The following is a 72,089-nucleotide window of genomic DNA, read 5'->3' as shown; positions in this document are numbered from 1 at the left end:
AAACAGATTAGACGAATTACATGTAAATAAAATACATATAAAAGGAGGAGACTTGAAGAATGATAAGAAAATTTTTCCTATTATCCCCAAAGAATGATAAGACCTGGAAAAGCTGGGTGGATAGATATTATAATTGCACATGGATAGCGCCAAATGAAGATCAAAGTGACTAGCAGTGAGGTATATTCATGTGTCAGTGCCATAACAAGCTACAACACCCATTCAATAGCTTATCTATAGTAGGTCCTGACTACTGCAACCCCCCTGGCAGCTCCTGATGCGCATTTTGCTTGCTTGCTGTCTCAAAGGGGAGATATGTCCTGTCTCTGCCAACTATATATACAAAATGAAAAAGCGCCGCTAATTGCAGTAGATGCACCCCAGACTCCGACCACATGCATCGTCACTTCCTCCACCGCCGTCCTTACAGAGTGTGCAAGCGGGCGTCCAAGCACCCGATGACATCAGCAGACATGCGCACTGCACTGGTTTGATAGCCACCAAGGAAGCAAAGTGCCAAAAGAATCATGGTGTGGATGTGCACCATTGGCGCCCATTTTCTTGAAGACCAGACTCCACCATCTTACCAGGTATCAATAGAGGTCAGTCATCAATATAATAATAGTGGGGTCTCTCGCTGCAGTAGAGATGATGATTATTATTATTATTGCTATTTATTTATATAGCACCATTGATTCCATCATACTGTACAGGAGAAGAGGTTCCATACAAATTACTGATATCACTTACAGTAAACAAACTAACAATCACAGACTGATATAGAGGGGATATAGGACCCTGCCCTTTCCGGCTTACATTCTACAGGATGGTGGGGAAGGAGACAGTAGGTTGGGTGGTTGCAGCAGCTCCAGTGATGGTGAGGTGGTAGCTCCAGTAGTGGTGAGGAGGCAGCGGGGATCATTGCAGGCTGTAGGCTTTCCTGAAGAGATGGGTTTTCAGGTTCCATCTGAAGGATCCGATTGTGGTTGATAGTCGGACGTGTTGGGGCAAAGAATTCCAGAGGATGGGGGCTATTCGGGAGAAATCTTGGAGGCGGTTGGGTGAGGAGCGAATAAGTGTGGAGGAGAGAAGGAGGTCTTGGTAGGAGGAGTAGCGAGGAGAGAGATGAATTGGTCGGGCGGCAGAGTTAAGCATGGACTTGAGAGGTGCGAGGGTGTTAGCAGGGAGGCCACAGAAAAGGATGCTGCAATAGTCGAGGCGGGAGATGATGAGGGCATGTACAAGCATTTTAGTAGAATGAGGGTTGAGGAAGGGATGGATTCTGGAAATATTTTTGAGCTTGAGGTGACAGGAGGTGGAGAAAGCTAGGATGTGCGGTTTGAAGGACAGGGCAGAGTCAAGGGTTACTCTGAGGCAGCAGACCTCCGGTACGGGGGGAAAGCGTGATGTCGTCAATTGTTATAGATAAGTCGAGTAAGGAAGATCTGTGAGATGGGGGAAAGATGATCAGTTTTGTCTACATTGAGTACATTGTCTACATGATGGAATTGAGGGAAAAGAAGGTAAGACATTATTGTTAAAACAAGATGTTACAAAGGGGATAATTAAAAATACAATAAAATAAAATGCAGCGAAAAAAGAATAAAGTGCAAACGCCAATATGAGAGTAAGTGTATATGAACCAACCCAATGTGGGCTAAAGTATGGTGCTTAAAAGATAAGAATAAAGGATCAACAAAAACTGGTGCAAACCAATCAGGACCAGACAATTATAATGTATGTTGATGCAAAGTGAAAGGGCCAATGCTATTGCAAATAGAAGAAGGTGGGCCAAAATGCCAAAAAGAAAAATATACCAATGTACCAATATATACCAATATACCAATACCAAGAATATACCAATATACATGGAACAAAATAGTGGTGTGAATGCCAAAACATTAATATAATGAAAATTACCCCACATTGTAATATATACATTTCACATATATAATTAAAATATATATATCCAGAAGGAAAAACTGCGGCAAAAGGCATCACCAGTCCTCATATATGTAATTTTTCTAATGGCAGACGGTGAGATGTCCCTTTCTTCACTTGAACAAACGGCAAAGGATAGAAGACAACTCAATTACATGTAGTTGGTCCAGTAAGGAGTCGTGATACATGTACGCATATGATCCACACAATAGAACAACTATAAAAAGACAAAGACAAAAAAATTAAAAATCAAAGAACAGGGTACCCCAAAAGGGAACATCAAAGATAGAGGGCACTAACTTGGTGGAAAGCACCAAATAGGACAAGAGAGGGCGACAGGAGGGCCAGTTCACAAAAAGGGAGTCATACTGAGTTTTTCATTAAGTCCTTTGGGGGACATGGTGTCCAGGGTGACAATCTACCTACATTCACGTTGAGCCTCACCTGCTTTAGATTGCCACCCCTGACACCAACATGGATTCGATCAATCTCCCTTACCCTCAAGTGACTGGGATCAGACCCATGGCAGGCCTTAAAGGTCCTTGGTAAAGTCCTGAGCTCCGACACGTCAATTACCTCCCTTGCGGCCAATATATCACGTATGTGTTCGCGAGTTCTTGTTTTCAGTTCCCTTAACGTGAGACCAATGTAAATAGAGGAGCAGGGACACGTCGCATAGTAAATAACATGTGTTATGTTACAAGAGATGAAGTCACAAATCACGTATTCCCTGCTTCCATCAGAAGATACAAAGGTCCCACATCTCAGGATATTAGTGCACGCCACGCATGAACTACAAGGAAAGAAGCCATGTTTGGGGCCACCTATATTAAAATTTGTTCTTTGTTTTACCACATAGTGGCTTTTTACCAGGTGGTCCCATTGCGTGGGGCCAATGGTAAATGCGCCACCCAGACACTGTCGGTGCGCAGAACTGACCAATGTCTGTTCAAAATCTCACGGATCAGATCCCGATGGTAATTTGAGGTGGAAATAAAACTCATTTCAAAATTATTGCTCTGTGCTTTTTTCTTAGGTTGTACAAGCAAATTACTCCTCCTAGTAGACCCGGCCTAGTTGTAGCCATCGGCCACTTTACCCCCTGGTGGACTGTCTCTTGAAGCGGGCCTCTGTGGACCTGCCTATTCCTAAGAAACTGGCCAACTGGGATGGCTTTAATAACTATATAGTTGTGTGCCGAGGAGGCATGTAATAAAGAATTTACAGATGCTTCTTTTTGATACAGATCTGTCTCAATATATCCGTCCTCCCCGACACACAAACTAATGTCCAAAAATCAATCCTGCTGTGATTGCAATTACAAGTAAACTTAAGGTTAAATGAATTGTCATTGAGCTGCTGCATGGAATAGGATGGTCTCGTCACCCTCCCAAATCATAGGAACATGATCGATATAACGAAACCAGCTAATGACCGGGTCCATGGTGTGTGCTCCTTCACCCTGGAAAATCTGCCTCTTCCAGAAGCCAAGAAACAGATTTGCATATGACAGAGCACATGACACAACCATTGCGGTCCCTTGAGTTTGCAAAAAAAAACCTGTCCTTAAGTACAAAACAATTATATGTCAAAGCAAACTCAACAAATCACGAATAAATTCATAAAAATGTCCATCCCAGTTAGCCGTCTCCAGGAAAAAGTGGGCCTCCGTGAGGCCATCATCGTGCCAAATGAATGTATATAACGATTCAATGTCAATTGTGACAAGCATCATATTCTCCTCAAGAAACATTCCATTAATCTTGGTGAGCACATCAGTCGTGTCTCTGACATAGGAGGGGAGTGTTTCCACTAAAGGTTTCAAATAGAAATCAATAAATTTTCAGATGTTATCACTCAACCCTCTGATACCAGAGACAATGGGTCGACCAGGGGGATTTTCAATGTCCTTATGCACGTTCGGTAAAAGGTAGCCACTTTTGGAAACCTAGGTAATAACCTATCTATAATTTTCTTTTAGAGAATACCCAACTCATAGACATGACACAGAGTGGACTCAAGTTTACCAGAAAAAAATCTGCATAGGATTTTGGGGGAGTACACAGTATGTATCCTTGTTTTTCAATTGGCGGAAAGTCTCCCTTTTATAATTCTTGATCGGCCAGATCACAACGTTCCCCCCATGTCTGCAGGCTTAATGAGCACATTATCTAGTGTTACGGCAGACGATGTGTGCATCTTTCTGGGCTGTGAAAAATGAAAGCTATTAGATGTAACATAATTTAGGCTGAGCTTAAGGAATTTGCATTGTGTCTCTGAGAGAGGATAAGATGATAAATTGATTACCTCAAGGCTGGTGATTTTAGCCTTCTGCTCATAAGCTGAGGGAGAAGTCAGTTTCCTTTTATTATTCATAGGACGTCCTCTCATTTCTCATGCTCCTAACTCTTTCACTCACTGTGGCTTTAGTCTGTTCAGATGTTACATTGGGTGTATCAACGGATGTAAATGATGATATAGACCCATGTCTTGCTTGGGAGGGAAAATGGTGTGGCAACCCCTGTTCTCTTTACACCTATAAACTCTATTCTCCTAAAAGTCAAGATTGTGCTTTTATAGTTTCCTAGCTTTGGTAGCAACAATTTCTTCTTTCCACTTGGAGAAATCTTTCTCCAGGTCAGCATTTAATTTTTCAAGGGCATCTGGGGTGAGATCACCTTTAGTACATGTCTGGATCGTATCAGTCTCAGTTTCGAGATCCCCCAGTTTTATCTCCTCAAGCTTCACCAATAGTTCCATAAAACCCTGAGAACATTTGATCTCAGTCTCCTCCCAACCTTTTTTAAAAGTCTCATCGTCCAAGAAAAAAGATGGAAATGTTTGAATCCGTAATCCCCTGGGAATTAAGCCACAAGCCAGGTATTGCCACAAAGATGCCCTATTCCACCACAGCTTAGTATGTCTGTATAGAAGTGCCTTAAGCTTCACAATATGATCCTTGGAGTCCCTGCAATTTGATTCTAAAATACCAGCTAAATCCTCCTTAAAAACCTCGTTCAAACAAGAGAACCAGGATTGATCCCATGCACGGAAATCCATGTGCTTTAGATTAGAAGATGTGAATGACACAGAAAAGATACATACCAAACAAATAATCAAAAAACATAATGTATATAGTGGGGCTAAGAACATATTTGTATCAGGCTCTCCCACAATATAATCAAGACATATGTACAGTGGAGTACTCCAAATACAATATCCAAAACTTAGGAAAAAAGGAGTAGCGACAAACCACAATTAATGAATATACTTGTAATATTTATTGAAAAGATTACAATAAAAACAGATTAGACAAATTACATGTAAATACAATACATATAAACGGAGAAGACTTGAAGGTAGGCAAGGGATAGGTGTAGGGACAAAGAATGATAAGACCTTGGAAACTGGGTGGATAGATACTATAATTGCACATGGATAGCGCCAAATGAAGATCAAAGTAACTACCAGTGAGGTATATATCATACCATAACAAACCACAACACCCATTCAATAACTTACCCACACTAGGTCCTGACCGATGCAACCTCCTAGCGGCCCATGATTCATTTTTCACGTGCTTGCTTTCTCAAAGGGGAGTAGATGACATGTCCTGTCTCATGCCAACTATATATATGTAACGTTGAGTTCCAACGCTCTTTAACCGATTGTGAGACATTCATCTGACATTAATCACAATCTGTGGAACATCAAATTGACCTCTCATATGTCCACTTCAAATAAAGATTTCTTGGACTTGAAAAACTCATTAGTCAACATTAGTATCCAAACCACACTATTTTGCAAATCCACTGCCATCAACAGTTTTCTGCATTATAGGAGCTATCACATTATACCTCTATGGAACGGGATACGCAAGGGTCAATTTTTAAGGGTCAGACATAGTTGCAGCCAAATTAATGACTTTCATACTGAGTCTTGGGACCTCACAGCAAGATTCAAAGCCAGAGGCTAGCCACATAAGAATGTCTCAAAAGCATGAAAGCATTCATTCCAAAGTAATCGACAAGAGGTTTTTATAACCACATCCTCGACAGGTGACAGAATCTGTCAATCTTATTACTGCTTATAATAACTATTGGGATAAAATTCACCACATTTTGCAGAGGAAATAGGACATTATTTTAAGTGAGCCAAAGCTAAAATCTTTTGTTACAGAGTCTCCTAAAATAGTGGCTAGGAGGGCAAAAAATCTGAAAGATTCTCTCAACTCTAGCCACTTCAGGCATCCCACCCAGGCTTTGGATAGGGGGTCTATATTGATTGGCTTCTATCCTTTTCATGGTTTCAGTGTTTGCCCCTTTAAGGTTAATAAGCGGACAATATTGTTAACCTGTCAATATTTCCCAGATTCGAACTAGCTTCTATTGTAACTACCAAACACGTAATGTGGTTGTCATGCCCATCATGTCTGTTATGATGCATGAACCCTGGAGCAGTGTGAACGCGCACCTCACTGTTATGCCTGTCATGTCTGTTATGCTGCATGACCCATGGAGCAGTGTGTGCGCACACCTCACTGTTATGCCTGTCAAGTCTGTTATGCTGGAGGACCTGACCCAGCAATCCTCTCTATATTCCTGGAGGACCCGACCATGTGATCCTCTCTATGGTCCAGGAGGACCTGACCCAGCGATCCGCTCTATGGTTATGGAGGACCTGACCAGGATGTTGCCCTCATGGTCCTGACCCGGAAGTCCAGGTGCTAATGCCCTATATCAGACCGCCCCTTCCTATGGTTGGGGCCTGAGTATCGTGTTGCTTCCCTGCTAGGCTGTTTGGTCTGCTCGGTTGCTCGCTGTGTTCTCTGCCCCTGCACTCTGCCCTGTTGCGCTTCTTCACACACACTCTGTGCTTGTACTTCGTCTGGTGTCCTATGTTTGTCCTTTGTTTTGTACTTCGTCTGGTGTCTTGTCTTCGTCTGGTGTCTTGTACCTTGTCTCGTGTCCTGTATCTTGCCTCGTATCCTGTGCCTGGCCTTGTGTGCTTTGTCTGTACTCTGTCTTATTGTGCTCCTTTAGCACAAGCTCTGCTTCTCTCCTACATTCTGTCCTTTCGTGCTCTCTTGCACAAGCCTGTTTCCGGACTGTGCCTTGCCGTGCGGTCTGTATGCGCTTTGGCCATGTACTCTGCTTTAAGCCTTATCTTTGTATTTGGTCTTCCCATGCTCCTTTAGCACAAGTCCTGTCTTGTACTCTGTGCTTTGCCATATACCCAGCTCTGTGCTCTGGCATATGCTCCGCTTTTCCCTTGTACCCGCCTCTGTGCCTCAGCATACATTCCGCTACCTGTCTGCTCTATGTCTCTGACCCAGCTCTGTGCTCTAGCATATGCTCCAGTTCTCTTTCTTGTACCCAGCTCTGTGCTTCAGCCTACGTTCCACTCCTTGTTCTGTACTTTGCCTTGCCTGTTTCTTCACATGCCCTTTGCATGCGCCTGGCCTTCCCTTGCCCGCCTGTTTGTGCCTCAGCTGTGCCCACCTTAGCCGTGCCCGCCTGCTTGTGCCTCAGCTATGCTCGTCGGCCAGTGACTTAGCTGTGTCGACCTGTTGTGCCTCAGCCGTGCTCGCCTCAGTCTTGCTCGCCTCAGACCGACAAGCTAGCCAGTGCCCCAGCCGTGCTCTGTGCTTCCTTGCACGCACGCTGTTCCTGCACTGTGCATTGCTTGCCCTCTTGGCATGCGCAGGCCTTAGTCTTCTCCTTGGCATACCTCCCTGTGCTTCTCTAAAGCACGTGCAGGCCCTGCCATGAACCCTGGCATACCTCCTAGCACGCACAAGCCCTAGCTTGTACCCTGGCATGCTCTCTAGAATGCACAGGCCCTAGCCTGTACCCTGGTGTGCCCTCTAGCATGCACAGGCCCTAGCCTGAACCCTGGCATGCCTCCTAGCACATGCCCTGCCTTGCACCTTGCCTTGGACACTGGTGTGCCCCCTAGCACACACCCTGCCTTGCACCCTGCCTTGGACCCTGGTGTGCCTGCCTGCAACCCTGCCTTGGACCTTGGCATGTCTCCTAACACGCACCATGTCTTAAACTCTGGCGTGCCTCCTTGCCTGAACCCTGGCTTGCCTGCAGGATGCCCGGAGCCTGCCGATCGCTACCAGAGGTCCGGAGCCTGATGACTGCGGCCTGATGTCCGGTGTCCGATGCCATCTAGCCCTTGCTGGAATCCTGGCGTGCCACCTAGCACTTATCATACCTTGGACCTTAGTGTGCCCAAGCATGCACCTTGCTGTTTCACTTTGTCCTTGTAACTATGTCTTGTTCCTGTTTAAACCCTGAGACCACGCTTTATTGAAGAAACCCTGTGACCACGCTTTGTTATTTCTTGTACCCTGCACGTTTCCTGTTGCCAGACACTCACACCCGTATCTTCCTTGAGCCGGCCGTCTGGTTCCAGCAGTCGTGGTGGCCCACCCTCTTGGTCTTGCCCCTGACACTCCCTGTATAGGGGGTGGTTCCTCACAAGGTCAGCTCACCCTTGGTGGGTGGGTGTCACGACTCAGAGGGTCCATTCTAGAAATCGACTCAGCAGAAGCTGACTCCATCACAGTGGTAAGAATATTCAACTGTAACTGTTAGAAAAACTACATGGGGAGGAACAACTTAGGAGCTTCAATGGAGAATCCAACAGCATTTTTCCAATATAGCCAGAGCACGCAAGGATCTTAAGCAAGGAAAGACGCTTGCCACTTTTGGTGGCGCATTTTTTTACACATGCATGGGGGTGTTTAGAGGAGCTTCATGTCATGGGGGTTGAGAAAGTACATATATCCATCAGAAAAGAAAATGTTACAAGTAAACTTTTGCGACGGGAGCCAATGTGGATTTATAATCTTAATACCCTTCCTCTATATAGTCTCAATGAAAAATTACTCTTCACAGGATCTTACAAAACATAGCGCATGAAGAATTACTCTTCACAGGCCCTAATCCACAGCATTGTGCATATAGTGGTACATAGGGGATACATATATCTATCTCAACCATCCCATTTTGGTTGTCTTATTTATCTATTAACTGGATTATTATGTGCATCTTACACAGTTTACATTTACCCCTTTTCAAGTTATTTTGGTGTCCTTTTATATACATACTCACCTTTTTATATATTTAGATTTATATATCTTTTTACTATTTGGGGTATACACTCTTTGTATACTGATCTGAATAGAATTAAAATAGTTATTTTGGGTAAGCATTAGGGATGAGCGAGCACTAAAATGCTCAGATGTTCCTTACTCGAACCTAGCAATTCCTAATGCTCGGTAACTAGTAAAATTAGAGTCAATGGGAAATCCAAGCATTTTTCAGGCAGAACCCTCAAAGTATATCTAGGGGGCAGTGAAATTGTTGAAATGGATAGAACAAATGCTGAATGGAAAGAGAACAGCATGGAAAAGACCTCTAGAAGCAATTCTGACCACAGATCGCTGTTGAGAACAATGGTGTCAAACTTTTACTCCACTTTAAGGACTGACAATAAAACATTCAATTTTGAAGAGAAATTGGAGTTTACAGGAAAAAACATAAAAAGAATTAAAAAAATAAGTATACCAAAATTGAAATGTTTATTAAAAATTAGAAATTTCAGTGTAATTTAAGGAGGAAGCAAGAACTGGCAAAAGAAGGATTCAGATATGCCCTGCATTAGACATAAAGGAAGGCTTCATACACATTCTATTCAAATTTTGATAGAATCATAGAATCATAGAATCATAGAATCGTAGAGTTGGAAGGGACCTCCTGGGCCATCTGGTCCAACCCCCTGCTCAAAGCAGGATTCGCTAAATCATCCCAGTCAGATGTCTGTCCAGCCTCTGTTTGATAGAATCATAGAATCGTAGAGTTGGAAGGGACCTCCTGGGCCATCTGGGCCAATTTTCATGTACTGGTACTACTACACTCATAAATGCTATGCATTAAGTGCAAAGGCTGCCAAAAATTACAATCAGGGTCAACCATACACCCTTGAAGGCACCAATTTTAGTGCCTCATTAAAATATTGTGCGTAAAGTGTAGCTGTGGTACTCCTGCACTCATACAAGCACTGTCGCAGTGCTAAGCCTCCCAAAAATTACAAGCAGAGTCATCCATACAAACTTGAAGGCATCAACTGAAGTGCCTTTTAAAAAATTAAGAAAGTGTGGTTGTGGTACTTCTACACTCATAAAGGCTCTGTACACAGTACAAAGACTCAAAAAAAAATATAAGGAAGGTCATCCATAAAAACTTGAAGGCATCAACTGATGTGCCTTTTAAAAAATTAAGAAAGTGTAGTTTTGGTACTTCTACACTCATAAAGGCACTGCACACAGTGCAAAGCTCAAAAAGTTCTATTTTAGTTTCATCAGACCACAGGACTTGTCTCCAAAAATAAAGGTATTTGCCCCTGTATGCATTTGCAAACATTAATCTGGCTTTTTAATGTTTTTTTTGGAGTAATGGCTTCTTCCTTGCAAACCAGGTTCCGCCATCAGCTTCACAAGGTCTTTTGCTTTTGTCCTTGGGTTGATATGCACATGTTGGAACGAAGCACGTTCATCTCTGGGACACAGAACCCATCTTCTTCCTGAGCTGTATTATGGCTGGACATTCCCATCTTGTTTGTACTTGCATATTATTGTTTTTATACATGAATGAGACATCATCAGGTATCTTAAAACTTTACCCAAGGATGAGACAGACTTGAGCAAGTCCTCAATTCTCTTCCTGATATCTTGGCTGATTTCTTGAGACTTTCCCATGATGCTGCACAAAGAAGCAGTGATTCAGGTGTGCATTAAAATACATCCACAGTTGTGTCTCTAACGCAGATGTGGCTAAAAAAACAGAAGCTTCCAGGCACATGACATCATCATATGTGCAGTCCAGAATTGTTTAAAGGCATTGTAATGTTAGTCAGGGCTGCCATCAGGGCATTACTGTCCTTAATGGCATATGGGGACTAGTAAGCAGAGGGGGCCCGCAAAAAGACGCCAGGCAATCACAAGCCGGCAGCTAACGTCAGCGTGCACATCGCCGATGTATGATGTCACTGTCATATGCCGGAACAACGGTGTGTGCCTCAGCTGAATTGTAGCAGAAGACACCACTGAACCTCGGCCAGGTAAGGAGAAACTTTTTTTGTAAAGCCGCAGTATGGGTCTGCAATATACCACTATGGGGCTGCATTATACTACCATGGGGCTGTATTATACCACAATGGGGCTGCATTATACCACTATGGGGCTGCATTATACTACCATGGGACTTCATTATACTACCATGGGGCTGCATCATTCCACTATGTGGCTGCATTATACTGCTATGGGACTGCTTAATACTACCATGGCGCAGCATTATACTACCATGGGGCTGCATGTTACTGGTATTTACTGGTATGGAGCTGCATTGTACTGGTATGGGGCTGCATTGTACTGGTAAGAAACTGCATTGTATCGGTATGTAGCTGCATTGTACCGGTATGAGGCTGCATTGTAATGTGCAGGGCGACACGGTCTCTCTTTTTCTTCAACTTGCGCAGTGTCAAGGTTGGGGAATGTGCTCTAGAAAACTGTTATTTTCTGCAGAGACAAATCCTGTGATGGCGGTGTGAGCTGGATGAAGATGAAAAGCTAAGATGAAGGACTTCAACTAGAGATGTCACTGATGAGTCAGTGTATTACCTGTACACTGACACTATACACTGTATACTATATGCAGAGGTCCTGAGTATAATGTCACCGGTGATCACTGTATTATCTGTGCAGTGACACTATATACAGAGCTCCTGTGTATAATGTCACTGATGATCAATGTATTACCTGTACACTGACACTATATGCAAAGCTTCGGTGTTTGTCACCGGTGATCACTGTATTACGTGTATACTGACACTAAACACTGTACTATATACAAGGCTCCTGTGCATAATGGCACTTATGGTAAAATTAGTATTGTTTCTTTATTAATTATCAGTATTGTAGTATTTGATCACAATGTGGTTGTAATATGTGGTCCGACCATGGTGTGATGTTATTTGTCCCTTGTATGTGGTATTATTGTTTATTTTAAAAATTGTATGTGACACATTCCCTTAAAGAAACATAAATAAAAATATGCCTAAAATGAGTATCATGTCCGCCATGTCTGTCATGTACGCCATGTCTGTTTTGCCTCATGATCCTGGGAGTGGTGTGCACGCGCATCTCATGTCTGCTATCACGCATGTTCCTTAGAGCAGTGTGCACATTCACCTCATGACTGTTGAGCTGCGGGATGCCTGCGTTTCTGCTCTGCCTTCTGTGATCGTCTCGTCTTGTCTAGAACCCCTGATCATGTGTCCTTCCTATGTTCCAGCAGAGGCTGGTTCTGCAATCATCTCTGCATGTCTGGAACTCTGATCATGTGACCTGCCTAGGTTTCAGTACTGGTTCTGTAATCATCTCTGCATGTCTGGAACTCTGATCATGTGACCTGCCTAGGTTTCAGCACTGGTTCTGCAATCATCCCCACACAGCCCCCCGAGGAAGCCCAGCAGGGCGAAACGCGTCGGGCAGTAGAGAGGCTCTCTAGGACCCTTCATGGGTAAGGTGATGTACATTTTGCACTATCAATAGCACTTTAGCGGTTCCCTGACTAGGGATGGTGGGTGAGGTGTTTGTCATAATGGGAGCATAGGTATAAGACTATTACTTCTTTTCACCTTTCTGTGTGTGTGAACAACCTTGGGCTATGATTTTGCCCTTATATATATATTTTTTTGAATTTATTGGTGACTATGGCATGTGCTGTTCCCACACCAGTGAAGGTGGTTCATATAAAAATGTTTACATAAAGAAATTTTTTGCTCCCATTTCACCCTCCCCTATGTCCCAATTAGGGTGTTACAATGTTTTCCCCTTCTTGTTTGAGGGGTTCAATATTGATAGGTGTTTCCACCTGGTACCTTATTTGTCTCTCTATTATGTCTCCACTTTGATACTGACTCATTTTGTTTAAATTTATATTTTTGTAAGAAATGTGCACTAATAAAAATGAATGTTTTACTGATGTGATTTTGAAAAGTGGTTATTGTTGGGTTCATTGACTCCGATTTTCTATGAAGGTTTCCATGTTTATGGGGAGTTACCCATTAATTTTGATGTTCTGAACAACATCACTTCTAGCAGGTATGAGCATAATTGTGTCACTAATCATCCCTGCATGTCTGGAATCCTGATCATGTGACTGCTCCCTGTGATCCTGGAGGATCTGAACTGGAAATTCTCCTCTGGTCCTGACCCGGAAGTGGAGGTGCAATGCCCTATATCAGACCGCCCCTTCCTATGCTCAGGGCCTGAGTATTGTGTTGCTTCCCTGCATGGCTGCTTGGTCTGCTGGCTTGCTCCCTCTATTCTGTGCCCTCGCACTTTGCTCTGTCGTGCGTCTCTGCACACGCTCCATGCTCGTACTCCGTCTCTTGTCCCGTGCCTTGTCTTGTGTTGTCTCTCATGCCATGTTTGTCCTTGCCTTGCTTTGCCTTGTAGTCCTTCCTTGCTCTGATTCCGTTCTGTGCTCCTGTCTAGCTCCCATTCCTTGCTCCGGTTTCCTCTCTGTTCTCTGTCTCTGCCTGTTATTCCTGCTCTCTGTTCTATGGTGCTCTCTAGCACGTTCCCTGGCTAGTCTCAAGGCTTTACCTTGGCCCGGCTCTGGGCTTCGGCCTTCGCTCCGCTGCTAGCCCTGTTCTTGCTCTTATATATCACAAAGGTTATGTCACTGTAAGGTGACCCAATAACCAAGAGTGTCACTCGTTTCATAAAATACATATTTTATTAAACATTAATTGACATACAACCATAAAACCATTGCCTCAAACCAACACTTGTAGGAAGGAGAAACAGCAAAAGGATACAAATTCAATTATATAAAGAGTCAAAATTTAAAGAAAATGACTGCAGTATCCTGAATATTATAACATGCCCAACAATATGCTTAGTATTTATTGATTGGATACATTTTTAATAAAACTATAGAAAATTGCATGCAAAAAAACCTGCATAGGTGTGAAAAAAATTTACTGCCTTAATGTGAATAGAATCTAACACATAATTCACACCTTTGAATAACTATTCATTAATCAGCTGTTGCTGCTGCTACACCACCATGACATGGCTGTAGGAAATTGCATGCGAAAAACCTGCATAGATGTGAATAAAATTTACTGCCTTAATGTGAATAGAATCTAACACACAATTCACACCATTGAATAACTATTCATTAATCAGCTGTTGCTGCTGCTACACCGCCATAGCCTTATACACATGGCTGCAGAAAATTGCATGCAAAAACCTGCATAGATGTGAATAAAATGTACTACCTTAATGTGAATAGAATCTATCACATAATTCACACCATTGAATGACAATTCATAAAACAGACGTTGCTGCTGCTACACCACCATAGCCTTACAAATGGCTGCAGAAAATTGCATGCAAAAACCTGCATAGATGTGAATGAAATTTACTGCCTTAATGTGAATAGAATCTAACACATAATTCACACCATTGAATGACTATTCATTAATCAGCTGTTGCTGCTGCTACACCACCATAGCCTTACACATATGTGGATTCTAATTACCCACAATATGCAATATATGCAGCCATTGCTGCTACAGCACTACCACAGCCTCTCACCTCTCATGTATGCAGGTTAAAAAGACCCAAAGCATGAAAATAAATGTGAGGAATGCATCGCCAAATACATATTACCTAAGCAGTGTGCACAGTGGAGTTAGGCATAGAGTAGGATGCTGCTTCCCCGCACCCCATAGTTATTCAATGGTGTGAATTGTGTGTTAGATTCTATTCACATTAAGGTAGTAAATTTTATTCACATCTATGCAGGTTTTTGCATGCAATTTTCTGCAGCCATGTGTATAAGGCTATGGCGGTGTAGCAGCAGCAACAGCTGATTAATGAATAGTTATTCAAAGGTGTGAATTATGTGTTAGATTCTATTCACATTAAGGCAGTAAAAAATTTTTCACACCTATGCAGGTTTTTTTGCATGCAATTTTCTATAGTTTTATTAAAAATGTATCCAATCAATAAATACTAAGCATATTGTTGTTCATGTTATAATATTCAGGATACTGCAGTCATTTTCTTTAAATTTTGACTCTTTATATAATTGAATTTGTATCCTTTTGCTGTTTCTCCTTCCTACAAGTGTTGGTTTGAGGCAATGATTTTATGGTTGTATGTCAATTAATGTTTAATAAAATATGTATTTTATGAAACGAGTGACACTCTTGGTTATTGGGTCACCTTACAGTGACATAACCTTTGTGATATATTCATGCATTGAGAGTGTAGCCCGCTCCTTTGAAGGATAATGGGCTTGGGTATTGTGCTTACCTGTTCTTGCTCTTACAAGACTCTGTGTTTCTGGTTATGCTTCCGTTCCGTATCCCGTACTCTGGTCTTGCTCTGCCCCGTTTCTCGTCTTGCCTTGCTTTGCTGCTTCATGTGCCCTTGCATGTGCCTGGCCTTCCTAGCCTCCTGTTTGTGCCTCAGCCGTGCCCACCCTAGCCGTGCCCGCCTGCTTGTGCCTCAGCCGTGCTCATCGGTCAGTGACAGCTGTGTCGCCTGCCATGCCTCAGCCGGGTTCGCTGGAGTCTTGCCTGTCTGTCAGTGCTGCAGCCCGATCAGCTAGCCAGTGCCCCAGCCATGCTCTCTGTGCTCCCTTGCACTTCACGCTGTTTCCGCACTGTGCTCTCCGTGCTCTCTAAAGCACGCGCAGGCCCTCGCCTGCCCATGGCATACCTCCCCGTGCTTCTGTAAAAGTATGCGCAGTCTTTGCCATGGCCCCTGTCGTGCCCTCTTTCACACACAGGCCCTAACCCTGTCCTTGAACCCTGACCCTAGCATGCCTCTCTGCATGCGCAGGACTCTGCCTCACCTGACCCTGGCATGCCTCTCTGCATGCACAGGACTCTGCCTCGCCTGACCTTGGCGTGCCTGGCGTGCCTCTCTGCACGCGCAGGACTCTGTCTCATCTGTCCCTGGCGTGTCCCTCTACACATGCAGGCTTCCATCTTTGTACCTGTCCCTGGCGTGTCTCTCTACACGTGCAGGCCTCCGTCTTTGTACCTGTCCCTGGCGTGTCCCTCTACACGCGCAGGCCTCGGTCTTTGTACCTGTCCCTGGTGTGTCACCTAGCACGCGCAGGCCTCCGTCCTTGTACCTGTCCCAGGTGTGTCACCTAGCACGCCCCCTGTCTCGCATCCTGGTTTGCCTGCCGGATTCCCGAAACCTGCCGACCGCTGCCAGAGGTCCGGAACCAGATGACTGCGGCCTGATGTCCGGAGCTGATGTCCGCAGCCTGATGCCTGGATCCTGTTGGTCGTTGCCAGTAGTCCAGTTTCCGATGCCATCGCGCCCTGTCTTGGATCCTGGCGTGTCCTTGCACGCACCCTGCCTTGTACTCTGGCGTGTCTCCTAGCACGCACCCTGTCTTGGACTCTGGCATGTCCTAGCACGCATCCCTCCAAGGAACTCTGGTGTGATCCCTAACACGTACCCTGCCTTGGACCCTGGTATGTTTTATAGCACGTGTTAATGCCTGGAACATTTGGCGTGACCTTGCATGCACCTTGCCGTGTTCCACTGTTTGTGCCCTGCACCTGATTCCCTGTTTATGCCTTGCACCTGAATAAAGTGTGAAACCACATTTGATGAAGAAACTCTGTGACTTCGCTTTATGTTTGGTATCCTGTCCGTCCTGTTGTCAGACACTCAATAGTGTCGCCTTGAGCTGGCCGTCTGGTCCAGCTGTCGTGGTGGCTCACCCCCTTGGTCTTGCCCCTGACACTCCCTGTACAGGGGGTGGGTTCTCACTAGGTCAGCTCGCCCTAGGTGGGTGGGTGCCATGGCCCAGAGGGTCAAGTCATTCAAGAAAAACGACTCAGCATAAGCTGACGCTCATCACAATGAGTATTGGGTATTTTACCAAATATATAATAGGTTGGAGTAAAGTAAGGCCCTGCCAAAAGAGTCTACCTAGTCAAGGTGGTGGCTTAAAAAAAATCTTTCAGCCAAAACAAAAGTTGCTGGCCATGTATATGATCTGGTGTTAGATGGGAACTGATAATGTGTGATTGGTGAGGACATGGTGCAGATGTGGAATTTTTCTATGAGTGGGCGGTGGGTTTGTGGAACATTTGGGGGTTGGAGTCGGAGCTGGGGTGAAACCTGGGCGGAGTCTCAGGGGGTCCCGAATATTTTGCCAGTATGGGGCCCCAAAATTCCTGGTGGCAGCCCTGATCTTGTTACCATGGCTTGTCAGGTGAGGAAAATCTCCAGGAGCGGACCCACTGGATCGTGGCACCGAGGGGCCCTGGGAGAGCGGCCAGGTGGAGCTGACCCCTATACAGGGATCATTAGGAGCAGGCCCAGGCGTTCGGGCACCACGATAGCCGGTACCGAGAGGGGCAGCTCAGAACGGACTGGAGTATAGATAGCAGGACAGAGCAGGATCACTGGAGACAGGACCGGAATAGGACTGCGGGACTGGAGCATAGACAGCAGGACGGAGCAGGAACACGGAAGACAGGACGGGAGCAGGACTGCGGGACTGGAGCCTAGACAGCAGGAACCACGGAATACAGGACTGCGGGAGACTAGAGAGTACACGAGGAAGCAGAGCCCAGTGTGCTAGCAAACACAACGATCAGGCGCCTCCCTCAAAGGAGGATGGCCTGATATGCCCCTGTCTGGTCTGCCATTGGTCCGACAGTGCTTCCGGGTCAGGCCATTGCCGGAGCACAAGTGACAGGAGGGAGGCGCGGACCTGTCAGAAGGGACCGCCGTGGCTATCGGGCGGTGGGGGGATGCGCCGCTGGAGCGGAGGCCGGGTGAGTATACAGTGCTGGCGTGACAGATCTTAGTGTATGTAAACGTTTGACTTTGTAGTAAGTAGTAAAGATGCCTTAAAAGATTCTCTCTCTCTCTCTCTCTGGTTATTCTGCCATTTGGCAAAGATTAATAATTATGGTAATCCTAATTGACCTAAAACGGGAAAGATTTATTATGATTTCACGTCAGATTTTGAGAAAAACGTGCATATGTGTCTTTTTATACAGTGTATGTAAACTTCTGGTTTCAATTGTACCTGATTTTACTTTGATCAGTTCTGTACGATAGTCTGACATTCTTTATCACTGACATTTGGCACTGCCATGTCTTAAGATACTTTTTCTGACTCTGTCTTTTTCAGTTTTGGACGCTTATCTGATGTTCTTTAACTTTCTTTCATTGCATTGAATAAAATGCGAGTGTTGATGTCTTTGTCCTCATTCCATCTTTGCCATGTCAGGTTCCACATTCATAGGTTTGTTAGGCATATTTAGGCCTTGTGCTGGACACACTCCAATCATTATACTTTTGACTTCTAATATGCATGTCAGTTTTGATGTAGTGTTTTTCATCTCTGCACTTGCTATAATTTCGCATTTTTGTTACATTGCTTCTTGTTGCAATATTTTCAGATTTGGGTCTAAATCATTCATATGACTTGTAGAATGTGTCTTTGTTTAGTCATAGCTTGCACATGATCTTATATTTTGTATCCTTTTAGTACATTTGTATAAATATTGTTTGTGTCGATTTGACATTGTGTGTGTTTTCCATATATATTTGGTAAAAGAGGACAGAATTTTTTTCTAGGCATACTACTCATAAAAGGACAGCAAAAGCAATGAACTGGGATGTAGGTTAATTTGCATGCAGCATGCAAATGCACGCTCACACTGGCCACTAAGCAAACAAAACCCAAGGGAAAAACAAAACGAACAAATACCCTACAGCAAATAAAGAAATAGCAACAGTGCATGAAAATAATATAGGGTACTTGGTTAACATATTTTTGATAAAAAAATAAGCCATCCCACCATCCCATACAGTGACCATATTTGGGACGGTCTTTACCTCCAGTAATAAAATCTTACCGTATGTCTAATGTTTGTGTGAATGAGGGCTGAGAAAGACTGAGGCCCCCAACTAATAGACAACCAGCAGTGGGGAGCTTTTTAAACATAATGATCACTTCAAGGAAAAGAGAGGCTAGGTCCCTATCTTCACAGAGTGCAGTGACTAACAGAAAGGAAAAGCAGTGATCTGGGATATAAGTTGGTGGGCATGCAACATATAAGGCACACTTCTCGCAAAAAGACAGCTGCAGAGTAGAGCTGGGCGGACTCATGGATGTTTGGGTCTGCCAGATTCGGCTGAATAGTTAAAAAAAAGTTTGGGATTGGGTACCAAAACAGTACCCGGACCTGAATCCGAACCCCATTCATTTAAATGGGGGGTCCTTACATCCAGTGTTTGACTAGCTTTCATGTGCATGACAGTGCTGTAAACACCTCTTCTGATCGGTAGTAAAATCATTACCACTGGCCAGAGAGTCACGATTCCCATGCTGTCAATTGACAGCGTGAGCGCACAGCTGTGATCGGAGGTATAAAGTTTACCTCTGGTCACTGGCGATGGCTGATGGGACTACTGCTCCCATCAGTTAATGCCTGCTGCCACTAATAACAGTGATAGCAGGAGCGGCTGATGGATGTATTTATCAGCCGGAGCCTGTGCTGTAAATAAATAATTTTAAAAAAATGTGGGTTCCCCTGTATTTTTGATAACCAGCCAAGCAAAACTCACAGCTTTGGGTTGCCACCCTCAGCTTTCAACGTTAGCAAGGCTGGTTATCAAGAATAGATGGGTCTCCGTGCTGTATTTTTCAATTATTTAAATAAATAATTTTTAAAAATGTTGTGGGGTAACCCCATTTCGCACAGCCAGCCAAGCTAAAGCAGATAGCTGCGGGCTGGTATTCTCAAGCTGGTAAGGGGCCATGGATATTGCCCCCCCAGCCTAAAATTAGCAGCCTGCAGTCTGCCCAGAAAAGGCCCATCTATTAGATTAGCCAATTCTGGTGCTTTAACCAGGCTCTTCCGACTTCCCCATTTGTGAGTTTTGCATGGCTGATTATCAAAAATACAGGTGTCACCACACTGTTTTTTTAGTTATTTAAATAGATAATTAAAAAAATGGCGTGGGGTCTCCCCCCATTTTCGACGACCCGCCTTGCTAAAGCAAACAGCTGAACTAAAGTATTTCATCAATTAGATGTGCCAATTCTGGATATTTGCCCTGCTATTTCAACTTGCCATGTAGCAGTAGCAGCTGGGGTTCATATTTGTGGGGTTGATGTCTCCTTTGTAATATCCGGTGACATCAAGCCCACGGATTAGTAATGGAGAGGCATCTATATTACACTTGTCCATTACTAATCCTATAGTTATATTGTAAATAAATCCACAGCAAGAATAAAGTCTTTTATTTTAAATAAAATCAGAACAAACTTTCTTTTTTTATTTTAAAATAACAAACACAGTTACACTGACCTAACATCCATTTAATTAAATCCCTTGCCTCTTGTAATAAAACAAAAATAAAATAAGAATATCCCTCACCTGTCCGTCGCTCTGTCCCACGCCATAATCCATGTCTGAAAATTAATCATTTTCAACCTGTACAGTGCCAAGATGCGACCGTCCAGGCTGAGAACCACTGATGAATGAGCTGCTGCAAGCACAGCATCAGTGAGCAGCAGTGACCTCATGGAGGTTACCTCCGGTCACTGAGGCTGTTCCCAGACAGGCTGAACTTCAGTCACCTCCCTCCGGTGAGATCACCGCTAGAACAATGAGAAAAAGTATCATGGTGCAGAGGCGAGTTCACCGCAGTTCAAATTCACGGCAGTGTAACTCCCCTCTGCACTGCGAGACTTACTCTTACGGTGCTGAGGTCACCGAAGTTCATTGGCCCGAATGGGAAAGCAGCCTCAGTGACCTGTGGTAACCTTGATGACGTCACCATTGCTCACTCATATTTTGATATATCAAGATACTGTATAAGCTCACAAGACTCAGATTATACAAAGATTATAGTTAAAAATACAGTTGACAATGGTAAAATATGATATAGAGAAACAAGCAAGAGTACCCAAACTAAATCATGATGGATATTATCAATCCATTGACAGTACACATGACAGCATTATTAGCTTAGGACGACAACCTATACAAAATTCATAGCTAGGGTTGAGCGAACCCGAACTGTCCAGTATTGAGCGCTCGGTTTACTGTTCAAGTTCGGATGCCGAATATAGTTTAATGACAGCCTGCTCCAGTGCAGCCAATCAACAAGCTTCCAGGTTGTGGGCACTTCCAGATACATCATATCTATGCCAAGTATGGACTGTCAGAGACTGTCAGGGCCAGAAAGATGGCACCACTCGCCAGCCAAAGTGAAGGTCTTGGTGTGAAGTGAACGGTATGAGAGGCCTCACAAAGGACTGCTGACTGTATTTGAGAAGGTAGAAGGCATGGAAAAACTGCTCCTGGAGCAATGGGCAGAATTCCTAGTGCCATATCTTACCGGGGAACTGCACAATATGACATTTCCCTGCAAGATAGCAGGGAGTACACCAAGCTGAAGATGGAGATTCTAGCACATTTTGGGGTAACCAAGTCCTTCAGGGTGCAACGGGTGCACCTCTAGCACTACCAAAGAGAAAAGCCTCACCATCCCAGATGTTTGACCTATTAAATCTGGTCCCGAAATGGATGCAGCCTGAGACCCGCTCTTCATCCCAAATGGTGGAAAAATTTGTAGTGAACAGATTTATACACTCACTACCTAAATCCAAGCAAAACTGGTTTGCCCAGGGAGGTCACCAGAATGCAGATGACTTAGTGAAAAGATACTTGGCTGCTGAGAACTCCCTGTAGAGTCAAGGGAACCTAAGGTCACCTTTCAGAGAAAGCCAAAAGAAGAGGCCCAAGATCACGTCTGAGGGGCACCCAGGGACCCCAGGAGAGGTCAGAGTTGGGTACAAGGGGTACAAATCATAAGATAGTCTGTTGGATGTGTCATGCCCCAGGTCATATATCAGGAAATTGTCCCTTGACCCTGGAGTTAATGCACTGCAGCATAAGTCGGTGCTACTACTACTATGCCTACCTTGCCTGCAGTGCTGTTACACATCCTGGCAAAGGACCTCAGTAATGCCAGGTGACTATGAATGGTAGCTGGGATTAAGGTAGTGAGATTTCATGGCTATAGTCAGTCGGGGGCAGACCTCCTGTGTGTGCTCAGGTGGCCTCTGGCCTGAGCTGCTTAACTACCACAACATGTTCTGAAGTAGAAGCTCTGCCATCCAAGGGAAGAGTGGAAGTATTAGGGAAGAAGAGAAGTGTAAAGAGCACGGTATCAGCAGCAACATAGTGAAGGAGTTACAGAAGAAGTTTGGGTACAGAAGACATTTGGGTAAAGAGGAAGTAGAGTGGGCCACTGTGAAAGTGTGCAGGCAGGATAACCTTAAGGGGGTGGATGACCCAGTAGATAATATTTCTGTGTCTGGGCTGAAGTCGGTTCCAGGGAGACAAATACAAGTGGCGTTTTCACCTGGCTCCTCGTCCCGTTATAGCTTTGTGGCCTATTCCTGTGAAGTAGAAGAAGTTAGGGAAAGACGAAGAATAATGCATTGCTGGTACTGTGACAAGTGTGCTGGAAGTGTTATGGATGTGCTGTGTCCTGAAGAGAATAATTCCGTTATGTTTAAAGTAGCTTTGGACTGTGTGAACTCTACATACAGCCAGTCATGGTGGTAATGTGCACATTCCCAATGCTGTGCTACTCACTGCAGTCACTCTTTGCTCCTTCCCATATGAGGCTAACTGCATATCTGTGATATCTCCACCTGGCTATAGCGAGGCATAGCCAGATCCTGCAGGAAATTAAACCCTGGAGGACACAGCAGGGCTAACTTCCCCAGCCTGTCCCTAGTCAGCAAGGGGTTTAATAGGCAGTTCCTCCCATCACTCCTTACCTGAACATTGGTTCCTAGTTAGTTTGTCTGCTAGTGTCCTGTTTATGCAATTCTTTGTATTGCTTGTATTGACCCAACTTTTTTATCCATCATGTCTTACCTCTCTGCTCCTGACCTCGGCTTTGTACTCTGATCAATACTCTGTGTTTTCTGCTCTGACCCCTGATTGTCTGACCACATTTTTGCCTTCACCCTCCTGTACCTTGTACCAGTTTCTTTGACAGTCTTGTCAGCTGCTGCAGACCCGGAGACTGCAATGGAGTGGTACCCCTTGACTACCTGCCCCCAAGGCTATCCTTGCCATCAGAGGCTCTAGTGAATATCACTTAGTTATGCCCTTACTGGATAAACACGGCCCTTGGTGCAGTGGGCCACACCCACCAACATTACATTGCCTACCTGAGAGCGTGAGTCCCTAACTCAGAGACTCTTTCAAAAGCAAGAGAAATGAATCTATAGAGAGCTGTTTTACAATTGCACCTCCTCGTCAGTATAGACCAGATTCTCATTGGCATGATGGAATGCCATCAGCAAGACTAACTCTAAAAACATTAATGCACTGGATCGATATTTCCAACTAAAGATATACTGCAACATAAATCATATTGAATACAAAATGCACAATAAACATACATCTAGAAAAAAATGAAACCCTGAGTCATTAGATTCCACTCATTTTCTATATCAAATTTTTAACTTTATGCAGTAGCAGTCTCTTAATACTCCTTTTAAATGCATCTTTCACCTCTTTATTCCTTAAGCTATATATTATAGGGTTCAGAGTTGGTGTTATTACAGCATATAAAGCAGACACTATTTTGTCTTTTTCTAAAGATAAACTAGACCGAGGTCTTATGTAGGTGAAAATAACAGCCCCATAATACATGGATACAATTATTATGTGGGAAGCACAAGTGGAAAAGGCTTTTCGTTTTCCTTCAGCAGAACGTATTTTTAGTATTGTGTTAATTATAAAGATATAAGAAATACAGGTTAGGCAAAAACAGCAAATTCCAAGGATGAAATCAGCAGTAAATACCACAATCTCATTTATGAATGTGTCTCCACATGCGAGTTTCAGCAAAGGCATTATCTCACAGAAAAAATGATTGATCTTATTATCACCACAGTATGGGAGCCGAAAGGTGCAATATGTATGTGTCATTGAATTCAGAGAACCAAGAATTGTGATAGCGATTGCTACATGGATGCAAACTTTACGATTGATTATAGTTGCGTAACGCAAAGGATTTCGGATTGCAATGTATCGGTCATAAGCCATAACAGTAAGCAGCAAAAGCTCGATACCCATGGGCCAAGTGAAGAAAAATAACTGAGCAACACATCCATAGTATGAAATCACCTTGGACTTTGTCACATAGCCTGTTAGCATTTTAGGAACGGTGGCTGATGTACAACATATGTCAAGAAATGACAAAAATCCTAAGAAGAAGTACATTGGAGTATTAAGACCAGAGTCAAAAATGGAGAGAAGAAAGATAATTAAATTACCAATCAAAGCCACTGTGTAAATGATCAAGAACACATTGAAAATTATTGTTTCCAATTCTGGGTTAGTGGACAAACCTAATATAATAAATTCAGAGACTAAGGAACTGTTGTTCATCATTTTACTTTGCACTTAATTCCGTTATGAAACTAATATAAAGACACAGATCAAACAATTTCTTTTATTAGTGTTACTAAAATAAAATCCATTTAATTACTTAAGTGTACATAAATATAAGAGAACAAAGAAAGATAATTCTATTATTGTAAATTATTTAATATATAATAAAGTTAAGAAATATTATGCAAAATAGTCCAAACCCAATTACATTTTTGTTGAAATGAAGTTTCAGCATTTTTTCATTATTTTTTCATTAGGTGCTGTGAATAAACAAGTGTTATAACTATTCATATTTTTCCATTTTTTGTTTCTAAACATACAATAATGGAAAACAAACTAGTGGACACGTAAAAAATGCCAAGACAAACCTTAGACAAACTAAAGATAAGCTGATCTTTGAAAATAACCAATTTGGTAAAATAAAATCACATTCACATCAAGTTCAAGCTGGAAACATTACTGATCTTATTTTGTATCATACGGTGGATGTGTTTCAGACAAAATTTCTTAAAGTCAGGTCAAACTGCTAACGTTTTATATATTACTAGATGTGGCCCGATGCAATCACATCGGGAGGGCAGTGACATCACGATGGGTGCAGCTCTGTGGCGCTGGGAGTGGTGGCCCACTCATCTCCATGCAGTCACAGCCGGCAGGAAAGGCGGTGATTTGCGGCCTGTGCTGGAGATGGGGTGCGGCACAAATCAGGGTTTATGTGTTTATTTCATGCTGCTCTCAGGTGGAGAAGCAAAAATCTGGTGACAGATTTCCTTTAATGTCATCCTTCTAAATCTTGAAAAAATGGGTCTCAGCTTCTTTTTCACATACTCACAGCCATTAAATATCTTACAATACTTGTTATTTACTTTACACTAGTCTTTAATGCACCAAAGCAATATTTTTTATTTCACTGTTCGAGTGGCATCAATATAGTACATTCCCTGCCCCTAGTTACATACTTACCAGCCGCTGTCTTCTGCTGCCATCATTTATCCGCAGCTTCTGACTGACCAGAAGTCAGAGGTAACAGTCACAAGCTTTCAATGTAAGTCTACGAGAGTCTTGTTCATGAGTGACCTCTAGCTCACCCAGCAAACCCTGGAGCGATCCCGCAGGTCACAATGTTCAGGAGACTACCAGAATAGTACTGATAACAGATGAAGACGGCGGCTGTTGAGTATAAAGCACCCGTTACACACTGCGATATCGCTAGCAATATCGCTGTAAAGTCACCGATTTTGTGACGTTGCAGCGATATTGCTAGCAATATCGCTGCATGTGATACTTACCTCCGACCGGCTCCCCCGCTGGTTATCGCTGATCGTGCGAGATGCTGCTGGACCATTCCTTGTCGGCCACTTCCTGCTGTGCTTCCTGCTGTGACGATGAGCGACGCGTGGAGCCGGGCGGGAGGACGCAGGATCGCCGCGTCTGACAGATAAGTAGCGATCCCCGACCCCTGGTCGCGATCGCTGGTGAGTCGCTAGGTGTAACGGTACCCTTAAACTAGGTGCAGAGAACACCACTCCATTGCTGCAATAAAAAAATGATGAAGTGGTGCTTTAAGTATAAACCAAATTTCTTCTGCTGGTCTTTGGTAGGCAGATGACATATCTTGTATTTCACAAAAATGAAGCTTTTGTAACTGCTGATTTACTCATTTATGGTCTATGACAAAACATTTTTTTCTTTTCAATTTTGCTTATTTACTGGATCATTAAGTTCAGCTCACTGTCCCTGTTTGCAGATTACGCACACAACTTGGATGACTGTGCTTCGCACTAATCATTCTGTTAGTTCATTAATACTAATAATTTGTTTTGTAATATTTAAAAAAAAATAGTTTAATAAAAAATACAAAAAAATAAACACATATCTGCAGATAAAATATTTGGCATACCACAATTCACCTTATAGAAGGTTAACCCCTTATTAGAAAATGACAATGTTCTGGGAAGGGGTCCACATGTGTGGAAGGGGCTCATGAGCTGAGCTCCCTTCACACCCCGCTGAAGCCTTTGTTACATAACTGGCATCTATCTCTAACAGTCAAAGCCAGTGTCTAGCTTCGCCCACAGCTGTTAACCCTTTAGATGCTGCTGTTCATCTCTAAGACCCCTGAAAAGGCTAAAAAAATAATTTAAGAAATAAAAAAAAATATATAAACATTCAAACAACTGTCCTTTAAAAGTCTGATCTATGAAAATATTGAACTATTTAACGCCTATGGTAAGCACTGTAAAGAGAAAAAATATATAAATGCCAAAATTGCATTTACTCACATGTCTAAAATTTGTAATAATAAACGATCAAAACATTGTATGTACATCACATTTGTGTCAATGCAAATGTCAGCTCAAGGCACAAAAATGCAAGCCCTTACTGAGCCCAATCAGCAGAAAAAATAAGAATGCTATGGATCTTGGCACGTGGCACGCACAATTTTTATTTTTACAATACTCTAAATTTCTTCATCACTTAAATGTAATAATAATATGGATGCAAGTTTGGTATCTCTGTAATTTCTGTGGACAATAATGTTTCCAGTGCGTTTTTTACCTCATATGATTTACACGATCCAATGAAACAATAGTAATGACATGCCAATAACATTTACTAAGGTGAATTTCATCTTAGAATACCAATATTTCCACATTATACAACTAATTTTTAATTATTTTCTTTTGAAGATTTAGTAATAACACTTTTATTTTAGTAGCTGTTTCCAGCGATAGATTGAAGAGAAAAATCTGTTATCGTTTAGGTATAAAAGATGCGGGTATCCAACGAGCTTTCCAAGGAATGCAGTCAAATAATATTGCAGTCCTCTGATAATACCTCATGTGTTGATTGAACAATCGCATTGCTGACAGAGCACACTGTAAAATAACCGCGTTATTTATACAATAGCCTTTAAGAGATTTAGAGATTGAGACTAGGGAATAGGCTGAATGACCTGCAATTAACTGTATTTAAAGATATTATTACAAAAGGGATGTATTTATACTATTAGCCTCCAATCTCATGTTCAGATGCAAACAAACCAATTAACTAATGAAAATAAGATTTTAAAACACAAAAACAAAGATTAAAAATACCAATATCTCAGTGGTCAACTATTACTGACATTATAATTTACATTTTATTTACAAGAGTATTAGGAAACACTTTTAAAATATTGAATCAGGAGAGCAGATATAACTGTGCTGGCTTCTCAGACACATTGTTCCCAAACACCTCGAACTATATAAGGTTGGTATTTTATGTTTTTAGTCATCACAATTGTTGATTTAGCTTGTATTATCAATGGCTAGTGTAAAGTTTGTAGATATTTCATAGAAATAGGTAAGGTTTTCTTACAAATGAAACTGTTCTTCTCTGGCACATTTTTCCCTAAGGGTATGTTTCCACTAAGCACATTGCCTATGCTTTGGACAAAGCGGAAAGCCCGCTCTGCCCAAAGCCCCACCCCGTATGCGTGGTGATTCCAGATGTGCTCACATACATAGACCGAGTTATTTACCTTGCGGAGACTGAGCGTCTCCGCGAGGTAAACAGACATGCTGTTAGGCGTCGAGTTTCCCCCACTGCACAAGGAGAATCTCAAGCCATGTCCTATGCAGTCCCCCATTCTTCTTCGGCCGCAGAGGTTCTTGCTCAGCAGAGACGTTGGTCCAGCATCTTGCCCAGGCTAATGTTAGGCGTCTGGTTGCTGCTTCAGGCTCAGCTATAGCATCATGCTTCAGTCAGAGGCGAGCAGACACTCCTGGGACTAAGTCCTGCTTTTCTCCATCTGAGCATGCCCGTGAGATGACCGCTCATTGGTGGTCGGAGGTCACATGCTCATTGGGCCATCAGGAAGGTCCTGGAAGGCTGCACCCATAAAAGAATCGCACGGCCGTGTGCTAGTATAGACCATGTGGAGTGAGTGTTGTATGCACGTATGAATGTCTCAGGTGATTGACTCATTAAGAACCCCTACCCTTGGTATGCATGTGTTGTGCAGCCTTGTCTGTTAGTGCCCAGGCCAAGTTGTAGGTAGGAGGCTGAGTCAGAGACTGGCATCAGCGCCAAGTGGCGGCTTTTCTGTACGCCACAGTACACTTGGTCGGCACTCCACGGTAGTTAGCAGCACACTTAGTAGGTCTAGAGGGACTCTGACTCCTGTCCTTGGGGCAGAGTTCTGTGACCGCATACTGAGCGCTCACCTTGCTGAGCTCTGTGAGCTTAAACAGGCTTCGCCATTTATGTTCTGCGGTAGTGCGGCTCTGTGAGGGAACAAAGTCCGCCACTGTACACACTGGGTGACATTAACCCATGTGTGTTCCTCTCTGATACCGCCATATAGCATCCGCCATTACTGAGCAGCAGTGTACTATCTCTGCACGGTGGACCCCGGGCTGCAAATGCACCTTATTACCATTTTTATTATTTGGTGCGTTCCGCCAGCCCTAACACATGCTGCATTCTAAAATGATGTGCCGCATGCCCGGTTTCGTGGGTGTGTTACCTTCATATTAGGATGCATAGTGGAGACGGGATTTCATAAAATCCCCTCCACTATGCTGTAACATCTGGACGCTGCGGATTAAACGCTGCGGCTATATGCAGCATTCAATCCGCAGCAAATCCGGATGTAATACGGCCCGTGGAAACATACCCTAACACATATTCTCTTTCTTGCTTCAGATTATCTACTGAAATGGAGAAGAAAATGTATGATTTGTCTAAATTCCTTCATGTTGATGAAGTGAAGATACGGTTAGATGATGATGATGTTGCAGACCCCACACTGCATGAGGATTTAGGAGAAGAAAGTGAGATTGATTCTCATGATGATGTGGAAGTATGTAAAATTGATTCTGAAACAGCGAGATGGTGAGAGTGATGAGGATGAAGAAAATATAGAAACATATTATATGGGAAGAGAAAAAAGCAAATGGAGCAATAAGCCACCCACGCAAACTAAATGTAGGGAACCTTAAAACATTCTCACTCACCTTCCTTCAGTTAAAAGAACAGAATGGAATGCTAAAACTGCAGCTGAATGCTGGAATAGTTTATTCACATATGACATTCTAGACTCTATTGTCACATGCACAAATCAATATATAGATACTTCAGATCTCCTTTTGAAGCTGAAGGGCATCCATGTCACAGAGAACTCCTTACTGGCATCAATTGATGTTGAGGCCCTGTAAAATAATATATCCCATGAACTCGGATTGTGAACGATTGAATATTTTTTTAAATCAAGAGCCATTCAATATAGGGAACACAATCAATTTGTGCTGGATTTGTTGCGCTTTACCCTTACTAAAAATTTCTTTCTATTTGGCAGGAAGTACTTCCACCAGCTCAGGGGCACCGCTATGGGCAGTCCCTGTGCCCCATCTTATGCAGGGTTGTTCCTGGGCTGGTGGGAGGAAGCCATAATCTTTTCAGATGAGCCTAAATGGTGGCAACAACATGTTGGAACCTGGTATAGGTTCATCAACGACATTTTTATAATTTGGCAGGGAACAGAATCCCAATTCCTGGAATTTGTCAACAAGCTAAATGATAATAACACTGGAATGAGACTTACATACGAAATAAACAAGACAATGTTACCATTTCTTGATGTCTTGTTTAGTAAAGAAGATGATGAATCATTAAAATCTCAAATTTATCGCAATCCAACCAGCACAAATAGTTTGCTTCATTGGGATAGCCATCACCCAGAAGCATTAAAATGTGGAATCCCTAAGGGCCAGTTCTTAAGGTTGAGGAGGAACTGCTCAGACATGGATGCCTTCAGGTACCAATCAGCGGACATGAAAAGGAGATTCTTGGAGAAGGGATATCCCGGGGCTTTAATTGAACAGGTCTACAATTATACCTCCTCTCAGGACCGAAATTCCTTGTTACAAACCCAATTGAGAAAGACCACAGAGGTATCTGACATAACAAGAATCACTGGAACTTTTGACTGTCAGAATAAGAGAGTGGTGGGAATCCTGAATAAACACTGGAATATCTTAACATCTGATCCCGATCTGACAGATATCATAGGGCCGCGTCCGAAGGTAACCTTCAGAAAGGGACGGTCAATTAAGGACAGTTTGGTTCATAGCTTTTTCAAGAGGTCCACTCCAGCGGGTACATGGCTGGATCATAAAACCTGCGGTTTCTTTAAATGTGGCAACTGCGTCAATTGTAAATTCATGAAACCGAGTAAACATTTCATTAGTTCATGTAATGGTACAAGGTTTTATTTATGGGACTTCTCCACCGGTAAAACTATGGGCCTTATTTATATGGCCACCTGTAGCTGTCCAAAAGACTATGTGGGCAAAGCAATAAGGGAATTTCGGCGAAGAGTGAGGGAACATATTGGTGACATCAGGCATAGCTGTGACACTCCTTTGGCCAAGCATATTAATGAGGTACATGGGGGCGACACGGACAAAATTAGCTTTAGCATTATTGAGGTGGTCAAGCAAAATCCCAGGGGTGGCAATTTTGATAGGCTATTATTTCAAAGGGAGAGTGCATGGCTTCATTGTCTAGAATCACTAGCACCAGACTGTCTAAATGAAAGCTTGTCATATACGTGTTTTTGTAATTTTCTGATACAATTAGGGCACTTTTCTTACCATATCAGATAAAATCCCCATTTTTATGGGGACTCACAAATTATTGTGAATATTGAAATTAATATCCACTTTACAACCTTATCAACAATTTATTAATTCTTGCCATAATCCCTTCTATTTTTTAATATGATACAAATTTGGGCTTAGATATATCTCGGGCTATATAGATCTTTTCCCATATGTCTGAATGTACTATTGCCTTCTATGATTATATGGTGTGGATACAGAGTGAGGGCTTTTAGTTTGAGATCACTGATATAACACCCCCTGGTCTTTTGAATTAACTAAAGAGGGTTAATTTTCTTTGCAAACCTGCTCACATGCACAGTATTGTCTGATTAAAGCAGCAGGAGGCCCATTTATCTGACGTGGAGCGCACGTGAAGTATTTGACATGCGCTGTACAACTGTGCCTCAAGACAGAAAGCACTTGCGCTCCAGCTGGAACGCACACAGTGTTACCGCTCCCTCATCACAAGCCAGACATGCACTCTGCTTGCTCAGATGTAGGAACCACTAGCGTCTCAAGGGACCGTTTGGTATGACATCACGCCCCTCTAGGTGCTTGCAAATGCGCGATAGGAATAACAGGTGATCTGGATATAATGGTGCTCTATCTGGAACGCAAGCCGACTATACCACAGCCCTATTTCAGGCCTTACAGATGGTGGGCTGTCAAGCAGCTGAACTTTCCCCCTCTTCACCTATCAGCAGCATTGAAGTTTGATTGACATTACAACAGGTTAGTTGCTAGAGAGCAAAAACGCTGGCTATAACTTGGCATTAATCCAGCCCCTGACCTCATTTTTGATATCCTGTCTTGTGAACCTCTACAATATGGAGGAAATGCGCTCTTGTGATTTACTGCAGCATCTATATAAAGGGGTATTTTGGCAGTGTACCACACAGCACCTGACTATCCACCTCCTGATGATCCTGTTAGAGAAGGACTTCAACGTGTTTCTCCTATCAGCCACCAACTTTGAGTACCCTTTTTTTCTTGACTGTTATCATTTTTCTCTGCTATAGATGATGATATGTGATGAATGGCAGGGTTCACACCTTCCATTTAATTGTTGTTGTGCTACCCTTGTTAATTGGTTATCAGTCATATTAGGGATTCCAAGGGTCAGCCGTCATGGAGCGGGAGCGCCATTCCGCTGACCAGTAGGGTGCCAACCTCCGCTGACAGGAAGGTCACAGATACAGGGAACAGTTCAGTCAGGTACTCATCTGTTTTGCACTTGTCACTTCATTGTCTTTGTTATTTGCACTTTTTTGCACACTTCTCTTTGTTGCCTACCCAACTACCTATGTTTGGCAACCTCTATATGCTCCTGTTCTGGTTAAATGAGTGACTGCATGTTGCACTAGACAGGGATATCCAGGAGTTTTAGGGTCCAGCCTACGTTGAACGGGGGCGCCAATCTCGATTGCGTTTAGGGTGCCCACCTCTGCTGTCAGGTAGTTTTTAATTAGGGTCCCTTTTTAGGGCCATGGTAGGCAACACGGTTGGCTGTTTTTATGTGTGGTATTGTTCTTAGTGAAATGCTATAATAAAGGTATATCCGATGGTTATAATGTTTATATAAGGTCCTTGTTCAGCATACTTTCCTTGCATGCTCCAGACGTCGAGCGGCTTCCTTATTCCTCAACAGGATCATCTGTTTTGTGCAGAGGCAGTGTAGGTGCATGTAACACAGGATAGCCACCCGCTTCATTATGACTTCCCTAATCGACAGTATGATCTCTGAGCTCAGAGACTTCCTTCTCCAGCTCATTCACTCTGTGCTGAGCCGCTTGTCTCAGGACCTTTTCTCATTTGCTATGCTCTTTTAATGTCTCTTTAAGCATCTCTATTTTGTGATCCTGTTCCCTTTTGGCTAGCATGTGTCGCAGCATAACTTCTTTAATTATATTTTCAGATTGGGCAGCTTGCCCACCCACACTCTGCTGCTTCAGAGTTCTACCTGTGCCTTCATCAGCAGGTTCAGCTTTCTCTTCGGTCTTCCCTCCATTACCTTCGTCTGCCTCTAGGGTCTCTGCTGGGTTCTCTGAACAATCACTGTTCTTGCTCCCAGACTCCAAAACCACGATTTCCTCAGATTTCTGTTCTTTCAGATGCTTTAATTCGGACTGTAAATCTGTCACTTTTTGCTTCTCATGAGACAACTCTTTGGTGGGGTCCTAGAACTCATGCACTTTGTTGCAGCAGATCATTTCCAGCTGAGATACATGTTCTGCGTCCTCCTGCCGAGCAGAGCGCAGCTTCTCCTCTGTGGAGCGGATGGTATGAAGCAGCTTCTGTGCCTGTGCTTCCTTCTCTTCAAGCTGAGCGTTGACTGCCAAGACCTCGGACTCCAGGTGACGCACCTGATGCAGCTGCGTGGAGTTGGCGGCTTCCATACTCGACATCTTCAACCTCTCGTTCGCCAGCTGTTGACAGACCTCGTCGCGCTCCTTCTCCAAGCTTTGTACATGCGCTTCCACCTGGCGGAAACTGTCGGCTTGCTCTTTCCATGTGCACATTTCCTTTGTCAGCTTGTCTATTTGATCCTCTAGTTGTCAGGTGACAGTGGTTGAATCGGACAGCTTCTCCTGCAGGCTCTGTTTTTTCTTGGAGTTGTTCTCCAACTGCCATTTTAGCTGTTGGATCCCTACCACCACCCTGGGTCAGTTTTATGTTCCCCATGTCTGTCAGTTATAAAGTGATGCCTTTATCTAGGACATTAACCTTGTTGGCACCTGTCCCTGTCTCTTCTTTACCTGTCTTCTTAGAGGGTGTAGTCTGACCTGCCTTTCTGCGGCCACTGTGTCCCCAGCATCGAGAGGAAGACTTTCTATTTGTACCCGGGTCAACCTTACTACACTCTTTTCCCCTTGTGTCACCATCTGAATAGAAGTCACCACTACTCAGTCTGTCATCCTAGAACCAGCAGTCCCTACTTAAACAAAAGTTGGACCCCTCTACTGGAGCTGCCCCGTCTTCAACAATCACACTTTTTGTCACCTCTGCCAAGTTCCAGAGTTGGTAAGACCCACACTTCCGTCCGGTCATACTTTCTTGTATTGCCTTCCCCGTCGTGTCACTAAGTTGGGCCCGTCCACCATTTCCCTTGGTCACACCTAACTCAGGACTATCAACTCTAGGGTGCACATTTTCCTCATTATTAGATCTTATACACATTATTTCAACAGACACTTCTCCCTGTATCCACCAGAACCACAGTTCTTCCAAGTCCCGACCTATTACCATGGGATAGCGCAAGTCCAGGACAACACCCACGTGGAAACCTCAGCTGCGACAATGTAAAGGCAGGCTTTCAGAAGACCTTTAAAAGGTAGCAACTAGTGATGAACGAGCATGCTTGGAAGTGCTCGATGCTCACCTGAGCATCTCGCTGCTCAAGATGCTCGGCAACCATCAAGCATTTCCGCTGTTGCTTGGTGGGAGCTCGGGTCCCCGCCCTGCATGTTGGGTGCTCTTTACGGAGCCAATCAACATGCAGGAATTGTCTGCCACACACTTTAAAGCTGCAGCCATGCTGGTTGTGGCATTACAGTTATTGGCTGGCCATACAGCATCATCAGGCCTTTAGGAGACCGGGTGGTGCCATGCTCATCACAGTCTGCTCCGGACTTAGGCAGTGTAGGCAGAGTTGCTGCAAAGATAGGGACAGATTTGGTGTTGTTTTAGTTAATTTGGGTATGCCACCTTTATTACAGAAATCCATTTAAACCAGCAGTCCTTCTGAGGACTGTAAGGCAGCGGTAACACTGTACGCAGTGAAGAGGCAGTGACCCACAAAATTCAAGCACAAAAGTCTCTTTAACCCCTTCATGACCCAGCCTATTTTGACCTTAATGACCTGGCCATTTTTTGCAATTCTGACCAGTGTCCATTTATGAGGTAATAACTCAGGAATGCTTCAAAGGATCTTAGCAATTCTGAGGATTTTTTTGTGACATATTGGGCTTCATGTTAGTGGTAAATTTAGGTCAATAATTTTTTTACGTTTATTTGTGAAAAAATGGGAAGTTTGGCAAAAATTTAGAAAATTTCATAATTTTCAAATTTTGAAGTTTTATTCTGTTAAATCAGAGTTATGTGACACAAAATAGTTAATAAATAACATTTTCCATATGTCTACTTTACATCAGCACAATGTTAGAACACTATTTTTTTGTTAGGAAGTTATAAGGGTTAAAAGTTGACCAGCGATTTCTCATTTTTACAACAAAATTTACAAAACAATTTTTTTAGCGACCTTCTCACATTTGAAGGCAGTTTGAGGGGTCTATATGGCTGAAAATACCCAAAAGTGACACCATTCTAAAAACTGCACCCCTCAAGCTGATCAAAACCACATTCAAGAAGTTTGTTAACCCTTCAGGTGTTTCACAGCAGCAGAAGCAACATGGAAAGAAAAAATTAACATTCAACTTTTTAGTCACAAAAATGATATTTTAGCAACAATTCTTTCATTTTCCCAATGGTAAAAGGAGAAAGTGGACCCCAAAAGTTGTTGTGCAATTTGTCCTGAGTATGCTGAAACCCCACATGTAGGGAGTAAACACTGTTACGGTGCATGGCAGTGCTCGGAAGGGAAGGAGCGCCATTTGACTTTTTGAATGGAAAATTAGCTCCATTCGTTAGTGGACACCATGTCGCGTTTGGAGAGCTCCTGTGTGCCTAAATTTTGGAGTTCCCTCACAAGTGACCCCATTTTGGATACTAGACCCCCCCAAAGAACTTATCTAGATGTATAGTGAGCACTTTGAACCCCCCTGGTGCTTCACAAATTGATCCGTAAAAATGAAAAAGTACTTTTTTTTCACAAAAATTTTCTTTTAGCCTCAATTTTTTCATTTTTACATGGGTAACAGGATAAAATGGATCCTAAAATTTGTTGGGCAATTTCTCCTGAGTACACCGATACCTCCTATGTGGTCATAAACCACTGTTTGGGCGCACAGCAGGGCTCGAAAGGGAAGGAGTGGTATTTGACTATTTGAATGGAAAATTAGCTAAAATCGTTAGCGGACACCATGCCGCATATGGAGAGCGCCTGTGTGCCTAAACATTGAAACTCCCTCACAAGTGACCTCATTTTGGAAACTAGACCCTCTAAGCAATTTATCCAGATGTGTTGTGAGAACTTTGAACCCCCAAGTGTTCACTAAAGTTTAAAGTGCAGAGCAGTGAAAATAAAAAAATCATTTTTTTTCACAAAAATGATTTTTTAGCCTGCAATTTTTTATTTTCACAAAGGTAACAGGAAAAATTGGACCCCATAAGATGTTGTCCAATTTGTCCTGAGCACCCTAATACCCCAAATGTGGGGAAAACCACTGTTTGGGCACACGTCGGGGCTCGAAAGGGAAGTAGTGTCGTTTTGGAATGCAGACTTTGATGGAATGGGCTGCTGGCGTCATGTTGTGTTTGCAGAGCCCTTGATGTGCCTAAACAGTAGAAACCCCCACAAGTGACACCATTTTGGAAACTAGACCCCCCAAAGAGCTTATCTAGATGTGTGGTGAGCACTTTGAATCCCTAAGTGCTTCACAGAAGTTTATAATGCAGAGCCGTGAAAAAAAAAATCATTTTTTTTCCACGAAAATGATTTTAAGCCTGCAATATTTTATTTTCACAAGGGTAACAGGAGAAATTGGACCCCAAAATTTGTTGTCCAATTTGTCCTGAGTAGCCTAGTACCCCAAATGTGGGGGAAACCACTGTTTGGGCACACGTTGGGATTCGAAAGGGAAGTAGTGTCGTTTTGGAATGCAGACTTCGATGGAATGGTCTGTGGGCGTTATGTTGGGGTAAACTACTGTTTGGGCACACGGCAGGGCTCAGAAGGTAGGGAGCACCTTTTAACTTTTTGAACGCAAAATTAGCTGGAATCAATGTCGCGTTTGCAGAGCCCCTGATGTGCCTAAACAGTGGAAACCCCTCAATTCTAACTCCAACCCTAACCCCAACACACTCCTAACCCTAATCCAAACCCTAACCACAAATCTAACCCCAAAACACCCCTAAACCTACTCCCAACCCTAACCATAACCCTAACCACAAGCCTAACCCTAATCCCAACTCTAACCCCAACACACCCTTAATCCTAACCCTAATTCCAACCCTAACCCTAATTCCAACTCCAACCATAATTCCAACCCTAACCCTAATTCCAACCCTAACCATAACCCTAATTCCAACCCTAACCCTAGCTCTACTTAATGGAAAAATGAAAATAAATACATTTTTTTATTTTATTATTTTTCCCTATCTAAGGGGGTGATGAAGGGGTTTATTTACTATTTTTTATTTTGATCACTGTGATAGGATTTATCACAGTAATCAAAATGTACCTGGAATAAATGAATGGAATCTGCCGGGTGACAGCCAGCAGATCTCGGCAGGCGCACTGCACATTCGCCCACCATATTTTTACTGGAAGAAGATGGCGGCACCCATGGGGAAGGCCTGGAGATGGAGCGACACTGGAAGGGACAACGGGAGGTAACAGGGGGGGTTGAATCGGAGGGTGGGGGAGCAGAGGACAGATGGGGCCAGTGGAGGACAGAAGGGGGAGCTGAGGGCAGAAGAGGGGAGCGGCGGACACAGAGGGGAGGAAATACTGATGGCGGCAGATCGTTGCCTTAAGTTGGTGGCGGTGGCAGATCACAGTCTCCAGCCATGGCCGATGATATTGCAGCATTGGATTGTAATATTTCACCAAGTTTCATTGCAATTGTTCTGATTGGCTGTTTCACTTTCAACATCCAATCAGAGTGATCTTAGCCATGGGGGGGCAAAGCCACCCCTCTGGGGTCAAGTATAGGTCCTCCTGTACCTGTGGTTCAGGTGACATTTCAGTGACCCCCGTCACCTTACCCGCAGGAACGCGAACTCGCCATGATGCCACATAGGTGTCACAGGTCGGATTGGCACCGACTTTCATGACACCTACGTGGTGTCACAGGTCAGGAAGGGGTTAATGTGTTTCCTCACAGCATTAAAGGTCCAATCCACACAAGTACATATAACTTCAGTGCATATAATTAGTATCCATTTCACCATTTGCAGAATATATATATATTATACGGCATCCTTCATTTTTACAGACATTAAACATGCCAGTCTTCCTCTGACTAGTTATTGTGGGTGTCTATGCGCCGTTTCCAAGACTCTATTCACACACCATTACATGTTGCAGGCACTACACACGCTAGTCCTCCTCTGACTAGTTCCTGTGGGTGCCTTGAACCCCTGCATCACAGTCTCTTTACTCACACAGCCATACATAGTCCAGGATATCATCTGGGCCAGGCACCATATCCACCTGTTTTGCAATCGTTACACACGCCAGTCTTCTTTTGAGCACATGATATCCATCTCGGGTTCACCTACGGACACAGGACTGTCCACATCCGAGACCAGTCACTGTGGACGACTTGCATCTCTGTGTACACTATGGTTTGCCAGGCCTCTCTCTCGGCTTAGTATACATTTTTTGCAAAAAATGTATCAACAAAATACCCTGTTTTGTTATCATCTTTTTACTAGCACCTGCTGTTTACTGTTACTTTTTTACGTATATTTATACATTTGTTATACTGTGTTTTTCTGTGTTTCAGTCTTTTGATGGTGAGAACACTGCGCTACAGACTTGTTCATTGTGTGCATGGCCCATGTGTTTATATTCAAATGGTTTCTTGTTTTTGCAAGATTAGGGAGGTCTCCAACCCTCCCTTGTGGGCCATGCACATATAAGCACTGTTCTACAGTGTGTCCACATTGGACATTGCCTTTCTGAATCTTGCTCATATAGATGCTATACACATGGCTAGGTTTTAAATACATCGGTTAGGGACTGCTCTGATATTGGTATACCTTGACGTTTGGTAGAGCAGCTTAGTATTAATTTTTATGCAAAAACCGTATCAACCAAATACCCTGGTTTGTGATCATCTTTTTACTAGCACTTGCTGTTTATTGTTACTAACAGAGTATTTTTATATGTTTGTTATATTGTGTTTTTCTCTCAGGCCCTGATACAGCTGAGACTCACTAAGCACTCACTCACTCCTCACTAACCCTTTCCTGCACGGCTTTTATCACAGAAACCTGTGGCTTTCAGCCACATGGAAAACCTGAGTCCGGAATGAAACAGACTGCAACACTATCATACTGCAATCTGTTTCATACACAACATCCAGAGCAGGTTTTCCCACCCATCTTGGACATTAACATGTCCAAGACTAACACTTTTATTATCAGTTTGCATTGCAGTCACAGCTACGCCTGTGACTGCCATGCACACCTATGGCCTTCATACACCACTGTGCATATCTCCTAGCTGTCACTGCTTCCCCATTGCAATCCCAGCTATGCCTGTGATTGTATTGCATTCCCATAGCCTCAATATGCCTCCGTGTGTATCCTGGGGAGAACACAGCGCCCCCTAGCTGTAACAGGGGTCACTGCCTCACAGGACTAATCAAAGTGCATAGTGTTAGGGCTGGCGGAATGCACCAAATAATAAAGGAATGGAATATAGGTGCGTTCACAGCCCCGAGTCCTCCGTGCAGAGATGTTAACTGCTGCTTGGTAATGGCGGATGCTATATGGTGGTATAATAGAAGAACACACGCGGGTTAACGTCACCCGGTGTGTACAGAGGCGGACTCTGTTGCTTCACAGAGCGCACAACCGTAGAATATAAATGCCGTAGCTTGTTAAAGCTCACAGAGCTAGGCAAAGTGAACGCTAGTGCATGGTTACAGAAATCTGCCCCAAAGACACAGGGTTAGAGTCCCTCTAGACCCACTAAGCATGTGGCGTCACAGCTGCGAATACCACTAAAAGACGCTGGCTACCGTGGAGTGCAGACCAAGTGCACAGTGGCGTACAGGCAAGCCACTACTTGGTGCTGATGCTAGTCCCTGACTCTACCTCCTACCTGCACTTCAGCCCAGGCACAAACTGGCCAGGCTGAAAAACACATGCATACCAAGGGTAAGGGTTTCTTAATGAGTCATTCACCAGAGACGTTCATACGTGCACACAACACTCACTCCACATGGTCTATCCTAGTGCACGGCCGTGCGGCCATGCAATCCTTTAATAGCCGCAGCCTTCTGGGACTTTCCTGGGGCCCAATCCGAGCTGCTTGAGGACCTGAGCATGTGACCTCTGACCACCAATGAGCGGTAGTCTCCCAAGCATGCTCAGATGAAGAAAAGCAGGACTTAGTCCCAGAAGCGTCTGCTTGCCGTTGACTAATGTTGAAAGCTATAGCAGAACCTGGGGCAACAACCAGACGCATAGAATTAGTCCAAGCAAGACGCTGGGACCGACGTCTCTGCTGAGCAGGAACCTCTGTGGCTGCAGAAGAATGGGAGACCGCGGAGGATATGGCTTGAGATTCCCCCTGTGCAGTGGCGGGAACTTGACGCCTAACACGTAGAGCCATAGATATCAGTGCTGGGTAAGCAGGCAGTGTGTGTGGCAGACTTTATTGAATATAGCAAGAGGGTCCATTCCAGCACTGTCTGCTTCTGCCTATTACAGATATTTACCATATATACATAGACCCAGGTATCAGGGGCTAGGAATAATTTTTTTCCATCTTAATCCTGATTATTTTCTTCAAAAGCAATCCAGAGCACACCATTTTTTTGCTCCATTTGCTTGTTGGCACTGCAGAATACAGCCAGCCCAGATACTTTCCATATTACAGCGTGAAAATCCAGCTATTTTAAACAGGGGTTTGGCCGTCACAGGGTTCACATCTGAGTGCGTTGAAAATTCTGCCATTTCTGGGCTACTTTAAAATTGTTGTGGAGTGTCTTATACAAGTTATTTACACCAGTTTGCTGAAAAAAAAAATAGTTACCTACAGGCCAGCTATTTTAAACAGGGGTTTGACCGTCACAGGGTTCACATCTGAGTGCGCTAAAAATTCTGCCATTTCAGGACTACTGTAAAAAATTTTTGGAGTGTCTTATACAAGTTAATAACACCAGCTTGCTTAAAAAAATAGTTACGTACAGGCCAGCTATTTTACACAGGGGTTTGGCAGTCACAGGGTTCACATCTGAGTATACCCCATATATGCAAGTAAACCACTGTTTGGGCACATGGCAGAGCTCGGATGTGAAGGAGCGCCATTTGACTTTTCAATGCAAAATTGGCTGGAATTGAGATCGGACACCACCGCGTTTGGAAACCCCCCACAAGTGACACGATTTTGGAAATTAGACCCCCTAAGGAGCTTATCTAAATGTGTGGTGAGCACTTTGAACCCCCAAGTGCTTCACAGAAGTTTATAACGTAGAGCCATAAATATAAAAATCATATTTTTTTTACAAAAATGATTTTTTCACCCCAATTTTTTATTTTTCCAAGGGTAAGAGGAGAAATTGGACCCTAAAAGTTGTTGTCCAATTTGTCCTAAGTATGCTAACACCCCATACATGGGGAGAACCACTGTTTGGGTGCATGGCAGAGCACAGAAGGAAAGGAGCACCGTTTGACTTTTTCAACACAGAATTGGCTGGAATTGAGATCGGACATCATGTCGCATTTGGAGAGCCCCTGATTCCCCCTAAAAATTATGGGGACTCCCTGCAGCCTCAGTGACGTCAGCGGGAGTCCCCGCAATTTTATACAACAAATTAACACCTTAAATTAACCCCTACAACTCCAAAATTTAACCCACAAACCCTCATCTAATTAATAATGATAGACATCTAAAAAAAAAACATGAAATGAAATGGTTAACTGTATGTAAACCATGTGTCATTTCATGTCGGGTAGGAGAATGATTTTCCAAAAGCCGGCAAATGTTTCAGCGGCTATACTGCTATGAAGAACTGTATGAATTAGAAATATATATAAATGTGTCTATATGACATGTACAGTGGGGCAAAAAAGTATTTAGTCAGTCAGCAATAGTGCAAGTTCCACCACTTAAAAAGATGAGAGGCGTCTGTAATTTACATCATAGGTAGACCTCAACTATGGGAGACAAACTGAGAAAAAAAAATCCAGAAAATCACATTGTCTGTTTTTTTTTTCATTTTATTTGCATATTATGGTGGAAAATAAGTATTTTGTCAGAAACAAGCAATCAAGATTTCTGGCTCTCACAGACCTGTAACTTCTTCTTTAAGAGTCTCCTCTTTCCTCCACTCATTACCTGTAGTAATGGCACCTGTTTAAACTTGTTATCAGTATAAAAAGACACCTGTGCACACCCTCAAACAGTCTGACTCCAAACTCCACTATGGTGAAGACCAAAGAGCTGTCAAAGGACACCAGAAACAAAATTGTAGCCCTGCACCAGGCTGGGAAGACTGAATCTGCAATAGCTAACTAGCTTGGAGTGAAGAAATCAACTGTGGGAGCAATAATTAGAAAATGGAAGACATACAAGACCACTGATAATCTCCCTCGATCTGGTGCTCCACGCAAAATCCCACCCCGTGGGGTCAGAATGATCACAAGAACGGTGAGCAAAAATCCCAGAACCATGCGGGGGGACCTAGTGAATGAACTGCAGAGAGCTGGGACCAATGTAACAAGGCCTACCATAAGTAACACACTACGCCACCATGGACTCAGATCCTGCAGTGCCAGACGTGTCCCACTGCTTAAGCCTGTACATGTCCGGGCCCGTCTGAAGTTTGCTAGAGAGCATTTGGATGATCCAGAGGAGTTTTGGGAGAATGTCCTATGGTCTGATGAAACCAAACTGGAACTGTTTGGTAGAAACACAACTTGTTGTGTTTGGAGGAAAAAGAATACTGAGTTGCATCCATCAAACACCATACCTACTGTAAAGCATGGTGGTGGAAACATCATGCTTTGGGGCTGTTTCTCTGCAAAGGGGCCAGGATGACTGATCCGGGTACATGAAAGAATGAATGGGGCCATGTATCGTGAGATTTTGAGTGCAAACCTCCTTCCATCAGCAAGGGCATTGAATATGAAACGTGGCTGGGTCTTTCAACATGAGAATGATCCAAAGCACACCGCCAGGGCAACGAAGGAGTGGCTTCGTAAGAAGCATTTCAAGGTCCTGGAGTGGCCTAGCCAGTCTCCAGATCTCAACCCTATAGAAAACCATTGGAGGGAGTTGAAAGTCCGTGTTGCCAAGCGAAAAGCCAAAAACATCACTGCTCTAGAGGAGATCTGCATGGAGGAATGGGCCAACATACCAACAACAGTGTGTGGCAACCTTGTGAAGACTTACAGAAAACGTTTGACCTCTGTCATTGCCAACAAAGGATATATCACAAAGTATTGAGATGAAATTTTGTTTCTGACCAAATACTTATTTTCCACCATAATATGCAAATAAAATGAAAAAAAAACAGACAATGTGATTTTCTGGATTTTTTTTTCTCAGTTTGTCTCCCATAGTTGAGGTCTACCTATGATGTAAATTACAGACGCCTCTCATCTTTTTAAGTGGTGGAACTTGCACTATTGCTGACTGACTAAATACTTTTTTGCCCCACTGTATATATATATATATATATATATATATATATATGTATTCTATGTGTCTAGATCTATTCTTTAGTTTGTGTTGGAAAACCTGTCATTGGGCTCCATTATATGTCCATTTTGCTAGCCTGCAAGAAAATCTCGCCAGACGGATGTCAAACGGATGCTTAGATGCAAGTAAAATCGCATCATCACATGAAATTCGGCTGACAGATGGATCCCTGGTGAAGAAACCTTTGTGCGATTTCGGTCCATCAAAATTGGACCAATTTTTTATCGTTTAGTGTGACTCCAGCCTAATAATGACGATCTCAACACCGGGGTCGGTAAAAACCGACCCGATTCATGTTCTCTGGGGTCTCGGCTACCCCTGGCAGTTGTGGGACGAGCTGACATTGTTATTGATATAATTTTTGGGCACATGATATATTTTGATCACTTTCTGTTCAGATTTTTGGGAGACAAAATGACCAAACCCAGCAATTTATAAATTTCTTTTTTTTGGGGGGGGCGTTTACACCAGGGGTCCCCAACCGCCGGTCCGCGGCCCAGCACCAGGCCGCTGCAGTGCCCTTTCCGGTCCACGGACACAAGGGGAGCCAGGGGCGGTCAGTGGCGTAGCGGGGGCTGGGGCGGTGCGCAGCAGTTCTTAGCGGCGTGTGTAGCGGCGGCCAGGGAGCGATCAAGCAGCTCCGCTGCCTGCAAGAGGGAATAGCAGGAGCGGAGCTGCAAGGACCCGTCCACTGCGTCCAGCTTCCTGCCCGCCGCCCGCGCTTCCTGTCTCTGACTGACACAGAGAGGAGCGCGGCCGCTGCTGTGTCAGAGCGAGGAAGCGCGGGCGATGCTGCGACAGGTGAGAGGAGAGAGGTGGTGTGTGTGTGTGTGTATGTCTGTCTGTCTGTGTATGTACATGTATGTCTGTGTGTGTGTGTGTGTTGGTCTGTGTTTGTGTAGCCTGGCCCTGGAGGAGATGGGGACATGAGGAGAAGGCCATGAGGGGAGTGATGGGGTGAAGGCAATGATGGAGAGAGGGGAGTGATGGGGTGAAGGCAATGATGGGGAGACGGCAGTGATAGGGAGAGGGGAGTGATGGGGTGAAGGCAATGATGGGGAGACGGCAGTGATGGGGAGAGGGGAGTGATGGGGTGAAGGCAATGATGGGGAGACGGCAGTGATGGGGAGAGGTGAGTGATGGGGTGAAGGCAATGATGGGGAGAGGGGAGTGATGGGGTGAAGGCAATGATGGGGAGACGGCAGTGATGGGGAGAGGGGAGTGATGGGGTGAAGGCAATGATGGGGAGAAGGGAGTGATGGGGTGAAGGCAATGATGGGGAGAAGGGAGTGATGGGGTGAAGGTAATGATGGGGAGACGGCAGTGATGGGGAGAGGGGAGTGATGGGGTGAAGGCAATGATGGGGAGACGGCAGTGATGGGGAGAGGGGAGTGATGGGGTGAAGGCAATGATGGGGAGAGGGGAGTGATGGGGTGAAGAATGGTCTTGCTTGAAACCGGTCCCTGGTGCAAAAAAGGTTGGCGACCACTGGTTTACACCATTCCGCGTGTGGTAAAATTGATAAAGTAGCTTTATTCTTCAGGTCAGTACGATTACAGCGATACCTCATTTATATCTTTTTCTATGCACTTTTATATATAAAAACTATTTTATAGAAAAAATAATTGTTTTGCATCACTTTATTCTGACTGCTGTAACTTTTTTATTTTTTCACTGATGACGCTATATGGTGGCCTGTTTTTGCATGAGAAGATGTCATTTTCAGTGGTACCATGTTTATAATGGCTGTTGACAACAGCCATTCTAAGCTGAATTTGCATACCCTCGTCAGATTGCAGCCGGTAAGCATGTTTATTTATATCTGTCTTCTTGATCGCGTTATTCCACTTTTTGTTCGGCGGTATGATGATAAAGCATTGTTCTTTGCCTTTTTTTATGGTGTTCACTAAAGGGGTTAACTAGTGAGACAGTTTTAGAGGTCGGGTCATTACGAACTTGGAAATACCAAGTATGTTTACTTTTATTGTTTAGATTTTTTTTCATTCAAATATTTATTTATCACTAGAATAAATTTAGATTTTTTTATTATTATTTGTTATTATTATTACAGTATTTTAAATTTTTTTTACTCCATTCTATGTTTTACACTTTGTTCCACTATGGGACAATCATTGTTTGCAGGCTGATCACTTCTATAGTCTGCAGATGAAGCAGCATCTGCATGTTATAGAAGCTGTCAGCGCTGCATGTATTTTACACTGACCTGAGAGACTTCCTGATCATGCACTGCACATGACAGGAGCTTTCTCAGCTCTGGAGACCCTGATATCTTCATAACGGCATCGGGTCTCCATGGCAGCGATCGGGACCTGTATCACAATGGCAGTCCCTGTGCCTGCTCTGGAATGCTGCAATCTTGTTTGTTTGCAGTGTTCCGGGGTTTAAAGTGCCGGGAGTGGTCTGTGACAGGTCAGCTGACACCATGCTGTGATCGGCTGCATACCACCCATGTGCGCGGCCGATCGCGATGATGCACTATTCCGTCTATGGGAATTATGATCCAGGTCACATGGATGGAATAGTACATCGGGTGGAACAGAGGGGTTAAACAGGGATTTGGCCGTCACAGTGATCACATGTGAGTGTGTAGAAAATTCTGCCATTTCTAGGCTACTATGAAATTTTGTTGGAGTGTATTACACAAGTTATTGACACCAGTTAGCTGAAAAATGAGTTACCTACAGGCCAGCTATTTTAAACAGGGGTTTGGCCATCACAGGGTTCACATCTGAGTGCAAGGAAAATTCTGCCATTTATGGGCTACTGTAAATTTTTTTTGGAATGTTTTACACAAGTTATTGACACCAGTTTGATGGAAAAAAAACGCTACCTACAGTGCATTTATTTTAAACAAGAGTTTGGCCATCACATCGATCACATCTAAGTGCGCAGAAAATGCAAGCCCTTTTGGACTACTGTAAAATTTTGTTGGCGTTTCTTATAGAAGTTAATGACACCAGTTTGCTGAAACAACAATAGTTACCAACAGGCCAGCTATTTTAAACAGGGTTTTGGCCGTCACAGGGTTCACATCTGAGTGTGGTAAAAATTTTGCCATTTCTGTGCTACTGTAAAATCTTTTTGGAGTGTCTTATACAAGTTATTGACACCAGTTTGCTGAAAAAAGAATAGCTACCTGCAGGCCAGCTATTTTAAATAGGGGTTTGTCCATCACATAGATCACATCTGAGTGCGCAAAAAATTCTGCCATTTCTGTGCTACTGTAAAATTTTGTTGGACAAGTTATTGACCCCAGTTTGCTGAAAAAAAAATTAGTTACATACAGGCCAGCTTTGTAGTGACTAAGCAAAATATTGTCCTCCATTTAAAATGATAAGATAACCTAACAGCTGATACACGCAAACCCAGTCCGTGGGTAGCTTGTATCAGATGATGGCTGTATGATCTCAGCCAGGTATGTTGGACTCTGAAAAGCTGCCTGGCTGATTTCATGCACCCAGTATCCGATACATTCTGCCTGAGACGCATGGATCAGCTGTCACATTCTCTTTAACCCTAATGAGCAAATATAGAAAAATGTAGAAATTAGGAAACAAAAACTATTACACAAACATGCAATTGCATGACATAAATTAATCTGTCTTGGGAATCAGGTGCACAAATATACATAATATATATTACATTTTTGTCACAAAGTCGTCATTTCATCAAACATATGGTAATGACCCTTGCCTGTTATAGCATAATACCTAATTTTTCACTTTTACAAAAAAGTTTCTGTACCTTGTCAATTTTCATCTAAGGGCAACAAATAAGCAAAAACTCACTGACACAAAAAGGACTTTAAAAATCCTCCAAAAATATATAAACATCAATGAAAAAAAGGCAGAGATGCTTACCTGCCTAGGCCTCAAATAAAAGCACTATCAGGGTGCATTGGACCCATCTAATTATGGCAGCAACACAGGTGCAAATACTAGTGCACAAAATAAATTCCAATGTGTATGTGGCATAATTCACACACAGTTAAAGCAGAGCATCCGCATTACAGCCTATTACCAACGCCTTGATGTTTGGTAGGACTGGCAAGTGTAAGGATCCGTGACATACGTTTTTTTCTTGTTATAGCGATGTATTCATTAAACAAAGTACACATACAGTATATAGCACCATAATGCATAAGGGAATTAGAGCATTCATTTAGGAGGAAATAATAATTTATTGAACAAATACTATATAACAGAACATGAAAAATAAGGAAAAGTCAAGTTTTTCCCAAATTTGTGACCATTTTGTCTAAACAAGAACTACAAAGGTATATGAGTTCCAATATTAAATTTAAATAATGTGTCCTGCGATAACATATGATTAAACTAAAAAAAAAGATAAAAAAGAAAATACCATTAGTATACAGCTTTCAAAAGATGAAGTTTTGCTCCTGGCATTAAAGCTTAAAGGGAATCTGTCCCCCTTTTTTTGAGATATATAATGATATCATTCAATTGTGTGTCCCATAAGGATTCTCTTAGTACTTTTGCTTCCCTCTGACCCCGCACCTTTCATGCATAAATACCTTTTTTATATCGGTTCAGATGTATGTAAACTGCCGAGGTCCGGTCTGCTGGGCGGGGCTTATTCAACTGCTCCCCCCCTCCTTGTCTTGCTCTACACAAGAAGAAATGCGTAGAACAAGACAGGGAGGGGGGGAGCAGGTGAATAAGCCCCGCCCATCGGACCAGACAGCGACAGTTTACATACATCTGACAGGATATAAAAAAGGTATTTATGCATGAAAGGTGCGGGGTCAGGGGGAAGCAAAAGTACTAAGAGAATCCTTATGTGACACACAATTGAATGATATCATTATATGATATCTCAAAAAAGGGGGGACAGATTACCTTTAAAACAGCCCCAGCCTTAGGCCAGTCTCACACGTCCAGATATTTCCGGTACTGGCGCTATCTGTGTCCGTGGGTCCATGTGTATACGTGGAACCGCCGTGTGGCACACGTGTGCTGCACGTGTGCCGCATCAGGACCACGCAGACGGCCGCCGGGGAAGAAGCGCTTCAGTAAGTGCTGTTCCCTGGTGGCTGGTGCTGAACGCGGCTGTCATTCTTCAACAGCGAGGAAGAGAGAATGAATGAAAAAACCCGATGCATTAGCAGCGCTCCGACTGTAAAATGATTAACCCCCTGAGATGGATTTACGCCATGGGACTTGACTGTACGCTGGACAGGTATGCTATATTGTTGGTTTATTATTTTTTTATTTTTAACAGGAGAACAACAGCTTCGATATGGGATTAGGAGTATAATAAATATTTTAAAACTGTGTAGTATATTATTTCATTAAAATACTTATTGTGTTTGTTTATTTAACCCTTGAATAACTCTAGGATTAGTAATGGATTCGTAATTATTGACACTTCTCCATTACTAAGCAGAGCTTTATGTCACCTTACAATAGTAAGGTGACATTAACCCCTTATTAACCCCACTTGCCACAGCTACAGGGCTCCAGAATAGGCGCATCCTTTTCTGGGCAGCTGCGGGCTGCTGTTTTTAGACTGTGTGGGGGCCAAGATCAATGGCCCCTTACCAGCCTGAGAATAGCAGCCCCCAGCTGTGAGTTTTTCCGGGTTATTCACAAACAGAGGGGGACCCCATATCGGGTTTTTTTTATTCATTCTCTCCTGCTGGCTGTTGCCGGTAGAGCAGGAGAGAAGAATGACAGCCGTGTTCAGCACCAGCCACCGGGGAACAGCGGCTTACAGTAGCGCTTCTTCCCTGGCGGCTGTCCGTGAACATGGAGGACAGTGTGAACTGTTCTCCATGTGCACGTGTGCAGCACGTTTTGCGGACCGTGTGCTCCCACAAACACTGACATGTCTCCGTGTTTTGCACACGGACCATGTGTCCGTGAAAACACGCTGACATGTGCAGAGAAGCATTCATTTTAATTGGTGTATGTGTATCAGTGTCTCCGTTATGTGACAAAACTGTAACTACACGTACCGGAGCCACTAACGTGTGAAAGCGGCCTTAAATAGGTTGATTTATCCCTGCAAATGATTATTTTTGATTATTATTATGTTTTAGTAATTAATAATGCCTTCCATTATTTAATGATATTGTACACATTTCTTTAAGGCTTCTTTCACTGCTTTATTTCTGAAAGCATATATCATGGGGTTTAGCATAGGTGCTACAAGAGCGTAAGCCACCAATACAAATTTGTCGTCTGCTTGATAGTTCTGATGCAAACCAGGTCTGATGTATGTAAAAATGCATGCACTGTAAAAAATCATTACCACAGTAAGGTGGGATGCACAGGTAGAAAAAGCATTAAAACGCCCTTGATGTGATTTTGTATGCAATACAGTATACAAGATAAATATGTAGGACATGCATATAAGAGAAAAGCAACTTAATATTATAATGGTTGACAATGTATAAAATAAATTTCCATTGTCGGCAATGCCACTGCAAGAAATCTGCAATAATCATAGAATCATAGAATCATAGAATCGTAGAGTTGGAAGGGACCTCCTGGGCCATCTGGTCCAACCCCCTGCTCAAAGCAGGATTCGCTAAATCATCCCAGTCAGATGTCTGTCCAGCCTCTGTTTGAAGACTTCCATTGAAGGAGAACTCACCACTTCTCGTGGCAGCCTGTTCCACTCATTGATCACTCTAACTGTCAAAAAGTTTTTTCTAATATCTAATCTGTGTCTCCTCCCATTCAGTTTCATCCCATTGCTTCTAGTCTTTCCTTGTGCAAATGAGAATAAAGTTGATCCTTCTACAATGTGACAGCCCTTTAGATATTTGTAGACAGCTATTAAGTCTCCTCTCAGTCTTCTCTTTTGCAAACTAAACATTCCCAAATCCTGCAACCTTTCCTCATAAGACAGGGTTTGCAGACCGGTCACCATTCTGGTCGCTCTTTTCTGAACTTGCTCCAGTTTGTTGATGTCTTTTTTAAAATGTGGTGCCCAAAACTGGACACAATATTCCAGATGAGGTCTGACCAAAGAGGAGTAGAGGGAAATAATGACTTCACGTGATCTAGACTGTATGCTTCTGTTAATACATCCTAGAATTGCATTTGCCTTTTTTGCTGCTGCATCACACTGTTGACTCATATTCAGTCTGTGATCTATTAGTATACCCAAGTCTTTTTCACATGTGCTGTCACTTAGCCCTATTCCTCCCATTCTATATATGCTTTTTCCATTTTTATTGCCCAGATGTAGTACTTTGCATTTCTCCCTGTTAAAAACCATTCTGTTAGTTGCTGCCCACTTCTCCAGTTTATTTAAATCTTTTTGAATCCTCTCTCTCTCTTCTCTAGTATTAGCTATCCCTCCTAGCTTTGTGTCATCAGCAAATTTAATCAGTTTACCCTCAATTCCTTCATCTAAATCGTTGATAAAGATGTTGAACAATACAGGGCCCAGGACAGAGCCCTGTGGTACCCCACTTGAGACATTCTTCCAACTGGATGTGCAGCCATTTACGACCACTCTTTGGGTCCGATCACTAAGCCAGTTATGAATCCACCTAACAGTTGCCTTGTCCATTCCATACTTAATCATTTTTTCAATAAGGATTGTATGAGAGACTTTGTCAAATGCTTTGCTGAAGTCAAGATATACTATATCTACAGCATTTCCTTGATCCAACCAATCAGTGATACCGTCATAGAAGGAAATTAAGTTAGTCTGACATGACTTATTAGTTACAAACCCATGCTGACTCTGTTTAATCACTTCATTCTTATCCAGGTATTGACATACATGTTGTTTAATAATTTGTTCAAAGATCTTTCCTGGTATAGAAGTCAGACTCACCGGCCTATAGTTACCTGGGTCCACCTTCTTCCCCTTTTTGAAGATAGGAACAACATTTGCTCTTCTCCAGTCTTCTGGCACTTCTCCTGTTCTCCAAGAATTTTCAAAGATTATAGAGAGGGGTTCAAAAATTTCTTCTGCTATCTCCTTCAGTACTCTGGGGTGTAATTCATCTGGACCTGGAGACTTGAATTCATTTAGGCTAGCTAAGTGTTTCCTCACTATCTTTCTGTTTATAGATATCCTGGATTCTTCTATTCCCTTAATAGGACAGTGAATAACAGTTGATGTTACATTTCCTTTCTGAGAGAAAACAGATGCAAAATAGGAATTTAAAAGTTCAGCCTTCTCAACATCCTGTCTTACCATTTCATCATTTTCATCCTGTAAAAATCCTATAGCATCTTTGACTTTTCTTTTACTTTTGACATATCCCCAAAATCCTTTATTATTGCTTTTGACATCTCTTGCAAGCCTCAATTCATTTTCAGCTTTAGCTAATCTGATTTGTGCCCTGCAGGTTCTGCAGACAGCATTATATTCTTCTTTAGATATGCCTCCCTCTTTCCATTTTATAAACATTTTTTTCTTCCTTTTTAGCATGTGCTTAAGTTCTGTGTTCATCCATCCTGGTTTCCTTAACTGCTTCCTATTCTTCCCTCTTCTCGGAATTGTTAACAACTGTGCTTTGAGAATTTCATTTTTCAAGATTTCCCATCCTTCCTGGACATTTTTGTCTTTAAGGATATCCAGCCAATGGATCCCTCCAATTCTCTTTCTGAATCCCTTAAAATCTGCCTTTCTGAAATCTAACCTTGACGTCTGAGTCTTCACAGGTCTTCCGCCTCTAGTTATCCAAAATTCTAAAATAGCATGGTCGCTACCTCCTAGGGTCCCAGCCACTTTTACCTCCTCAACCATTTCCTCCCTGTTTATAAGGATTAGATCCAAGGTAGCAGTTCCCCTTGTTTTCTCCCTTACCTTTTGGAAGATAAAGTTGTCAGCAAGAGAGGATAAGAATTTCCTTGACCTGTTAGTTTTGCCTGAGAGAGATTCCCAACAAATGTCTGGATAGTTGAAATCTCCCATGACAACTATGTCATATTTTTTGGAGAACTTGGCCATTTGATGCATAAAGAGTTCATCCATAGCTTCAGCTTGCACAGGCGGCCTGTAGTAAATGCCTACAATGGTGTCCTTTCCATTGTTCTGTCCTTGTATTCTTACCCAAACAGTTTCCACAGAACTCCCAGTCTCTGAAGCTTCAATCTCTGTGCAGATATACGCGTTTCTAACATACAATGCGACACCCCCTCCTCGTTTATCAAGTCTGTTTCTTGCAAATAAGTTGTATCCTTCTAGTCTTGTATTCCAATCATGTGTATTGTCCCACCAAGTTTCAGTGATTCCAATGACATCATATTTCTTTTCCTGTGTTAGTAGTTCCAATTCTCCTTGTTTGTTGCCCATGCTTTGTGCATTAGTATAGAAACATTTTAGTTTGTGATTGGTTTCTCTTTCTCCAATATTTTTATTAATTAGATTCTTTCGTCTTTGTTCTTCCTTTCCACTTCTAATAGCAGAGTTCTCAATAGCATTTGTCAGGTGTATGGCTTTTTCTGGTCTTTTGCTTCCCTTCCCATGTTGTTCTAGTTTAATGGAGCAATGTCACAGAAAAAATGATCAATGTAGACTCCACAGTATTTTGTTTCATACAGGGAATATGCTGGAAATGCAGGAGCCAGGAGGCTCACGACCCAGGAGCCTAAAATAAGCCGCACACAAGTTATTGGTTTCATGATAACATTATAATACAGGGGGTGACAGATCGCGATAAACCTATCATAGGACATAACAGCTAGTAGACAGTGCTCATTAGCGCCACATACCATAGCAAAGTAAAACTGAATAATGCATGAGGCCAAGGCAATGGATTTGTCGTTGCTGATAAGATCTCGTATTATCCTGGGCACAAAAATTGTTGTGTACCAAATCTCCATAAAAGAAAAATTTGCAATGAAGAAATACATCGGCAAGTGGAGCTTTGATTCTTTTTTCACCACAATGATGATCAAAATGTTTCCACATAAGATAAATATGTAAAAGAATATAATAATGCAGACGAGAGGTAAACGGTGTGGTACGGAAAAGCCAATCAGGAAGAATTTTGTAATATTAATAACAGACTGATTTTGCATAATTGAATTTTGCTTATGCTTTTTTACGGGCACCAAATATTTTGATATCTGTTTTCAAAAAGAAAAGATATATTAAAATAGAAATATGACACAAAAATAGTAAAATGACAGCAGTAAATGACATCAAGTTATGGGAAATATGAATAATATTAGAAACATTCACTGTTACAAATGCAAATGTGTTCTTCATGTCACAGAGATAAAAAAAAAAACTTAAATGAAAAGAGTTAATATAAATCAAGCTTAAAATAGGGATTAGGATATAAAATACCATCTGGTGTTTTTTATTTTGCAACAGGTAAGTAATCAGTCATGTATGTTCAGTTTGAAGTATAAGGGTATGTGCACACGTTGAGGATTTTTCCGCGTGGAATCTGCAGAATCCGCAGGTCACAATACCCTCGTTTTTACTGTGGCTTTCCTGCGAATTTTGTGCAGATTTGGCATGTGTTTTTACACCTGCGGATTCCTATAATGGAATGGGTGTAAAAAGGCTGCGGAATCCGCACAAAGAATTGACAAGCTGCGGAAAATAAACCGCTGCGTTTCCGCGTGGATTTTTCCACAGCATGTGCACAGCGGTTTTTTTTCAATAGGATAACATAGTACTGTACATCACTAGCGAATCTGCAGCGGATCCGCAACGTGTGCACATACCCTAATACTTACTAGTCATTGTCTTCTGCCATTTCTAGCTTTGCTCTGTTCTCCTCCTGGACTACATGACCACAGTTGTGTCTACCTTGTTTACTTCGGTGTTTGATATGTGGAACAGAAGTCACTTTTCAATGTAAACCTATGGAACTCAGGATGAGACTCTTACATGATGAGACTTGCATTCAGGGCTCATTCACACAATCGTATTTTCCGTCCGAGTGCTATCCATGAAATCCAGATTGCACTCAGACCAATGTCATTCAATGTGACAATGTTGAGTGTCTTTTTTTCATGGACCGAACTGCAGCCTGCGCTAGTTTCTTCTGTAAACTGGATGAAACTCATCTATTCAAGTTTATAGGGTGCGTAAAAGCATCAGATGACATTCGGAGCCACAGTATAGCACCAAATTTTTAAGGACACATTGCAAATCTGTAACATAGGGAGCTGTAAATGGTCTTTTAAATTATTTATACCTGCTACTGTAAAAAGTAACAACTGCACATAGATGGCAAGTGAGAAAAAAATTGTCCAACTCTTCTGGAAACTATGAATGATTTTTTTATATGCTCATGTGAACCTACCATTAGAGAGCAAATGGTCAGCCGTTATATCCGGCAAGAAAGCTATGGTCACGGGATGACAGAGAGGGACCAGAACAGCGATGGAAAATATTTTACTATACATACAGAACTGAAATCTAGCTGACGGGTAAAATAAAAAAGAAAATGCCAGAATGGGACTTTAGCAACACATATGTAAGAATCAAGCCTTTGCTAAATTGTCCTATTGTTTCTTAATCTTAATAGATTTCACGAAATAGAAACTGATGTATGGAAACCTTAATATAACAAAAGAGAACAACTGAAAGGATCTCCTGGGAATGGTTGTGTGCTCAGAGAGCACTGGGACAAATTAATGATGCAACTTGTCAAGACTTATTACAGTTATGTAGTGTTGAGCATTCAGATACTGCAAATATCGGGTATCGGCCGATATTCGCGGTATCGGAATTCCGATTCTGAGTTCCGATACTTTTAGCATATCGAATACTGGAATCGGAAGTTCCCATAATGCTATGAGCCAATTTGATTTGATTCAGCCAATGAGGAATCCTAAGAAGTGTGGGCACATCCTGTTAGGCATGTTAACTAATGGCATGGCTGTGATTGACTGCTGAAATGATGTCATGATGCACTATAAAAGCCGCCGCCGCCATTTTGGGTTCACTCTGCTGTGAATTCAGTTAGGGACAGGACGCTGCTCTTCTGACTATGAGGGACAGTTAGAGATAGCGATTTTCTATATTGTGCTTTACCCAGGCTACTTTAGCAACCCCTGTGTGAAGCTTTCTTTTGCCTTGCAGCGCTGTTCACAGGTGTCTGCAAGGTCTGTGTGAGTGCAGCTCACGCTGTAGTGTGTTCTGCATCCACCTCTGGTTGAAGGCCACTCAGCATGCGTCACTGCCTCATACGTATTTTTTTTTTATTGCTGCTCATTTTTACTGATTTATCCTATTAGTGTGCATCCATCTGTATCCATCTACATTGGTTGCAAACACTATATAGGAGTAGATAGCGGAGCCTTTCTGCAGCCTTTCAGTGCTAGTGCCCAGTTCTCTGCACTGTTCACGGTTGTCTGTGAGGTCTCTGTGTGTGAGTGCAGCTCACGCTGTAGTGTGTTCTGCAGCCACCTCTGGTTGTAGGCCACTCAGCATGTGTCACTGCCTCATACGTATTTTTTTTTTTTTTATTGCTGCTCATGTTTACTGATTTATCCTATTAGTGTGCATCCATCAGTATCCATCTACATTGGTTGCAGACACTATATAGGAGTAGTTAGAGGAGCCTTTTTGCTGGCTTGTGCCCTGCAGCCCCAGCCAGATTAGTATTAGCCTATTTTTTGGAGCCTCATCGATTGCATTGTAGGTTACCTTCCTGCATTGTAATAGTATCACAAACTATTTGGGCTACTATCGCTTTTACATCTTTGGTCACATCCGTTTTGTTTTTTTGAAAAAAAAACCACGTAAATAAAGTTCACCAAACACTCCACTTTACAGTGGTGTAGGCCACATTAGCTCATATTAAAGTGTAGTCCACACACTTTATAAAATTAGTGTTTCTGATACCTGTTAGCAGCTGTTCAGGAATAAGCACACTAAGCCCTTAGTACTTTTCTGCCTATCTTTATCAGTCTACCAAGATGGAGAAGGCAGGGAGTAAAGCACGTGGTCTCGGGCGTGGAGTTTCAGCAGGGAGAGGACGTGGGGATTCTGTGCATGCTGCGGGCACCAGTGACTCTGCATCCCCAGTTTTAACAGGGAACAGTCCTTTATGTGCAGCTTTGTAGGAGCTCACCGTAGCCCACTGCTGCGGGAGGAACAAATTGAAGCCGTTGTCGGACGGATGGCAGCTAATGCATCGACTTCAATTACTTCCACATCCTTCACCACCTGCCAAATTGCCCAGGCACTCAGAGAGTCCTGGACAGGAGCCATCTCATTCTCTATTTCTGTTCTCTGAATCTGTTGGCTTGGAAAGAGGGGGCCAACCAAGCAGCATTCTAGAATGTGAAGAAGAGGGAATATGCAGTGATGCGCATTAGTTTTGTCTCTCTGAATCTGAAGAGGTGGGTGGGCCAGTGCCTATGGTCAGCACACCTCAGTACGCATCTGATGATGAGACTCAGGTGTCACTTTCTGGTGCGTACTGTGCTGGCGAGACTACCCAGGAGAAGCAGGTGTTTGAAGAGGGTAGTGTAGATGATGAGGTCCTTGACCCATCATGGCGCGAGGAACAGGAAGGTAGTGGGATCAGCTCTGAGGAAGAGATTCCCTGAACGGCCAAGACAGGAGGGAGAGGGAGGGGGCAGACTTGGTTGCCTGTAGCCTCCTCTTCGGCCCCCCTTAGTAGCATTCCTCTTCCAAAACCCAAAACGGGCACTCCCAGAACTTGCAGTGCGTGGTCCTTTTTTGACACAGTTGCAGATGACATTTGCTTTGTCAAATGCAAGCTGTGTCATCAGAAAGTCAAAAGAGGGAAAAGTGTCAGCAGCCTCAATACCACAAATATGTGGAAACATGTGCGGACCAAGCACATGGTGGAGTTACAAAGACACACTGAAGACGTAGGCCAACCTACAGCACCACCTACCACCTCTTCAGCTCGTGTTGTAGCCTGTTCCTCCAGCTTACACACAGCTGGTTCGGCTTCCTCACAGGATGACAATGGAAGAACCTCTGGCACTGTTGTACAGAGACCCAGTGTAATTCCACCCACAGCACCACGTTCCCTGTCATCCTCACACTCCCAGGCCACTCTACAGCCATCAGTAGCGCAGGCATGGGAGAAAAGGCGGCCATACTCGGGAAAACCATCCCCGACCACAGGCTCTGAATGCTGGCATTGCAAAACTATTGGCCCTTGAAATGCTGTCATTCAGGCTGGTGGAGACTGACACCTTCCATAACTTCATGGCATTGGCAGTCCCACAATACAATGTGCCCAGCCGCTTTTATTTCAGCAGGCAAGCCGTCCCTGCCCTGCAAAAGCATGTGGAGGGAAAAATTAAACATGTGCTAATAAATGCCATCAGTAGCAAGGTCCACTTGATCACCGATGCATGGACCAGTAACCATGGACAGGGACGATACATTTCCCTCACTGCCCATTGGGTCAATGTTGTGGAGCCGGGTACAGATCTTGCGAGTGGCACTGTACGTGTTCTGCCAACTCCAAGGATTGCAGGAATCCAGTCTGTACACATTGACTCCTCCTCATACTCCAGTTCCTCAGAATCAGCGCTGCAGGGGCCGTCACGGTCTACCTCCACATGGACTCGTGAACGCTTACCTGTTACGACCGATATGAGCACAGCCGTGGCCACACATCAACAGGCCGTACTGAAATTAATTTCTTTGGGGAATCGAAGCCACACAGCGCAGGAGCTCTGGAGTGCCATCAAGCAGGAGAGCGACGTGTGGTTTGTGCCAGCGAATCTCCAGCCAGGCTTGGTAGTGTGTGACAATGGCTGACATCTGGTGGCAGCTCTGGGCCTAGGCAACCTCACTCACATCCCATGTCTGGCACATGTGCTCAACTTGGTCGTGCAGAGTTTTTTGATGGACTATCCAGATCTTGATGCACTGCTGCACAAGGTCCACATAGAGTGCGCTCACTTGCGGCGTTCCAGCATGGCAAGATCGTGCATTGCAGCTCTGCAGCGCCGATTCTGCCTTCCGCAACATCGCATCATATGTGACCTACCCACCAGGAGGAATTCAATGTTACATATGTTGGAGCGGTTGTGTGAGCAGCAGGCAGCAGTAATGGAGTACCAGCTGCATCAGGCGCAAACAAGTCGCACTGCGCGCCGTTCACACTTCACCACCACTGAGTGGGCCTCTATGAAGGACATCTGCCATGTTTTGCGTGCCTTCGATGATTCCGGATGGCGAGTGCAGCTGATGCACTAGTCAGCATGACTGTCCCCCTTATCTGCCTGCTTCAAAAAACACTGCAAGCACTAAGGGAGAAGGTTTTGGAAGAGGTGGAGGATGAGGAGTCACAAATGCCATCTGCTTCTGGACAGTCTGCGCAACGTGGTTCCTCACAAAGGCCTAGGCAGGGGACACTTTGTGAGGAGGATGAGGAGGAGTCAATGGAGGAGGAAGACATCTCTCCAGAGGAGGGAGGTACACAATGCTCTAGTAGTCAGTATGTAGAGCGAGGGTGGGGTGATGCAGAGCAGGCAGAGATGACGCCTCAAGCAGGGGACATTGTTTCTTGGCCAGTTGGGAGTCTGCAGCACATGGTTGATTTCATGCTGCAGTGCTTGAGAAATGACCGCCGCTTTGCCCACATTCTCAACACGGCTGATCATTGGGTGTACACCCTCCTAGATCCTCGCTACCGGGACAACTTACAAAGCCTCATACTACCATTGAACCGGGAGCATAAAATGCGGGAGTACCAAGACACACTGTTCTCCATTCCACCCGAGAGCAGTGCTGCTAGTGCTTTACAAAGCAGCTCTGTGCTTCGAAGCAGTGGAGAAAGCTCTGCACAAAGAGGGAGCAGAGGCAGCGCCTCAGCACAAGACAAGACCAGTATGGCCCAAATGTGGCAAAGTTTTCTGTGCCCGCCTCAAATGTCAACACCATCACAGACGGCTCCAGTCAGCAGGAGGCAACGTTTCCGTCAGATGGTGACAGACTACATGTCTTGCTCTCTCAGTGTACTCCCAGACGGCTCTTCCAGCTTCAAGTTTTGGGTCTCTAAGCTGGATACATGGCCAGAGCTTAGCCAGTATGCATTGGAGGTGCTGGCCTGCCCTGCTGCTAGTGTATTATCGGAACGCGTCTTTAGTGCCGCAGGTGGTGTACTAACAGACCGTTGCACGCGACTATCCTCCGATAATGTTGACCGGCTTACTTTTCTGAAAATGAACAAGGCCTGGATCTCACCGGAATTTGCCAGTCCTCTTCCCAAATAAATAATTGGTTGGCAATAGTGTCCAGATCTCCTGTTGTGTTCATGTTTCTACCACCTGAACTGGAATCCCTGGGCTTCAACACCGCCAGTTGTTGCTCAGAAGTGCCGTCTGCACAGAGAAAAACACATGCTCCACTGTTAGTGGGGTTCAGTAACATCAGCTGATCCCCTGCTGTGTGTCAGACAATATCTCCTGCTCCCTCCACATTCACACAACATCAGATATTAAACTTGCTCCAATTAGGCCTCAGCCTACTCCATGATTGACCCTGTGCTCCAACACCGCCAGTTGTTGCTCAGAAGTGCCATCTGCACAGAGAAAAACACATGCTCCAGTGTTAGTGGGGTTCAGTAACTTCAGCTGATCCCCTGCTGTGTGTCCGGCAATATCTCCTGCTCCCTCCACATTCACACTACAACTGATTTTAAACTTGCTCCAATTAGGTCTCAGCCTACTCCATGATAGACCCTGTGCTCCAACACCGCCAGTTGTTGCTCAGAAGTGCCGTCTGCACAGAGAAAAACACATGCTCCTGTGTTAGTAGGGTTCAGTAACGTCAGCTGATTCCCTGCCATGTGTCCGGCAATATCTCCTGTTCCCTCCACATTCATCCCAACATCAGATATTAAACTTGCTCCAATTAGGCTTTAGCCTACTCCATGATTGACCCTGTGCTCTAACACCGCCAGTTGTTGCTCAGAAGTGTCTTTGGCACGGGTACTCCCTCCTGCCCAGCCTGGTTCCAGCACGCCAGCTGTTTCTGGGTAGTGTCAACATCACTTTGGCACCAATACATTGTCCTGTCTTGTTGCGGTCGGGTTAGCTGACTCTATGGTGCCTGCAGTTTAGGTGCTTCCTATGTGGGCTGTGGGATCTGGCAATAAAGGCTGGTTCCGTAGTGCCAATAGGACAAGCACCCCCTGTAGGACTGTGGGTTTCGGTAACTGCGGCCGGCTCGCGACCTTGCAACTTTGTTTTTCATGGGTACCTTCTGCTACCCATCCGGGTTCCAGCACCATCAGCTGGTTCTCGGCAGTGCCTTTGGCATAGTGCCACCATCTCAGTATCCGAGTTCCAGCAACATCTGCTGGTCCTTGGTAGTGCTTTCTAGCACAGGTACCTCCTGCTTAGTAACTGGGTTCCAGTACCGTCAGCTGGTCCTCGGTAGTGCCATTGGCTCTTGCTCCTTCTGCTGCCCCTCCAGGTTCCAGCACCGTCAGCTGCTCCTCGTTAGTTCCATTGGCTCTTGTAGCTTCTGCTACCCATCCGGGTTCCAGCACCGTCAGTTGGTTCTCGGCAGTGCCTTTGGCTTAGGTGCCTCCATCTCGGTATCCGAGTTCCAGCAACGTCTGCTGGTCCTTGGTAGTGCTTTCTAGCACAGGTACCTCCTGCTTAGTAACCAGGATCCAGTACCGTCAGCTGGTCCTCGGTAGTGCCATTGACTCTTGTTCCTTCTGCTGCCCCTTCCGGTTCCAGCACCGTCAGCTGGTTCTCGGCAGTGTCTTTGGCACAGGTACTCCCTCCTGCCCAGCCTGGTTCCAGCACGACAGTTGTTTCCGCGTGTTTCCGCGTAGTGTCAACGTCACTTTGCCACCAATACGTTGTCCTGTCGTGTTGCGGTCGGGTTAGCCGACTCTATGGTGCCTGCAGTTTAGGTGCTTCCTATGTGGGCTGCGGGATCTGGCAATAAAGGCTGGTTCCGTAGTGCTAATAGGACAAGCACCCCCTGTAGGACTGTGGGTTTCGGTAACTGCGGCCGGCTCGCGGCCTTGCAACTTTGTTTTTCATGGGTACCTTCTGCTACCCATCCGGGTTCCAGCACCGTCAGCTGGTTCTTGGCAGTGCCTTTGGCTTAGGTGCCTCCATCTCGGTATCCGAGTTCCAGCAACGTCTGCTGGTCCTTGGTAGTGCTTTCTGGCACGGATACCTCCTGCTTAGTAACAGTGTTCCAGCACCGTCAGCTGGTCCTCGGTAGTGCCATTGGCTCTTGTTCCTTCTGCTGCACCTCCAGGTTCCAGCACCATCAGCTGGTCCTCGGTAGTTCCATTGGCTCTTGTAGCTTCTGCTACCCATCCGGATTCCAGTACCGTCAGCTGGTTCTCAGAAGTGCCTTTGGCTTAGTTGCCTCCTTCTCGGTATCCGAGTTCCAGCAACGTCTGCTGGTCCTTGGTAGTGCTTTCTAGCACAGGTACCTCCTGCTTAGTAACCGGGTTCCAGTACCGTCAGATGGTCCTCGGTAGTGCCATTGACTCTGGTTCCTTCTGCTGCCCCTCCGGGTTCCAGCACCGTGAGCTGGTTCTCTGCAGTGCCTTTGGCTTAGGTGCCTCCATCTCGGGATTGGAGTTCCAGCAATGTCTGCTGGTCCTTGGTAGTGCTTTCTAGCACAGGGACCTCCTGCTTAGTAACCGGGTTCCAGTACCGTCAGCAGGTCCTCGGTAGTGCCATTGGCTCTTTTTCCTTCTGCTACCCATCCGGGTTCCAGTACCGTCAGCTGGTTCTCGGCAGTTCCTCAGCCTTCTTGTACCTTCTGCTACATTTCCAAGTTCAAGTTTTTTTAAATGGTTTTTGGTAATCACTCTGGATCTCCCTGACGACTACCCTGAAGACAACGAACCTGAAGACCACCCCAAAGAAGACGACGACCCCAAAGACGATGACCCTGAAGATGACGACCCTGAATACCACCCCAAAGAAGACCAAAAAGATGACCCTGAAGAAGATGACCAAGAGGACAAAGAGCATGAAGATAACCACCAAGATGCAGAACAACAAGAGACAGAAGACCAAGAAGCAGAAGAACAAAAAGCCGAAGAACATTAAGCATAAGACTAAAAATCAGAGCAAAAGATATTATCTAAATTATAAGCAGAAGAAGACTAAGCAGTGTATGGGGGTGAGTCCATTCCTCCTCGTGGTGCCCCTGGAAAATAGCTGCTGCTGCAGGCCAAACTGAACGCGGACAAATCCTGTTGTAAACCTTTTGTGACAGGCAGAACGAAAGGTGTAATCTTCAAACTTTTATAGATAACAACTACAGGAATGCCTGTCACAAATAAGAATATGATGAAGAAGAAGAATAGGAAGAAGATGAAAAAGTAGAATATGAAGAAGAATAATAGTTGAATAAGAAGAATATGAAGAATGTAAAAAAAAAGAATAATATGAAGAAGGTGAAGAAGAAGATGAATAAGATGAAGAAGAAGTTGATGAAAAAGATGCTGCTGCTGCTGGGGATCATGAAGGACAAAGTGTGGGAGAAGTAAAAAAGAAGGTGAAGAGCATGGAAGTAGTGAAACATACATATCTGAGAAAATAGGTTAACATAGTCAATATCTTTGTAACTCCGAACGTCTTTAAAAAAAAAATTATTCCTGCTATTCCATTTGATTGGGCTAAACTTCTATGCCTTTAATGTCTCCTCCACCTCCCCCAATACATTCTACATTATTCCTAGTTGTTTTTCTTCATGTAGAAATAACCTCCAAGGAAAGATAGGGTTTATTTTAATTCCGATATTTCTGTCCCATTGACTTGCATTGGTTTCCGGTATCGGAATCGGCGATATCTGATACTTTTTGGGTATCGGTCCGATCCAATCCGATCCGATATTTCACGATATCGGAAGGTATCGCTCAACACTACAGTTATGTCATAAAACAGTTTGTACACATGTAATTCAGGATCATAAAATATCATTTTTAATATTCTCTTTTTGAAAACAAGTTTAGTTGATGAAAATTTAGTTGATGAAAAAATAATAACAATGAGATCTGATGATGGAGACGTTATTGACCGCCTTTCAATTTCTGTTCATTTAGTATTGTCTCGCATTCCTTAACTGGTTTCAAGCTAATATAATTCATACACATTTATGGTACATTTCCAAGTAGAATCACATTTTAAAACAACAGAGTGGCAGATTTTCATAAGCTTACATTTTCAGGGATTCTGGCAAACTAGTATTTAAAGCCCATGCCATCGTAGGCAGTGGACTACAAATATCTGCCTTCCACTTTTCCTCACAACAGCTACGTTCCTGATTCGAGCTGATAAATAAAGGCATTTCCTTCTAATGGCTTTTATTGTTAATTAAAATATATATTACACATTTATAGAAATTAGGGTAAGCACATATGTGATTATTACATAAAAACACTCAGACACACATTACATACAAGCATACACTGACATAAATAAAAAAAAATCAACACCTCAGAACTCATATACAACACTTTTCCCAGCACTCATCTACAATACAGGGTGGGCCATTTATATGGATACACCTAAATAAAATGGGAATGGTTGTTGATATCAACTTCCTGCTTGTGGCACATTAATGTAGGGTCGGACTGAGGGAGGCGATTAGGTGGTGCTGATCCAACAGGACTGGGGGGTGACCCACCTCGTGGTGCCGGCAGACATGAGACTGAGACGAGGGTTGTTTACAACAGTTCAGATTTTATTGTCCGTTTTTCAGACGACCACCGTACTTCATCACAGGAGTAGTCCACAATTCACTTTTACACAGAGACCCGGGTACCTTCTCTTTCTTAGTTTCACCATTTTTGGCGTCATCTATGGCTCTTCCCCGCTGTGGCTGCTCTAAGCACTTTCACCACAGTGTTTCACCCTTTAGAGTATGCCGTACACCTGACACTCACAGTCTGTCTCTGTCCACAGCTACTGTCCTTTTTGGGTCACCCCCCGTGACCGTCTCCACTGTCAGTTACTCTCTGTAGGTTTTTCCACTTTCCTCCTCACAGCAGATCCTCCTCTCTAGAGAGCTCCCTTGGCTGACTGGAACTTCCGAACTTCCAGAACCTTCCCTGACCTCTTATACTTCCAGTCTCAGTAGCTCTGCCCACTATCACCTGACAGTAACCTTTGACCATTGGCAGTTACCTTGACCCATGGCAGTTACACAGTCACTCTCCTATACTCCCCACTGCCCTCTAATGGTCAAACTACCACATGACACCCTTTTCTCTTTATCTCAGCCTACACTGCGCTATCTCTCTGTCTCTTACTACAGACAGACCTGTCCGTCAGCTCAACCTCCCCACATTAGTATATGCGAGGGTGGAACATTTTCAAGATGGGAGGTGACCATGGTGGCCATTTTGAAGTCAGCCATTTTGAATCCAACTTTATTTTATTCAATGGGAAGAGAGTCATGTGATATCAAACTTATTGAGAATTTTACAAGAAAAACAATGGTGTGCTCGGTTTTAACATAACGTTATTCTTTCATGAGTTATTTACAAGTTTATGACCACTTATAAATTGTGTTCAAAGTGCTGCCCATTGTGTTGGATTGTCAATACAACCCTCTCCTCTCACTCTTGACACACTGATATCAACACCATAGAGGAAATGCTAGCACAGGCTTCCAGTATCCATTGTTTCAGATGCTGTACATCTCGTTTCTTCACAGCATTGACAATTGCCTTCAGATGACCCCAAAGATAAAAGTCTAAGGGGGTCAGATTGGGAGACATTGGTGGCCATTCAACTAGCCCACGATGACCAATCCACTTTCCTTGAAACTGTTCATATATGAATGCTTGGACCTGACACCCATAATTGATGGTAGGTGTGGTATATGGGGTACAAAGATAGTGGGGCAATTCTTCATCAATGGAAACCTCAATGCCACTGGATATCTGAAATTGCTACATGATGATGTGTTGCCCTCTTTATGCACTGAAGATGGCACGTTCCCTGAGTTTTTCCAGCAAGATGGTGCACCACCACATTATGGGTGTCAGGCCCTAGCATTCCTACAAGGAATCTGACCCCCTTAGACTAGCATTTCTACTGCGGTGTTGCTATCACTGTGTCAAGAGTGGGAGAAGAGGTTTGCTTTGACAATCCAACACAATGGGCCGCACTTTGAACACATTTTATAAGTGGTTATAAACTTCTAAATAACTCATGAAATAATAAAGTTATGTTAAAACCAAGCACACAATTGTTTTTCTTGTGAAATTCTCAATAAGTTTGATGTGTCACATGACCCTCTTCCCATTGAAAAATATAAAGTTGGATTCAAAATGGCTGAATTCAAAATGGCCACCATGGTTACCACCCATGTTGAAAAGTTTCCCCTCTCCCATATACTAATGTGCCACAAACAGGAAGTTGAAATCACCAACCATTCCCATTTTATTTATGTGTATCCATATAAATGGCCCACGCTGTACTTAATACTATCACACCGTGCATACTTCAGCTTGCATCACCACAGAGCACATACATAACTCAGGACAAAAATTGCTCACATACAATAAGTACCACCAGCTCTCAAATTGATAACCACTATAGCCACGGTAAACGAGTCTAATGTAAATCTATTCCATCTTTGCTTGAACACAAACATGGTATGCCACACATCCTTAATAGAGATGAGCGAAAATTTCAAAATTTGGTTTGGATATTCGTCGAACATGAACGAACGCCATTCAGGTCAATGGGAGGCAAAAACACACGCATGCATAACACCTTATAGCTAGTGATGAGCGAATTTGTTTAGAAAGTGATCGCCAAACATAAATTTGGCATGAATATGGTACATTCGGATTCGTGATCGAAAACACGAGCAAACTTTTATAAAATCAGTAAAAATCGGTAACATTCAGTAAAAGTGCGGAGAACTATTTGCATTGCCGCAAAAGTATTTTCAGCACTTTAGCAAGGATAATGGTGGTATATCATAAGCATTTGGCACGTGTTTTATGAACGGACAGGTTTTGCAGAGCTCAGAGGCGCGGTGTTCTTGTAAGCAGTCTTTTTTACCGAACTTAATGTGTGCACATTGCGGCTAGCCAATCAGGGCGCAGGAAACACCCACAATGTCCTGACACAACAGCTTATGTCATTGGCTGCTGAAATCCCATGTCCCTCTCCATATAAATAGCATAGATCTCGTTTTAGTGCCATTTTGACACTGTAACAGTGCAGAGAGGTTGCTCTTGATGCTGGCACTGTTAACAGCAAGATTTTAGCTAGTTAGTTAGGTGGTTGCATATCTTTCAGAGTGTAGCTGGCTAGTGTCCAGTATGGCTGTTAAATTTACCTTCGAGCATTTTTTGTTGGCCATTAATGAGGTCCACAGACAAAGACAGCAGGGCACATGTCCTACAAGTATGTTATGCGCTGCTTCTATTGTGATCCATGCATGAGTATAGCATTCTAATTAGAGTTGAGCGACTTTTGGTTTTTTAGGGTCGCGTTTCGTTTCGTGAAACCCGACTTTTCCAAAAGTCGGGTCGAGCAAGATCGTCCGATTATAGGGAAAAGTCGGGGTCGTCCCGAAACACGAAACCCAATGTAAGTCAATGGGGAATAAAAGTCGGCAGTGAGAGGAGGACAGGAAACACACCTACAGTGCCCATTTGAATGCCAAAAGCATCAATTCTTCTTACTTAAGCTTGTCAACCTTAATTAACTTCATAATACAAGTTACGCACTGAAAAATGGGGGTTATTTGGCTAAAGTTGTGGGGGGGGAGGGCTGGCTGCAGGTTTTCATGTGCCCTGGGTGAAAGAGCGCCCCTTTAACACATACCACAACTCATCATGCTCCGATACGGCAGAGAAATAGCGGTATAGTACAATGAAAAATACCTCACTTTTTACATCTCATGACGAGGCCCATCTATTTCTCCATACAGAATCATTGGTCCCATATAATGTTTGAAACAGTATATGATGAGCTCCACATAATGCTACAGTATATGTTGGTCCCCATGGATGAAGCTCCACTGTCTTATGGGCCCAAATAATGCTCCAAACATAATGGGCCCCATTTCTAATGCTCTAGTGTATAATGGGCCCTGTAAATGCTGCTCCAGTGTCTGATGTCCACCTTTGGAATGTTCCAGTGTATGGTGGGCCCCATCTATCATTCTCCAGAGTATAGTGCTCCCCAAAAATTGCTGTCCCAACATTGAAAACAATCAAATAAGTCTCCTCGCTAGGGAATCCCTGTACTTCTCTGGATTCCTCGTCGTCACCATCTTCCATCTCACTGCACAGTATTTCAACTTTGCAAGTGCTGTGATCCTGGGCAAGCAGGGGGGGCCCACTCGTTGGCGACGGCACTGGCACAGGGCCCATGATAGTACGGTGGTGTGTCTGATGGCGGGTGGGCCGAACCTGCACTTTCATCTGCAGCTTCCTCTTTGTCACCGTGTAAGATGGAACTGTATATGGGAAGGGTAACCTGAGTTTCATCAGGGTCAGATTCAGGTCGTGTAGTGTGCGAGGGGAATGTAGTGGTCTGGGTCAATGTACCAGCAGATTCATCGAGCAGTGGCTGAGCATCAGGGCACTTGTGTCGCCCCCAGGAGTACGGTCGCCACAGTGGCATTACCTTCTTCCTAGGGAGTGTGATGTCATGCTTGGGAGCAACGAAGGATCTCTCTAGCAGGTTAACTGATTGGGCGGCGTTATTCCCACGAGTCATGACCCTCCAAACAGCATTCATGAAGGCAAAGTGTTTGTTTTACGTGGGCAGTATGGTTGCAAAGCTGAACCTTAAAGGAATGTCCAGAAGGGCACCACCAGGAGTGGAGCCTACGGTTAAATTCGACTCCACCTGGGAAACCTCAACCATGCCAGCTACAGAACAGATGCACACATTGCAAGCTTAATTCCGTTAACGAACGAGACTCCGTCATGCCCCGCGGTCCGAGTCCGGCTTACTAGAGGGACACGTGAGGCTCTGGCACATGAGATTGGCCAATAACTGGTATGTCATGCCCTTACATGTCCGTGGCTGCATGTGCGCTACACTGAAAAGGCCAGCGTTTGTCGCTTATGGGTGCAGATAACCCGCTGAACAACGTTAGTGATGGGGATCACTGATTACAATTATTACCCGCGAACGATGATTTCCCAGTAAGTGCAGGTCAACCGCAGTTCCGGAATTAGGCCTAACCGTCATTCCTGAAAAAAATAAAACTTACGTGTGCAAACCACAGGTGCTGTAGCTTGCTTAACAGCTTGCCAGCCGTTCTCACGTCCAGTATGGATTGCACGTGATTGCACAAAGATGAGAAAGGGTACCGTATCCCCAGATAACATGTATGGATAGCGTACACATTCAAAATATATGTCTATACATCAGGAGGCAGGCTCAGACGGTGTTAGGCCCAGTATGGATTGCACGTGATTGCACAAAGGTTAGAAAGGGTACCGTATCCCCAGATAACATGTATGGATAGCGTACACATTCAAAATATATGTCTCAGGAGGCAGGCTCAGACGGTGTTAGGCCCAGTATGGATTGCACGTGATTGCACAAAGGTTAGAAAGGGTACCGTATCCCCAGATAACATGTATGGATAGCGTACACATTCAAAATATATGTCTCAGGAGGCAGGCTCAGACGGTGTCAGGCCCAGTATGGATTGCACGTGATTGCACAAAGGTTAGAAAGGGTACCGTATCCCCGGATAACATGTATGGATAGCGTACACATTCAAAATATATGTCTCAGGAGGCAGGCTCAGACGGTGTTAGGCCCAGTATGGATTGCACGTGATTGCACAAAGGTTAGAAAGGGTACCGTATCCCCAGATAACATGTATGGATAGCGTACACATTCAAAATATATGTCTATACATCAGGAGGCAGGCTCAGACGGTGTCAGGCCCAGTATGGATTGCACGTGATTGCACAAAGGTTAGAAAGGGTACCGTATCCCCGGATAACATGTATGGATAGCGTACACATTCAAAATATATGTCTCAGGAGGCAGGCTCAGACGGTGTTAGGCCCAGTATGGATTGCACGTGATTGCACAAAGGTTAGAAAGGGTACCGTATCCCCAGATAACATGTATGGATAGCGTACACATTCAAAATATATGTCTATACATCAGGAGGCAGGCTCAGACGGTGTCAGGCCCAGTATGGATTGCACGTGATTGCACAAAGGTTAGAAAGGGTACCGTATCCCCGGATAACATGTATGGATAGCGTACACATTCAAAATATATGTCTCAGGAGGCAGGCTCAGATGGTGTCAGGCCCAGTATGGATTGCACGTGATTGCACAAAGGTTAGAAAGGGTACCGTATCCCAGGATAACATGTATGGATAGCGTACACATTCAACATATATGTCTCAGGAGGCAGGCTCAGACGGTGTTAGGCCCAGTATGGATTGCCCGTGATTGCACAAAGGTTAGAAAGGGTACCGTATCCCCAGATAACATGTATGGATAGCATACACATTCAAAATATATGTCTCTGGAGGCAGGCTCAGACGGTGTTAGGCCCAGTATGGATTGCACGTGATTGCACAAAGGTTAGAAAGGGTACCGTATCCCCGGATAACATGTATGGATAACGTACACATTCAAAATATATGTCTCAGGAGGCAGGCTCAGACGGTGTTAGGCCCAGTATGGATTGCACGTGATTGCACAAAGGTTAGAAAGGGTACCGTATCCCCAGATAACATGTATGGATAGCGTACACATTCAAAATATATGTCTATACATCAGGAGGCAGGCTCAGACGGTGTCAGGCCCAGTATGGATTGCACGTGATTGCACAAAGGTTAGAAAGGGTACCGTATCCCCGGATAACATGTATGGATAGCGTACACATTCAAAATATATGTCTCAGGAGGCAGGCTCAGACGGTGTTAGGCCCAGTATGGATTGCACGTGATTGCACAAAGGCTAGACAGGGTACCGTATCCCCAGATAACATGTATGGATAGCGTACACATTCAAAATATATGTCTATACATCAGGAGGCAGGCTCAGACGGTGTCAGGCCCAGTATGGATTGCACGTGATTGCACAAAGGTTAGAAAGGGTACCGTATCCCCGGATAACATGTATGGATAGCGTACACATTCAAAATATATGTCTCAGGAGGCAGGCTCAGACGGTGTTAGGCCCAGTATGGATTGCACGTGATTGCACAAAGGTTAGAAAGGGTACCGTATCCCCAGATAACATGTATGGATAGCGTACACATTCAAAATATATGTCTGAGGAGGCAGGCTCAGACGGTGTCAGGCCCAGTATGGATTGCACGTGATTGCACAAAGGTTAGAAAGGGTACCGTATCCCCGGATAACATGTATGGATAGCGTACACATTCAAAATATATATGTCTCAGGAGGCAGGCTCAGACGGTGTCAGGATCAGTATGGATTGCACGTGATTGCACAAAGGTTAGAAAGGGTACCTTATCCCCAGATAACATGTATGGATAGCGTACACATTCAAAATATATGTCTATACATCAGGAGGCAGGCTCAGACGGTGTCAGGCCCAGTATGGATTGCACGTGATTGCACAAAGTTTAGAAAGGGTACAGTATCCCCGGATAACATGTATGGATAGCGTACACGTTCAAAATATATGTCTCAGGAGGCAGGCTCAGATGGTGTCAGGCCCAGTATGGATTGCACGTGATTGCACAAAGGTTAGAAAGGGTACCGTATCCCCAGATAACATGTATGGATAGCGTACACATTCAAAATATATGTCTCAGGAGGCAGGCTCAGACGGTGTTAGGCCCAGTATAGATTGCACATGATTGCACAAAGGTTAGAAAGGGTACCGTATCCCCAGATAACATGTATGGATAGCGTACACATTCAAAATATATGTCTATACATCAGGAGGCAGGCTCAGACGGTGTCAGGCCCAGTATGGATTGCACGTGATTGCACAAAGGTTAGAAAGGGTACCGTATCCCCGGATAACATGTATGGATAGCGTACACATTCAAAATATATGTCTCAGGAGGCAGGCTTAGACGGTGTTAGGCCCAGTATGGATTGCACGTGATTGCACAAAGGTTAGAAAGGGTACCGTTTCCCCGGATAACATGTATGGATAGCGTACACATTCAAAATATATGTCTCAGGAGGCAGGCTCAGACGGTGTTAGGCCCAGTATGGATTGCACGTGATTGCACAAAGGTTAGAAAGGGTACCGTATCCCCAGATAACATGTATGGATAGCGTACACATTCAAAATATATGTCTATTCATCAGGAGGCAGGCTCAGACGGTGTCAGGCCCAGTATGGATTGCAGGTGATTGCACAAAGGTTAGAAAGGGTACCGTATCCCTGGATAACATGTATGGATAGCGTACACATTCAAAATATATGTCTCAGGAGGCAGGCTCAGACGGTGTCAGGCCCAGTATGG

General features: G+C 43.9%; 2 protein-coding genes across 2 annotated transcripts; both read right to left on the bottom strand.

Annotated features, from left to right (window-relative positions):
• Window positions 1-23,562: 23,562 nt before the first annotated feature.
• LOC141058658 (olfactory receptor 13G1-like) lies at window positions 23,563-24,510 on the bottom strand. The gene has a single exon (XM_073554848.1). The coding sequence runs from the start codon at window positions 24,508-24,510 to the stop codon at window positions 23,563-23,565; it is 948 nt and encodes a 315-aa protein (XP_073410949.1).
• A 25,314-nt stretch (window positions 24,511-49,824) lies between these two features.
• Window positions 49,825-53,447, bottom strand: LOC141058657 (olfactory receptor 9A2-like). The gene is made up of 2 exons (XM_073554847.1): window positions 53,272-53,447; window positions 49,825-49,972 (listed from the first exon to the last, which is right to left on the bottom strand). Exons 1-2 carry the CDS (start codon window positions 53,445-53,447, stop codon window positions 49,825-49,827), a joined length of 324 nt encoding a protein of 107 aa, XP_073410948.1.
• Between the last annotated feature and the right edge of the window lie 18,642 nt (window positions 53,448-72,089).

This window comes from Dendrobates tinctorius, unplaced genomic scaffold (genome assembly GCF_039654945.1).
Source record: "Dendrobates tinctorius isolate UK_male_01 unplaced genomic scaffold, ASM3965494v1 ptg000213l, whole genome shotgun sequence".
NCBI lineage: Eukaryota > Metazoa > Chordata > Amphibia > Anura > Dendrobatidae > Dendrobates > Dendrobates tinctorius.
The sequence above is the reverse complement of the archived record's forward strand: the minus strand, read 5'-3'. Positions and strand labels throughout refer to the sequence as shown.

Excerpts from the sequence above, each read along its gene's own strand:
- LOC141058658 (XM_073554848.1), bottom strand. The coding sequence starts at position 24,510 with ATGAACAACAGTTCCTTAGTCTCTGAATTTATTATATTAGGTTTGTCC.
- LOC141058657 (XM_073554847.1), bottom strand. The coding sequence starts at position 53,447 with ATGGTATGTGGCGCTAATGAGCACTGTCTACTAGCTGTTATGTCCTAT. Across the intron at positions 49,973-53,271 it reads GCATTTCCAGCATATTCCCT|ACCTGGTTTGCATCAGAACT; the intron begins GTATGAAACAAA and ends TACATACATCAG.